Source organism: Nerophis ophidion, linkage group LG11, assembly GCF_033978795.1.
Source record: "Nerophis ophidion isolate RoL-2023_Sa linkage group LG11, RoL_Noph_v1.0, whole genome shotgun sequence".
Classification (NCBI taxonomy): Eukaryota; Metazoa; Chordata; class Actinopteri; order Syngnathiformes; family Syngnathidae; genus Nerophis; species Nerophis ophidion.
The window spans coordinates 29,238,673-29,310,761 of record NC_084621.1 but is presented as its reverse complement, the minus strand read 5'-3'; positions in this window follow the sequence as shown (position 1 = coordinate 29,310,761).

Genomic DNA, 72,089 nt, shown 5'->3' with positions numbered 1-72,089 from the left:
AACACTACACTACAGTACAGTACATAGCATTGCACTACAGTACACAACACTACACTACAGTACATAACACTACACTATAGTACAGTACATAGCATTACACTACAGTGCACAACACTACACTGTAGTACAGTACATAGCATTACACTACAGTACACAACACTACACTACAGTACAGTACATAGTATTGCACTACAGTACTCAACACTACGCCACAGTACATAACACTACACTACAGTAAAATACATAACATTACACTACAGTACACAACACTTCACTACAGTACAAAACACCACACTACAATACACAACACCACACTACAATACAGTACATAGCATTACACTACAGTACAATACATAGCATTACACTACAGTACACAACACTACACTACAATACAGTACATAGCATTACACTACATGACACAACACTACACTACAGTACAGTAAATAGCATTACACTACAGTACACAACACTACACTACAGTACAGTACATAGCATTACATTACAGTACACAACACTACAGTACACAACACTACAGTACAGTACATAACATTACAGTACAATACACAACACTACACTACAGTACACAACACTACAGTAAAGTACATAGCATTACACAACACTACAGTACAGTACATAGCATTACACTACAGTGCACAACACTACACTTTAGTACAGTACATAGCATTACATTACAGTACACAACACTACAGTACACTACACTACAGTACAGTACATATCATTACACTACAGTACACAACACTACACTACAGTACAGTACATAGCATTACACTACAGTGCACAACACTACACTGTAGTACAGTACATAGCATTACACTACAGTACACAACACTACACTGCAGTACAGTTCATAGCATTGCATTACAGTACACAACACAACAGTACACAACACTACACTACAGTACATAACACTACACTATAGTACAGTACATAGCATTACACTACAGTGCACAACACTACACTGTAGTATAGTACATAGCATTACACTACATTACACAACACTACACTACAGTACAGTACATAGCATTGCACTACAGTACACAACACTACACTACAGTACATAACACTACACTACAGTACAGTACATAGCATTACACTAAAGTGCACAACACTACACTGTAGTACAGTACATAGCATTACACTACAGTACACAACACTACACTGCAGTACAGTTCATAGCATTGCATTACAGTACACAACACAACAGTACACAACACTACACTACAGTACATAACACTACACTATAGTACAGTACATAGCATTACACTACAGTGCACAACACTACACTGTAGTATAGTACATAGCATTACACTACATTACACAACACTACACTACAGTACAGTACATAGCATTGCACTACAGTACACAACACTACACTACAGTACATAACACTACACTACAGTACAGTACATAGCATTACACTAAAGTGCACAACACTACACTGTAGTACAGTACATAGCATTACACTACAGTACACAACACTACACTGTAGTACAGTACATAGCATTACACTACAGTACACAACACTACACTACAATCCACCATGCTACAGTACAACACACTGAATCCGTCACTTTGTGCCGCTTTCTTTGAAAGATCATCTCCGGCTTGAAATATGACATTTTGAAAGCTGTCCTCCTGGAAGTGATTTATGATGGCGAATCATTCGCAGCGCTCACTTCCTGTCTCCAGACTCTCTTCTCGTCTATTTTATGCCGTCACGTCCCAGCGAGATGGACGCCTGTAGAATGTAGCGCAACAGTGGAGTTGGTCTTGTTCGCACATGTGCTTCACTGCGGGATGTTCTGTACCATTTCATCGTCCTCACTCTCATTTTTTTTTTTAAAGCTTTTATTCAAGCACAAACTCACTTTGTTAGAGACTCTTTATTTAACCTTGCAGATCCATAAACGACCCGGATGATGTTAACTTTTGATTAACATAGAGGGTCAAAACATTAGAAACAGTTTTGAATATGACGATTTGCTGTAAAAAAAATAAAAATCCAAAATCTGCTGTAAAAAAAATAAAAAAATACAAATCTGTAGATTTTACGGTGAAAACCAGGCAGCTGTGTCACAGTACACAACACTGCAGTACACTAAACTACACTACAATACACTACATTACACTAGACTACAGTAAGTATACAACGTTACACTACACTACAGTACACAACACAACACTACACTACAGTACAGTACACAACATTACACTAAAGTACACAACACTACACTACCGTACACAACATTAAACAACAATACACTTCAATAAACTCCACTACAGTACCCAACACTACACTACGGTACACAACATTACACCACAATACACTTCAAGAAACTCCACTACAGTACACTACACTACTGTACACAACACAACATTACACTACAGTACACAACACTATACTAAATTAAACTCCACTACAGTATACAACACAGCATTACACTACAGTACACAACACATTACACTACAGTACACAACACTACACTACAGTACACAACATTACAGCACAATACACTTCAGTAAACTCCACTACAGTTCACGACACTACACTACAGTACACAACATTACACCACAATACACTTCAATAAACTCCACTACAGTACACAATATAACATTACACTACAGTACACAACACTACACCACATTAAACTCCACTACAGTACACAACACAACATTACACTAAAGTACACAACACTACACTACAGTACACAACATTACAGCACAATACACTTCAATAAACTCCACTACAGTTCACGACACTACACTACAGTACACAACATTACACCACAATACACTTCAATAAACTCCACTACAGTACACAACATAACATTACACTACAGTACACAACACTACACCACATTAAACTCCACTACAGTACATTACACTACAGTACACAACACAACATTACACTACAGTACACAACACTATACAACATTAAACTCCACTACATTATACAACACACCATTACACTACAGTACACAACACAACATTACACTACAGCACACAACACTTCACCACATTAAACTCCACTACAGTACACAACACAACATTACACTACAGTACACAACACAACATTACACTACAGTACACAACACTATACTAGATTAAACTCCACTACAATAATACAGTGGTTTTCACACCAGAATATTGTAAATAGAAAAATTGTACCACATTTTAGTCGTTTTTTTTTTTTACCGTAAAATCTACTGTTGTTTACAGTGCATTACCGTAAATGGAAAACATTTATTTTTCTTTATTTTCACAGTGAAATTCCACTGACTGAGCTGCTATCATTCTATTGTAAAAAAACCCAACACTTTGTTACAGTGCACTGCAAAGTACAACCCCAAAAACTCCCCATATTGTTACATCATTTAAACGTCAAATACTATAGTAATTAATCCACAATTTTGAAGAAGTCTCATAGAGTAATGGAAGTGTGTTGTCCAAATTCTAGCCCTTCCCAGCTAGCACAAGACATTAAAACAACGTTCAGATCTTGTTGAATTAGGTCCTGACGTTAAGCAACTCACGCCTATCGTTGAAAAAACATGCTTTTTGATGACGTTTAATCAATGTTGCGTTTAGACGTTGATTTGACTGTGGAAATGTGGTCATTTTGCAACCAATTTTCTACAACACTAATACAACGTCGAAACAACATGCTTTTTGACGACATTTATTCAATGTCAGGTTGAGACATTGATTTGACCATTGAAATTTGGTCATTTCCCAATCAACGTTGTATCAATGTTCTTGATGCCAGATTGAAACATTTTAAAAAGGGCTTTTCCACGTCATGAGTGTTTGTAGCTTTAATGCTTTTGAGCTATGTTTATCTCTCGGAGTGTGCATTCAAGAAGCGCTGTTGTGCACTTAATGCACTTTTTATATAAACACAATGTAGCTCAGTCCAACATAATAGACGTCGTATGATGAGTTTCCACTTTTCTGACCTGTGAATGTTGGTACATAACTTTCTCATATGCTGGCAAAAATAGATGATATCATATAATTATCATCAAATTATATAATTTCTTCCATCACCTCATCCTTTTTTCCAAAATTTGGTGCCTTGTGTGAATGCTTAAAGGCCTACTGAAACCCACTACTACCCACCACGCAGTCTGATAGTTTATACATCAATGATGAAATATTAACATTGCAACACATGCTTTTTTAGTTTACTAAATTACAATTTTAAATTTCCCGGGAGTTTCTTCTTGAAAACGTCGTGTAATGATGACGCGTACGCAGGACGTCACGGGTTTTTAGGAAGTATGAGCGCAACGCACACACACAGGTAAAAGTCGTCTACTTTAACGGCAAAATTACGCAGTATTTTGGAGATCTGTGTTGCTTAATCTTTTGCAATTTGTTCAGTTAATATTGGAGAAGTCACAGTAGAAAGATGGAGTTAGCCACACAAACACACGGTGATTCCATGTTTAAAATTCCCGGAGCTGAAACGTAACTATGGATCAGGGCACGGTCAAGCCAACATGGATCCTACCAAATGTCAACCAGCAGGTTTCGGTGAGAAAATTGTGGTTAAAAAGTCGCCACTTATCGGATATCAGCTGAGCTTGTGTCGTCCGTACAGCTGCCGTCGACACGGCGTCAAGACACCCGTGGACAAACCCCTCCGACTATCAGGTACTATTAAACTCACCAAAACACTAGCAACACGATAGAAAGATAAGGGATTACCCAGAATTATCCTAGTAAATGTGTTTAAAAACATCGGAATACGTCCCAATGCTATCGCGTTTTTTTTTTAACTCGTTTTTTTATTTTTATTTTTTTTTTCTAGTCCGTCACTATCAATATCCTCAAACACTAGTCTTTCATCCTCGCTCAAATTAATGGGGAAATTGTCGTTTTCTCGTTCCGAATAACTGTTTTTGTTGGAGGCTCCCATTAAAATCAATGTGAATATGTGAGGAGCTCGCACACTTGCGACGTCATCGTCTGCGACTTCAGGAATTACCAAAAGTGGCGAACTTTATCGTCGATTTTCTCTACTAAATCCTTTCAGCAAAAATATGGCAATATCGCGAAATGATCGAGTATGACACATAGAATGGACCTGCTATTCCCGTTTAAATAAGAAAATCCAATTTCAGTAGGCCTTTAAAGGTGACCTTTGACCACGTTATGACGTCTGGGTTATGTGAAATTTGCCACTGTACAGGTGGAACAAACCATTTTGCTTTTTTTAGGTAGTTAGAAATTTTTAATTTGATTTCAAGCAATAAAATTATTAGGCGTGTCAAAACTTTTTTTTTTTTTTTTAGAATGAATCACGATTCCTATTTGTAAAGATTCTTAATGGATAAAAAAAAAAAAAGTGAATATAAATAGGTTGATTGGCAACACTACATTGGCCATTGTGTATGAATGTGAGTGTGAATGTTGTCCGTCTATCTGTGTTGGCCCTGGGATGAGGTGACGACTTGTCCAGGCTGTACCCCGCCTTCCGCCCGTGTGCAGCTGTGATAGGCTCCAGCACCCCCGCGAATGGGACAAGCGGTAGAAAATGGATGGATGGATGGATATTTTTTAATCCGTCCTGTCCAGCGACTCAGCCAAATCTTATTGTTGATGTAGATCAGGGGTCTCAGACATGCAACCTGCAGGCTAATTGCTGCTCGTTAGACATTATTTTGCGGCCCCCACCTTAATATGAATGTTTAATGTTAGTGCGGCCCACGAGTTTTGTACGAACGGCGCTTGAGTTGTGTTATTTGGGTCCAAAATGGCTCTTTCAACGTTCTGGGTGGCCTACCCCAGCGTTAGTGGAAAAGCGGCAAATGAATGAAAGCAACAGAGACGTTGCCATGGAGACGAGGGTTTTCTTACGTGCCTGACTGCAGTCACACTGCAATAAATGTCCGTTAGTAATAACAGTCCCCGATTAACCTGGACCAATTCAAACCGTTATTTTTTTTTTTATTATTGTTTAATTTGCATTGCCTCTCACGATGAACATTACATATATTTCTATATGACGCCGGATAACACTGCGAGAGCCGTCACTTTTTTTTTTTGCGCTCGCTATCGCGGTACTTTCCCGGCTATTATCCTCCGACCGTCGTGTTGCTGTGGGGAGGAAAAGCGGAACAACACACATTGTGGAAATAACATTATTCTCGGTGCGTCGGCTAAATACAAATATATTCCACAACCCCAAATACAGGTGCTGGTCATATTATTAGAATATCATGAAAAAGTTGATTTATTTCAGTAATTATATTCAGAACGTGAAACTTACATATTATATCAAATCATTACACACATAGTGATATATTTGATATGTTAATTTCTTTCAATTTTGATGACTAGTACTGACAATTACTGAAAATCCCAAATTCAGTATCTCAGAAAATTAGAATATTAGTTACGACTAGTACCAAAAAATATTTTTTAGAAATGTGGGCCAACTGAAAAGTATGAACATGGAAAGTTTCAGCATGTACGGCAATCAATAATTAGTTGCAGCTCCTTTTGCCTGAATTGCTGCAGCAATACGCCGTGGCTTGGAGTCGACCAGTCTGTTGCACTCCTCAGGTGTTATGAGAGCCCAGGTTGCTTTAATAGTGGCCTTCAGCTCTGCAGCAATACAGCGTGGCATGGAGTCGACCAGTCTGTTGCACTCCTCAGGTGTTATGAGAGCCCAGGTTGCTTTAATAGTGGCCTTCAGCTCTTCAGCATTGTTGGGTCTGGCATCTCGCATCTTCCGCTTCACAATACCCCATAGGTTTTCTATGGGGTTAAGGTCAGGTGAGTTTGCAGGCCAATCAAGAACAGGGATACCATGGTCCTTATACCAGGTACTGGTAGATTTGGCACTGTGTGCAGGTGCCAAGTCATGTTGGAATGAAATCTTCACCTCCATAAAATTGGTCCGTGGCAGGCAGCCTAAAGTGTTCTAAAACTTCCTGGTAGACTGCTGCATTGACTCTAGACCTCAGGAAACACAGTGGACCAACACCAGCAGATGACATGGCACCCCAGACCATTACCGATTGTGGAAATTTGACACTGGACTTCAGGCAGCGTGGATTCTGTGCCTCCCCTGTCTTCCTCCAGAATCTGGGACCTTGATTTCCAAAGGAGATACAAAATTTACTTTCATCTGAAAACATAACTTTGGACCACCCAGCAGCAGTCCAGTCCTTTTTGTCTTGAGCCTAGGCGAGACGCTTTTGACGTTGTCTCTTATTCAAGAGTGGCTTTACACAAGGAATGCGACAGCTGAAGCCCATATCTTGCATACGTCGGTGCGTGGTGGTTCTTGAAGCACTGACTCCAGCTGCAGTCCACTCTTTGTGGATCTCCCCCACATTTTTGAATCGGTTTTGTTTGACAATCCTCTCCAGGGCGCGGTTATCCCTCTTGCTTGTACACTTTTTTCTACCACATCATTGTCTTCCCTTCGCCTCTCTATTAATGTGCTTGGACACAGAGCTCTGGGAACATCCAACCTCTTTGGCAATTACCTTTTGTGTCTTGCCCTCCTTCTTTAAAGTATCAATGGTCATCTTCTGGACAGTTGTCAAGTCAGCAGTCTTCCCCATGATTGTGTGTCTTACACAATCGAAACGAGAGACCATTTAAAGGCTTTTCCAGGTGTTTTGAGTTAGTTAGCTAATTAGGGTGTGGCACCAGGTGTCTTCAATATCTGACCTTTTCACCATTTTCAAATTTTTTGAGATGTTGAATTTAAGGTTTTCATTGGTTGTCAGCTATAATCATCTCCTTTTTGGCAAAAAACACTTGAAATGTATCAGTCTGTTTGGAATTAATGTATACATTCTACAAGTTTGACTTTCTAAATGGAATTATTGAAATAAATACACTTTTTCATGATATTCTAGTAATATGACCAGCACCTGTATGTCTTTTTCAAAGCCTGTAGTGAAGAGAAAGGTTTTTGACAAAGACAATTCCAGGAAAAGTGGGAGATGCAATATTTCTTTGTTGAGCACAGGGTCACCCCGACGTGTCCTATTTGCACAGAGAAACTTGCAGTGCTCAAGGGATACAATTTTAAATGTCATTAGACAACTAGACATGCTGAGGAGTATGCAAACATTTTCTTTAGAAATATTTTCTTGTGGCCCAGCCTTGCCCAGACTCTGCATCCAGTGGCCCCCAGGTAAATTGAGTTTGAGACCTCTGATGTAGATGATCAAATCTACTGTAAAGCTTTATTGTAGCTTTATTTTAGAAAAGAGAAGTTTGGGATACATCTCTTGTTGGCTTTTTAGTATTTGACTTCATTAAATATTCGGGTTGATTTGAAAATCGTTTTGACTCGAGAATCGATTCAGAATCGAATAGTTACCCTAATGAATCGAATCGAAACGTGTGATGCTCAAAGATTAACAGCCCTAATAATCATTGAACTTTCAAGGCTATAGTTATCTGATATTAACTTTTTATGATGCCATTTTTTGTATAATTTACATATTTAAATCTTTCAACTTTACAAAAGCCCAGGGGCTCCCCTATGGCTGAGGCCTGCGATACCACATCCCCACTTACCCCTCCACTTCCACACTGCTGGTTACACTAATCCATGGGTGTCAAATTTGGCCCGCCGTGTAATTTCATTTGGCCCTTGAGGCAATCTCAAATTAACATTAGAGCTGGCCCGCCGGTACTATACAGCGGCGGTGCGGCTGTAACACCGCATTCACCGCTAATACTCATACTTGCCAACCCTCCCGATTTTCCCGGGAGACTCCCGAAGTTCAGTGCCCCTCCCGAAAATCTGGACAACCATTCTCCCGATTTCCACCCAGACAGCAATTTTAGGGGCGTCACATCCGCTTTCCCTCCATACAAACAGCATGCCGACCCAGTCACATGATGTAAGCGGCTCGTATGCACACGTAAGTGAATGCAATGCATACTTGGTCAACAGCCATACAGGTCAAACTGAGGGTGGCCATATAAACAACTTTAACACTGTTACAAATAAGCGCCACACTGTGAACCCACACCAAACAAGAATGACAAACATATTTCGGGAGAACATCCGCACCGTAACACAACATAAACACGAGAACAAATACCCAGAAACCCTTGCAGCACTAACTCTTCCGGGACACTACAAGATACACCCCCCCGCTACCACCTCTCTTGCTACTTCAAGGCTTGAATGTTTGATTCATTCATTATTATTTTATTTTCAAATTTATTATTAGCCTGTGGAAAAAGTTTATTTTGATATTTACCTCAGAAGGGCACAAATAGAAAAGAGGCATTCAATGTTTATTTAAATTTTATTTGATATGCCATTGATGTTTTTTAATTAAAATTATTTGAAACTCCATTTTGCATTTCACTATAAAGTTATTTAAGCCTTGCTTGTTCAATATTTAATGCAAAACTTGTCTGGGTCCTTCTTAAAAGGTTAATTTGTTCAACCTTGGCCCCCGGCTTTGTTCACTTTTACATTTTGGCCCACTCTGTATTTGAGTTTGACACCCCTGCACTAATCAAATGAATTAATTCAAACAAGAGCAGTCAAATGATCCATTTTTTAAATCAATTAATCACCTTTTGGAATATGGATTAATCATGATTAATCACAGGGGATTACTTGCTTGCATAATAAAAATGTGCATAAGAAAATACCCCAATATTTGCATGAAAATGCAATTTTATTGTCAGAATCAATCAATCAATCAAAGTTTACTGTGACCGGAGCAACGAATCCAGAGTGGATATGGTTAATAATGTGAGAATGCCACACAGAAACATTTTTTAAATATTTTACTGAAACGCATGTTTGCACAAAACTTGGAAACAGTTTTATTGGAAGTTCTTTCAGTATGTATTTTGGTGGGAATTTTACCAGCAAGCACTCATTTTTGTACTGATGTAAGCATTGGTCTGATCACTGACAGTGCATTGGTTGAGGTAAAAGAGCTTGTACGATAAAAACAAATTGCATGATTAATCTCAGTGTGTACATGATTAACGCGATAATTTTTTTGTGGTTAATCACCTGATTTAACTCGTTAATTTTAACAGCCCTAATTTGAACGATTACTGTAGAAAAACGCTACCATTGTTGTGTACGTGAGGGGTGGAAGGAGACTAAAGAACAAAGGAACGGAGGTTACCAGGTTTATTGTAACCTTTAATGATTGTGTGGGATGTGTATGCTACTCATTGTGTTGGTTGTAGGACTAAGTGTGAAATTAACAATGTAGATTAGACAAGATGATGTTGTACCTGCGTGATGAATGAAACTTTTGTCAGTCCAAGGAGGCAGGCACGAGAGAGGTCTGGGGACAGGCAGGAGGTCGAGGGCAGAAGAGAAGTGAAATAGTCCGAGTCCAGGCAAGGGGGTCAAGGATCGAGGGAAGCAGTCCAACATCCGGAGGGAGGTCGAGGTACAGCGCTCGAGCACACGGGACAAGGCGGCCACTGCGAAGAAGACAAGGTACATGAGTCAACAAGCAAGAGGGAGAGGAGAAAAAGGAGGTGAGGACAACAAGAGGGAAGCCAGAGACGTGAATGCTTACTACAAAGAGTTAACAACGTTCCGGCGCAGGTTCCAAGGAATGGCTGATCTTTATGCTGTCCTCCTGATTGCTGCCAGGTGCAATGATTTCTGACAGTCTGCAGCTAAGGCGAAGTGTGGACGTGAAGCGCACGGCACGTGCGGGGGCGCGTCCCGGCATGCTGCCAGACAGAGTGCTGGATCATGCTGTGGATGAATTGTGGGTTCGAGACCGGGCTGTGACAGTACCCCCCTCCTTAGGCGAGGCACCCGACGAGCATCTGAGGGCCCCCAGGTTGGCGCTGTAGAAGTCCTCCAAAAGAGACGGGTCGACAAGGTACGAGGCCGGCACCTAAGATCTGTCCTCCGGTCCGTATCCCTCCCAGTTGACCAAGTATACCAGCCCCCTACCCTGTCGACGGACCCTGAGGATCTTCTTTTCGGTCCAAACCAGGTCGCCGTCTTCAAGGAACCTAGGAGGGGGCGGGGTAGGGTTAGAGGGGGATGGAGCGCTCTCCACCACCGGTATTATCTGGGACACCTGTACCACCGGATGTCACTTGACTGAGGGTTGATTATGGAAATTATGGGATAAGGACCAACAAAACGGGGAGCTAACTTCATGGATGGTACCTGGAGGCTAAGGTCCTTGGCGAGCAACATGACACGTTGTCCCGGCTGATAGGAAGGGGCCGGGATGCAATGTTTATTAGCAGTGTGACACATCCTCCCGGATGCCCTCACCAGGGCCAAGCGGGCGGCTCTCCACACCCTCTGACATCTCTTGATGTGGGCCCCCGAAGAGGGTACTGAAATCTCGAGCTCCTGTTGTGGAAACATTGGAGGTTGATAGCCCAAAGAAAATTCAAACGGGGACATACCGGTGACGGAGCTCTTCTTGGCGTTGTAGGAATACTCCACCCGCGGGATGAACTTGCTCCAGGACGTGGGCTGATGTAGGGCAACACAGCGAAGCATGGTTTCCAAGCTCTGGTTGGCTCTCTTGGCTTGTTCATTGCTTTGGGGGTGATATCCCGAAGTGATATGCAGAACGCCTTCCATACCTTGTATGTAAATTGGGGTCCCCGGTCAGAAACAATGTCCATGGGGATTCCGTGCTGCTTGACGACTTGCGAGGTTAGGAGGTCCGCCATCTCGGAGGAAGAGGGCAGCTTGTGGAGAAGAACGAAGTGGGCTGCCTTGGAAAAACGATCAACAATGGTGAGGATGGTGTTGTCACCTCTAGATACGGGAAAGCCAGTGACGAAGTCCAACTCAATGTGCGACCATGGACGAGCAGGAATTGGCAGAGGGTGTAGGAGGCCAGCCGGCGGTCGGTGCAATGGTTTGCTGCGAACACAAGCAGTACAAGCAGCGATAAATTCCCGTGTTTCGGCGGCCATGGATGGCCACCAAAAACGTCTTCTGATGAAGGACAGGGTTGGTTGAAACCAGGGGCGGTTCCAGGCATGCTTATATGAGGGGGCAGTCAGAAATGTGAAGGGGCCATCATGTGTACACATCATGCTCCAGCACTTTTTTTTCTGTGCTTATAGTAACGATGCTTTCTTAATTGAAATGGGTCTTTAGCTATGTGTCCAACCCCAACCCGGAGTAGTGGATAGCACTTTGTCAGGCTTCTACCTTCAGACCTGTCCAACTTGGGTGTCCCACCTGAAGACTAAGCTCCTGTTGGTATAGCTCTTATGGTCACTGAGGCACGCAAACCCCCTGACGACAATAAGGTGGCAATCCCTCAGGGGGGGAAACTGAAAAATAAAAATAAATGAATAAAATAAAATAAAACATCCTACATCCAGATTTTATCAACCAACAACATAACATTTATCCTAACTGGATGGCCTAACTCTCAAATAAATTTTTACCCAAAGTAGGACTTCACACACTACAGTCAATATTTACAAAACTGAAAGGTAGTCTGATGAATAACGATAAAAAAGAATCTCAAACTATCATTGCTACTACTACATGCACGAGCAGGACTACACTTTTTAAATGCTCTAAAAAATGGATGCATTACAGAGCATTAACTTTCTCTTCGTGAGCTGCTGGAAGCTGAAGCAGAAAATAAGTAAGCTTAAACAACAACAGAAAAAACCCGCTGTGATTACATGAAGAAAAACAACAACAGTACAGGACTACAGCCTGGGGCGGGGCTTTACGTAGGGGTCTGTCAGACACAGGTCACTTGTCTTCAGTTTGTCACATGCAGTGGACGTGGGCACTCATCTGGGCACAACATTCATTCACTCCAATGTATGTGTGTTGCCCACTTGCTTGTAAATTGATGAAAACGGCAGTGTTTTTGTTTTTAGGTGTCTTGGTCATATCAAATGAAACTTATAATTTGTTTATTACAAAATGTAGATTGAAACATTAAAGGTTGACTATGTAGAATTACAAGAAAAACAACAGAAAAAGAATTCCAGCAGTTGATTGCCAAACTGTTGCTAAGTAATACGGCCCGTTGCTAGGGACTCCGCTCTGAACGGAGGACAGCAGAGGAGGACTGCTAAGCAGGATATATACCTTATGTTTCATTTTTACCGTCATTAACAGCATCATAAATGACTTGTAGCTTGTTACAGGGACAGTGGAGGCTCTCTGCCTTCCAAACCACTGCTGCTCAGAGCCTCCGCTGTCACTGCTCTCGTCAAGTTGTTAAAAAAAAAAAAAAAGGAACTCCGTAGCACCGAAAGTCCGCGACGATAAACGTGTTTATGACAGATAAGACTACACAAATACACCCATCCTAACAAGTATATGATAAATGTAGACAACTTTTCCATTTCTTTTACTTTCATACTGCAACAGTGATTGTATGTTTACTGAGGGCTGAGGGGTGTGTGCGGGTGTGTGTCTGCTGCGTAGGCTGGGGAATGTTGAATACACGCACAGCAGAGGGAGGGATGAGAGGGAAGCCGACACTACTATATCGTGTGTGTCCCTTTTTCGGCGGATTTTTCCGCTAGTGCAGATAATTTTGTCAACTTGTAATGTAGTAATTTTGTGAGTTTATTAAAATTTGCTTTCTCAAATTTTGATTTGAGGGGGCAAGACATTTATTTAAGGGGGTTCTGCCCCCTCTTGCCCCTGCGTAGAGCCGGCCATGGTTGAAACCCTGTCCTTTCCATGATGGCAGATGCCATCATGGAAAGAAAAAAATGTAAAAAGAAAAAAAAAAAAATTATATTGTTATATGTATCCAGTGACTATACTATATTTTTATTTTCCATATAACTTCACCAGTTTTAAACATTTTTTTCATTCAAAATCGCTTAATTTTCACATTTGCCGTTCAAATACTGAGAATTACTTGTGGTGAGTCATCCCCAGCTGAGCCTCCCCGTCACCATGGATTGCGCAATGACTCGGCTAACTGCTGGCTGCTGTGCAGTGAGACCGTATTGCTATATGAATTATATCATACATTTCCATAGTTGGGGCTTCACGGTGGCAGAGGGGTTAGTGCGTCTGCCTCACAATACGAAGTTCCTGCAGTCCTGGGTTCAAATCCAGGCTCGGGATCTTTCTGTGTGGAGTTTGCATGTTCTCCCCGTGACTGCGTGGGTTCCCTCCGGGTACTCCGGCTTCCTCCCACTTCCAAAGACATGCACCTGGGGATAGGTTGATTGGCAACACTAAAATTGGCCCTAGTGTGTGAATGTGAGTGTGAATGTTGTCTGTCTATCTGTGTTGGCCCTGCGATGAGGTGGCGACTTGTCCAAGGTGTACCCCGCCTTCCGCCCGATTGTAGCTGAGATAGGCGCCAGCGCCCCCCGCGACCCCAAAAAAGGGAATAAGCGGTAGAAAATGGATGGATTTCCATAGTTTAGTTAGCTGAGGTATATAATGTACAGTGTATTTTGTCAACAAATGTAAGTGTGTAATGTATTTCTTGTGCACGGCAATCATAAAACGGCTGCGAACACGCACAATGTGAGGCACCTGTTCTCCGGCTTCCTGGTGGTAGAGGGCGCTAGTGATCCCAGAGATCATTCTTGCACTACTCGGCTAAGCCTGGGGACATCTGAAGCCGGTATGTTTTAAAGTTGTTGTTTGCCTGCATATCGTAAAAACAACCGTCCAACATTTTACGACTATTTGTAAACCTATAGGTGCCGACCATCAGGGCCGAGTTGCAACGAAAGAGTGTGTCGAGTTGGCAGGTGAATTTGTTTGCTAATAGTAGCTACTAGCCGTACCCATGTATTTTCTATGGGCGGTTAGCATCGGGTTTTAATCCCGTTTCTTCCAACGTTTCTGATCCGATTGAATTTATATTTATGTTGAGTCTTTATTTTGGATACTTAAATATGGAGACTTAGTATCGTGGCGTTTTAAGGCCGTCTGCGTTTTTTATGCTACAGCAAAGACAATGAATGAACACGGCCGCTGGAGCGTGGTTACACCTGTCATAGTGACAACACTGTGTACTGTCGTATTTGTTATTTTGTACATACATGTGATTCTTTAATATTGTTAATGTTAGCAGTATTATCACTAATAATGATAATAATAAGTGTAATTTATTTATACTCTACCATACTAGCTAAAGTACCTGCTACATTAAGTTAAAGTACCAATAATGGTCACACACACACAGTAGGTGTGGTGAAATTTGTCCTCTCCATTTGACCCATCCCCTTGTTCACCCCCTGGGAGGTGAGGGGAGCAGTGAGCAGCAGCGGCCGGGAATCATTTTTGGTGATTCAACCCCCAATTTCAACCCTTGATGCTGAGTGCCAAGCAGGGAAGAATGCTGGTATGAGCTTTTAAACATAACCCGTTAACTGCAGCCAATCAAATGGTGAATAAGATACTCTATGGGGTTCATATGTTTATAAATCTGACTGTGATGAAGTCAGTGCCTCACCAGCCATGAAACTCACCGCACGTCACTGGTACAAGTGTTGTTCCATCTTCTAGCCGTCCATAGCGTTCCTACTCGTATGGGTTCTTCATTCATCACTCCAAGCAACGTTTGTAAGTTTTAATATATAACTAAAACATTTCTTACTTACCAAACTGTCCTATGTGTGATGTCTGCATGTTTGCGCGTGTTATCCTAATGTAATGAAGCCAGGGTCGTTAGCATTAGCTAACGTGGACATTCACGAGTGTCACTGTTAGCATTTTTAACTAAAAATGGCATTCTTTTTGTATTTTTTGTCACCGTGGACTAATTGAGTCTGTTTAGCTGATAGAGAGCTAGCTTCCGCAGCTAGGGGATCCATGACGATGACTTGTGTTTTGTTTAATCCGCCATTTTACTGCCGTGTTACAGGCACCATTTAGAAACAATCGAGGTATGTAAATAATCATTTACAAAATATTTATGTGGGAATAACTATTTTCAAAATGGATATGCGGCTAATAGCCCGGTGCGGCTACTGTAACGACAAAAAATAGTTTTTTTGTAAACAGTTTGTGGATTTCACATTTTGATCTTTTGTGTTTTTGTTAGCTAAATAATTTAGCATAGGTAAATGTTTTTTTTTTTTTAAAAAGAAGATTGGAAAAGAGCGCCTCATCGATTGTTCAAGGGACCTGTGTGGCCTGCTTCCCTCCCAAAATCTCGGCTCCAAAACCGCAGGCCCTCGGCTGACTGCCAATCCTGTCTGTAGGAGTGTTTTCATGCATATTTGCACGTGCTATCCTAATGTAATGAAGCCAGCGTCATTAGCATTAGCTAATATGGACATTCACGAGTGTCTCTGTTAGCATTTTTAATTTAGAATGGGATTATTTTTGTATTTTTTGTCACCGTGGACTATTTGAGTCAGCAGCTGGTGGGTCCATGATGATGACTTCTGTTTTGTTTAATATGCCGTTTTACTGCTGTGTTACAGGCACCATTTACAAACAATCGAGGTATGTAAATAAACATTTACAAAATATTTATGTGTGAATAACTAATTTGACAATAGAGCTGCGGCTAATAGTCCGGTGCGGCTATTGCAATGAAAAAATTAGTTTTTTTGTAAAAGTTTTGTGGATTTCACATTTTGTTCTTTTGTGGTTTTGTTAGCTGAATAATTGAACATAGCTAAATGTATTTTTTTTTGTTGTTGTTTTTTTTTTTAAAGAAGATTGGAAAAGAACGCCTCATCGGTTGTTCAAGGGACCAGTGATGGCGGCCTCAGTGGTCTGCTTCCCTCCCAAAATGTCGACTCCGACCGCAGGCCCTCGGCTGACTCCCAATCCTGTCTCTTCCTGGTCTGTAATGTCTTCGTTACCCAGCACGCCATAGGGTGTAGCACAACGCCATAATGACCAACATTTAGGTCATTTCCTCCTTGTTGGATGGGGCTCGCCGTCGGTGGCTGGCCTGCCAGGGTGCAGCCCTGCGTTGGCAAATAGGGGACCCAGTTAATCTAATTAGAGGCTGGAGGAAAGAGGCCCAAGGGGGAGTGCAGCCGGGGCCCCGCTCCCTCTTTTCTCTGAACAAGTCAGCGCCACAAAATCCTATGTGGTAATGTCTGAGGGCCTAATTCTTCCGGAGGGGAGCGAGCAGGACTCGGTCCTGCAGAAAGCCACATCCCTGGCGGGGAACAGTGGGGTGAGATGATTTATGTCCCTCTGTGCAGAAGAAGAACTAAATCCAGCGACCTGCTGCAGGAGCCTACCGTAAAGCAAAAGGATCAATTTAGAGCTGCGTCTTTTTTTGGAAAAACCCCAAAAGAGTTTGAACCCCCCCCACCCCCAAACGCCAAAGCCAATGCCTTTGTTTTATGTCACTGAGACTTTTTATGATATCGTTCCCATTCTTCAGAGCCAGGCGTGGTCGTCTGTCCCTCGACAAATGAGGTTCTGTCTCTCCAGTGAACCCGGGCCCTCGTGGGCCGATAATTAGGGTCTTGGCTTTGGAGCGGCGTGGGAGGCCCCCCTGGCCCTAACCCCCAGCCCCCCTGTTATAAAAGCGCTGCTAATTTGAGCCATAGAAGTTATTGGGGTTATTGCTTCTCTCTTTACCTCCATCTTGCAGTGCTGCACTCTCTTAGATGTCACACACACACACACACACACACACACACACACACACACACACACACACACACACACACACACACACACACACACACACACACGCACACGCACACGCACACACGAACACACATTCTTGTATTTGTTACCTTCTTGAGACCTCAGAAAATTGCCTACCTCTTCAGGACCACCCTTTCTAGATATATAAAGAGTTATATTTACAACATTAATAATATATACATACTATGCAAAGATAAAAAAGGTGAGCTTTTAGTAAATTTTTTAAAATTGTTTTGTTTGTAATTGGTTTTTAATTGTCTATATTTACTTCAAGTTAATATAGTATGTCTCTCTCTCTCTCTCTCTCTCTCTTTATATATATATGTATATATATTTAGATATATATATATATATATATATATATATATATATATATATATATATATATATAAAGTCATTTTGGCCAAAGGGGGCACATTTCAATTTCTTACACACTTGTTATTACATATGTTGGCCAGAGGGGGAGCACTTAAAATTTTTACAAACACTTGTTATTTCATATGTTGACTAGAGGGGGTGCCATTTTAAAACCGACACACGGTCGATTTGAAAAGTCCCTCCTTTTTGCGACAACCCTAATCTTGATAGATTTCACTACAAGTGGTGAAAATCTGTCTTTTTTTTGTAATGTGCTGAAGGCCGATGACAAACGAGTCCCGGACTACAGGTGGCCCCTATGCCGCACTTTGCGCAACTCAGCTGTAGAAGCTAACTGTTAATGACCACTAAAGTCTTAGTACCGTAGTGCAGTAGTCCCCAACCACCGGGTCCGTAGGACAAATTTTCAAGCGTTGACCGGTCGGCAGCTACAAAAAGGTTGGGGACCACTGCCGTAGTGTATTTGTTTATCCTACGGTCACATATGAGACGCGGGTTGTCTTACGTCAGCACCGGAAGTCGTAAAGTCAGTTGTTCACCTGGCGTGTTTTTCGGTGTAGGATAGGTCTCTATTGTCGTTGCGCCAAGTACAACAAAACTATGTTTTCAGCACAAACCCGTTCAAGATTAGACAAACAAACAGTGTACAGGGTTACATGAGGCGCCCCGTAAAAGGTGGGAGAAAGGTAAAACGCTGGGGAAGAAGATGATTAAAAAAATACAATCTAGACTGGGCTCCTAAGGCGGCCTAGTCCGGAGTGGGTAAAACCTCCATGCCATGCGAACATAAACATGTTACATTTAATCACGACAACTCGCAAAAATGGTGCGGTGGGGGGGGTTTAGTTGGGGACCTGGAGGTTGACTGCTGCTATGAAGCGCTGCCAGCCGTCCATCACCCCATAGGGGAATTAAGCAATGGTGAAGGCGTGGGTTGGGGGAGGGGGTGTGTTTCTGTATATGCCCATTGTCTTGGGTGTGTTGAACTAGTGTCCATAGGCCTGGGGACGTTCTGCATGCAAGCAAAAGTTCGACTCCAGGTGTCGTTGTGTAGGGAGGGAGGTCATAAGCGTCCATCATTGAGGTGTCCTCGGGGATGTTTTCAGAACACCCTGCTACTCTTGTTGCAGCGTCAAGGCCATTCGAGGGAGTTAAATCATAGATTAGGATTTTTGATTTTCCGCGAGCAGACATTACAATGGTTTGTCTGTTCTACTCGTCCATCCTGGCCCTCATATCCAATTTTTCCCTTACAACCAACTTTTTCATGATGTGATTCATCCTGCGATTCAGTTCAGAAATCGCCCCAGTCTGTGATCCCACAGCCCGGCCCAAACCTTCCATTGCGACAAACAGCCCTTGGGTCCTTTGAGTGGCTGCCATCGTCTTACAAATTTGACAATAGTTTGGTTAGTAGAGTGGCATAGCCAGCAACTTGAGTGTTCCAGGTTCGATCCCCGCTTCCGCCATCCCAGTCACTGTCGTTGTGTCCTTGGGCAAGACACTTTACCCACCTGCTCCCAGTGCCACCCACACTGGTTTAGATGTAACGTAGATATTGGGTTTCACTGTGTAAAAGCGCTTTGAGTCACTAAAGAAAAGCGCTATATAAACATAATTCACTTCTTCTTTAGCTGTTTATCATATATTGCTGCCTTTGCATCTGTCAATGTTTACTTTTGTATGCACATTAAATCAACAAAAAATCCTGACTTTGGAGCAATGTTCACAGACTGTAGTACAAACCCCGTTTCCATATGAGTTGGGAAATTGTGTTAGATGTAAATATAAACGGAATACAATGATTTGCAAATCATTTTCAACCCATGTTCAGTTGAATATGCTACAAAGTCAAGATATTTGATGTTCAAACTGATAAACTTTTCTTTTTTTGCATATAATCATTAACTTTAGAATTTGATACCAGCAACACGTGACGAAGAAGTTTGGAATGGTGGCAATAAATACTGATAAAGTGGAGGAATGCTCATCAAACACTTATTTGGAAGATCCCACATGTGTGCAACCTAATTGGGAACGGTTGGGTGCCTTGATTGGGTATAAAAGCAGCTTCTATGAAAAGTTAAGTAATTCACAAACAAGGATGGGGTGAGGTTCACCACTTTGTAAGCAAATTGTCGAACAGTTTTAGAACAACATTTCTCAACAAGCTATTGCAAGGAATTTAGGGATTTTACATCTACGATCCGTAAAATCATCAAAAATCATCACTGCACGTAAGCGATGATATTACGGACTTTTGATCCCTCAGGCGGTACTGCATCAAAAACTGACATAAGTGTGTAAAGGATATCACTACATGGGCTCAGGAACACTTCATAAAACTACTGTCAGTAACTACAGTTGGTCGCTACATCTGTAAGTCCAAGTTAAAACTCTACTTTGCAAAGCCAAACCTATTCATCAACAATATCCTGAAACGCCGCCGGCTTGGCTGGTCCCGAGCTCACCTAAGATGCACTGATGCAAAGTAAAAAGGTGTTCTGTGGTCTGACGATTCCACATTTCAAATTATATCTGGAAACAGAGGACGTGGTGTCCTCCAAAACAAAGAGGAAAATAACCATTCGGATTGTTAAAGGCGCAAAATTTACAAGCCAGCATCTGTGATGGATAACTTACACATCTGTGAAGGCACCATTAATGCTGAAAGGTCCATACAGGTTTTGAGCAACATATGTTGTCATACAAGCAACATTATCATGGACGCCCCTGCTTATTTCAATTACAACTGCGTGGCTTCGTAAAAAAAGAGTGCGGGTACTTTCCTGGCCCCCCTGCAGTCCAGACCTGTCTCCCATCGAAAATGTGTGGCACATTATGAAGCGTAAAATACGACAGCGGAGACCCCGGACTGTTGAACGACTGAAGCTTTACATAAAACAAGAATGGGAATGAATTCCACTTTCAAAGCTTCAACAATTAGTTTTCTCGGTTCCCAAACGTTTATTGATTGTTGTTAAAAGAAAAGGTGATGTAACACAGTGGTGAACATGTCGTTACCAAATACTTTGGCACGTGTTGCAGCCATGAAATTCTAAGTTGATTATTATTTGCAAAAAAAAAAAAAACTTTATGAGTTTGAACATCAAATATCTTGTCTTTGTAGTGCATTCAATTGAATATGGGTTGAAGAGGATTTGCACAATATTGTATTCCGTTTATATTTACATCTTACACAATTTCCCAACTTATATGGAAACGGGGTTTGTATTTGGCTCTCTATTAAATGCAATGGTTTTCCGTATAGTGACCATGATTTCGGTTGTAGCTTCTCATATGGAATGTACTTTTCCTTGTTGATGTCTCAAGAAGGGGTAGAAATTCAAGAACACACACACACACACACACACACACACACACACACACACACACACACACACACACACACACACACACACACACACACACACGCACACACACACACACGCACACACGCACACACACACACACACACACACACACACACACACACACACACACACATACACACACACACGCTCTTGCTGCGATCACTTTCACGTCCTCGCATGTCCACAAATCACAGCCAGGATTAAAAGTTGACCAGTAAAAACATCGGCGAGGTTCATGTGTGACCCCGCGACCTCTCGCAGGAGAAAACACTTATCAGGATCTTTGGACCACAAATACTAGCTATACACTAAACACAGTTAACTGTACTGGATGATCCTGACTATCAAAGGATAACTACACTTTCTTTTTTTATTTTGCATATCATTCGCAATCCCTATTTATGACTATAACACATATAATACATTTTTATGCATTCTAAATAAAAGTCAGCTAACAACGGAGTCAATAAGGGCTCCTCGAATGTGCACATAAAGCCTTGTAAAAATAATTCCAAAAACAGCCAACAATACTCAATTTACAACTTTTTTTTTTTTTTTCAATTTACATCTAATGACCTGAATATCAACCGAGTATTAGCGATATTGTTAGTTTAAGCGCTAACGCAGACAAACTATTTTTAGCGGCGTCGTGATCACAGAGAGCCAACAAGCTTATGCTGCTATATTGACATATTGAGCCGGTGAGCTGCTGCTGCTGTTACTTTGCCTCTAAACTGGTGAAAGTTAATTCTAGATTATAAACCATGCCATGCCGCTCACCAGGATAGTAGAAGGTTGTGGACATAAACTGAGAAGTTGGTCAACTTTGACATCCAACGTAGACCCGAAGATGGCAAAAAAGACACAAAAAGATGCTGCTTTACAATTTCGTGAGGATTATGATTACTGTATATTCCAGACCAGTGGCCGCACTGACTAAATTTTACAAGATAATTATTTAGATAATTATTTTTCCTTTGTATAATCTGCAGGCATATACGTTGTGAAATTATTTTTTTACGCAGAAACATTTTGTAAATGTTTATTTACATACCATTTGATTGTTTCCAAACAGTGCCTGTAACACGGCTGATCAAACAAAACAGAAGTCATCGTCATGGACCCACTAGCTGCGGAAGCTATTACTCAAATCAGCTAAAAAAGACTCAATAACTCCACGGTGACGTTTTGGTGAATTTACTGAGTTAATAATACTAACACAGACACTCGCAAACATGTTCGTGTATTAGCTATTGCTAAAGCCGCTAGCTTCATTACATTACAATAGCACGCAAAAATATGCATGGAAACACTCTTATAGACAGCACACATGGCACAGTTTAGTAAGTTAGAATTGTTTTAGTTCTATTTTAAAACTTATAAATGTTGCATGAATGAAGAATCCTTTCGAGCAGAAACGCTATTGACGGTTTTACTTCCGAACCTTTATTTTTGTCAGTAGACCAGTTGGGGAAGAGCTCAAAACCACATCATGGCTGACGGTGAGAAGTATATATATATATATATATATATATATATATATATATATATATATATATATATACCCGTTCATGAATGAAAATATCCGTTCGGCCACCTTGTTCAATGGAGAAGTCTGATCTACAAAATTTGCAGGCAGCATACCTCTTAACCCTTCGAGCTGTCCTGGATGAACTGAAATTATTTTTTACAATCATTTTGGAACGTGCAAGGGTACTTCTTCTTCTTATTCGTTGTCGCCATGTCTCTTCTTCGTTCTTCTGCTTCGTCTCTTTGATATTTTGAACATTATTACTTGCCGTAGTTTTGAAGTAATGCATGATGGGAATCCGGATGTTGTGTGTCAGAGTATAAACGTGCCGGCTGGAAAAAACACGTGCTGAGAAATAGCTCCGTGCTTGCCTACTTTATGGGTTATAAATAAACCCTTGGATAACGGAGACATATATAATAGTCTCCCTTTCAGGTGAGCGATATGGGGAGAAATTCGGGAGAATGGTTGCCCCGGGAGATATTTGGGAGGGGCACTGAAATTCGGGAGTCTGCCGGGAAAATCAGGAGGGTTGGTAAGTATGGTTGGAGGGGAGGCACATAAGTAAGACCGCCCACAAAACCGTGCATTCTGAAGAGACGTTAGAAAGCGGCTTGAAGATGGTCTGTTAAACATAATCTAAGCAAAGTCTTGACCTAAGAACCACCATTACGCGTTAGCCTCAATTGCGGTACATATACAATAAGTGGTACGCCAAAGAATCACTTGATTAAAGTGTTTAATTTTTTTATATTCAAACACAGTGTTACTATTCAAGCTTACAGTGGCCAAAACTGTTAAAAATACTTTTAAAATAAAACTCTTTACTTTGTTTTTAATAAATACTTGGGCCTACTATGCTACTGTATTTTTTTATATTGGTCATTATGGTGGTGCTTGGAGAGCTCAGTGTTTTCTGAGGTGGTACTTGGTGAAGAACGTTTCAGAAGCACTGATGGAAGTGTTTTAAATGTTGGAAAAAATATGTAACGTGAGCCCTTTAAAACGTCAAATGCGTATTTCTTCATTTGAAAGTCATTGTCTTCGTGTCGCGTGGTTCTCCTCTCTGACTGAAAGTCTTCAAACGCCTCTTCGGAAGAATCGTGCGTTGTCGCGATTAAAGTCTCCAGATGCCACAAAGAAAGCAGCCAAAAGTAAAAAAACAAAAAAAAACACCCCCAAAAAATACAAAGAAAGCCATCAACTGGTGAGGGCTTTTTGTCCGCGGCTGCGCTTTCTTGTGGAGAGCAAGCAGGAATGTCGGCCATTTTCCATCAGCGACTGTGTTTACAAGGAAATGTTCCGCTGATGTGGGAAAGATTTATTACTTATTTACGCTCCGGCTCCCCCGCCAGCCTTTTGTTGCGTTGATCACTTTCGATGCCTCGTGCCAGACCGCGAACAATTCCTAAGAATGTGTGTAGTGTGTGTGTGTTAGTGAGTGTGTTGCGGTTTTGTTGATGTGAGTCTACTCATGCTTGTGTGCATTATTGTTGTGTGTTTCCTCCTAGTCACACAGTGTTTAACTTAGTGTCTTCAGGCGTGTTGGTGCCTTGGCTGGCGTGGGTCCCGCCTCCTCCTCATGTGATTATTGGTGGATTGTAATCAGCCTCTTAAAGGATTTATCAGGCGGGAGATAAACACATCCTGCTTGTGTAACACTTCATTAGGAGGGAAAATGGAGCAATTGGGCTGATGAATTGTGGAAGAACATAAATTCTCTGTGTTGCAAACACCAAGTCCCCTTTTTTATGAGTCTTAGCACGGGATGAAGCGTATTTATTTTGGTTGTCTGCGATGTTTATGATTTGTTCGAAAGTCTAATGCATACTCGCCAACCTTGAGACCTCCGAAGTCGGGAGATGGGGGGTGTGTTGAGGTGGGGGGGGCGGGGTTTGGTGGTATCGAGTGGTGGGGGTGTATATTGTAGTGTCCCGGAAGAGTTAGTGCTGCAAGGGGTTCTGGGTATTTGTTCTGTTGTCAATGTTGTGTTACAGTGCGGATGTCCTCCCAAATTATGTTTGTCATTCTTGTTTGGTGTGGGTTGACAGTGTGGCGCCTATTTGTAACAGTGTTAAAGTTTTTTATGCGGCCACCCTCAGTGTGACCTGCATGGCTGTTGACCAAGTATGTCGTGCATTCACTTATGTGTGTGAAAAAGCAGCATACAGTACATTATATGACGCTGTTTGAATGGAGGAAAAGTGGACGTGACGACAGGTTATAGAGGACGCTAAAGGCAGTGCCTTTAAGGCACGCCCCCGATATTGTTGTCCGGGTGGATATCGGGAGAAATTCGGGAGAATGGTGGCCCCGGGGAATTTTCGGGAGGGGTACTGAAATTCGCGAGTCTCTGGGAAAAATCGGGAGGGTTGGCAAGGATGGTCGAATGTAAATTCGGCACTGGTGTGCTAACACGCGCTAAGAAAATTAGCATCAATATTGTGGTCACAAAATTTTAAATTCAATCCCTGCTTTTCTGTTCTGTCTAGATCGTCTGCATGCTAGATGAGCGTGTTAACTACCGCGCTAAAAGCCCAGACTGTCAACCCGGAAGCCAGCACTACTCTTGAGTTTGTCAAGGGGTGAGGTTTACCACCGTACACACTGGCTGGCCTTCATTACGCTGGCAGCTCGCAATCGTCTAGTTATTGATTAGCACGCTAGCTGCAAACTAGCGATCAGCGTGTAGTTGCTCCTATAAATTATATATATATATATATATATATATATATATATATATATATATATACACACACACACACACACACACATATATATACTGTATATATCTTGTCACGATCCGCTACACGGATCGTTTATTGTTTTGCTTTGGATATGTTTTGATCACTTTTGGACTCTGCCGATCCCTTCAGTTGAACACTTCCTTGTTTACATTCGTCAAGCACACCTTTTTTGATTTATTGTGTTGTATTTAAGACCGCCTGCTACCTCAGTTCCTCGTCGCCAGTTTGTTTGCATCACGCAACAGTTACGTTAGTTTTGTCTTTCTGTATTCTCTCTGCTAAGTATAGCTTAGCCTCCGCGCGCTCGGCTCGCGCTGTATGGACTTTTTTGCTCACTTTTGTGTTCTGCTTCCCATGCGTTGGCACATCCTTTTCTTTCCGTTTGTACAAGTGTTACTTTGGTTATTGATATTAAAATCTGTTCCTACCTTCAATTCTGCCTGCTGTGATCCCGTGCATCGAGAGGTGACACTCCCCGCACATCCGCGATGCAGCGCTACCGTAACAGAAACTGGCGACCAGATACGCGTCACCTTGCGTGGGATCCTCCAGAACTCCGTCCCCAACAAGCAGCATATTCGGACATGTACCCCACCGCTCCAACCCAGGACTCTTCTCCAAGGGTTGGTACTTTGTTCACTTCTCCCGTTCCTAGTCACCATTCTGCTAGTTCTGTTAGCCCCGCACAAGCTCCCGCCTCCCCTGTCACTCAACGTGACGTCACTTCGTCCCCGCCTCCCTATGAAATCTCTATTAACCCCTTGTTAGACTCTCCACAGACTTTTTTTTTTCGATGATAGCAGCGACGATGAGTTTTTTGATTCAGAATTTTCTCATTCGTCACCCAAAGACCTGTTTACTTTAAAGAAGATTTACAAGGACAATTATTTCACCCCCAAGACCAGTCACCCGCCAAACAATGACGTTAATTCTAAGATTAATTATTATCAGGACATTTTTCGCCACCACAGTTCTGGTCAGTCTTTGCCCCCCACACTTGCTTCCCTGCTTCGTAATTCTCGTTTCCCGCCCATGTCTGTGCCTTGTTCCTCTCCCCCTAGAGAAGATTTTGAACAGGTTAGAGGGGAAGAGTCTGCCCTCCTCCAAACCTCCCGCCGCCCACCCTTGGGGTCAGTTTCTGACCTTGGGGAGCGCGCCTGGAATTCGCGTTTTGAGGGAGGGGCTAGTATTAGCAGCCGTGCTACGGAGGTAGCACAGCTGCAAACCACTAAGCCACCTCGACAACCGGTCAAACCTCTTCCACCTCTATTCCAGCACTTGAAATTCCGGCCCATTAGACCTCCTCCTCCGGAGTTTCCCCCGGTTAAGCCTGCACTTCCCTCTAGATCTCCACCACCTGTCTGTCGTCCTGGTAAACCAGTTAAGCCTCTGAGACCTCCTCCTCCTGTTTTCCGTCTTAATTCTAGTCCCACTCCGGTTGTCTCTCAGAGTTCAAGTCCTAGCCGTCTTCCTAATCCGTGTTCCAGTCCTACTCGTCGACCGACTCGTAGATTGAGTCGTAGTCCAAGTCCTGGTCCGAGTTTTTGTTTTAGTCCTGTTTCGAGTCCGAGTCCTGTCCCGAGTCTAGTTTCTTGTCATCTTAATATTAGTTCTGATTCCCCTCGTGGTCCTAGTCCGAACTCTAGTCCTTGCCCAAGTTTTTGTCCGAGCCCCAGTGTTACTGTTAGTCCTAGTCCTTGTCCAAGTCCTGGCCCGAGCACCAGTAAGATTGTAAGTCCTGGTCCTTGCCCTAGCTCTTGCAAGAGCAGTAGTTTGATTGTTAGTCCTGGTCCTCACACAAGTCCTTGCTCAAGCCCTAGTGTTTGTCTTATCCCTAATCGTAGTCCTAGTCCTTCTCTCAGCCAGTTCCCTAGTTCTCCTCGGTGGGTCCCTGTGCCTGCTCCGCGGCGGAGACCAGTACCTACTCCGCGGCGGATACCATCTCCGGCTCCACCAGTTCCGGCTCCACCAGTACCTGCTCCGCGGTGGAGACCAGCTCCTGATTCTCTGCCGACTTCTGCACCTGCTCATCTGCCGGCTTCTGCACCTGCTCATCTGCCGGCTTTTGCACCTGCTCATCTGCCGGCTTCTGCTCCTGCTCATCTGCCGGTTTCTGCTCCTGCTCATCTGCCGGCTTCTGCTCCTGCTCATCTGCCGGCTTCTGCTCCTGCTCATCTGCTGGCTTCTGCTCCTGCTCATCTGCCGGCTTCTGCTTCTGCTCCTCTGCCGGCTTCAGCTCCTGCTCCTCTGCCGGCCTCTGCACCTGATCCTCTGCCGGCCTCTGCACCTGATCCTCTGCACCAGCATCGGTTCCTGCTTCGGCTGCAGCCCCCGCACCGGTGCCTGCTTCTGCTGCAGTCCCCGCACCTTTGTCTGCTGCTGCCAAGCCTCCTCCATTCCGGCCACGGGTGTGGCCGTACCCCGGGCGTCCCCCTAAACGGGCACGTCCACCTCCACGACGGCCAGGGCTGTGGCCCCTATCCCGCGCGTCCTCCCCGGGTCTTCGTCAGCCACCAGGGTGGCCTCTGCGGTCCCGCCCGCCCAGACTGTGTTTGCAGCGACGTTCCACCCGCCGCCGCCACTTGTTGTGTCCCCGGTGGATTCGGGGACACGGTACTGGCCGACCTTCCTCCAAGTCCTCCCGCCGCCCTCCCGTCACGTTTGGACTGTCTTGTTTTGGGAGGGGGTTGTCTGTATTTTGGGTTTTTTTGGGGCATCTGGGATCTGCCCCTTAAGAGGAGGGGGGGGGGGGGGGGGGTAATGTCACGATCCGCTACACGGATCATTTATTGTTTTGCTTTGGATATGTTTTGATCACGTTTGGACTCTGCCGATCCCTTCAGTTGAACACTTCCTTGTTTACATTCGTCACCATGGCTACTTAATTACGCCTCCTGCACGCACTCCCGAAGCACACCTGTTTTGATTTATTGTGTTGTATTTAAGACCGCCTGCTACCTCAGTTCCTCGTCGCCAGTTTGTTTGCATCACGCAACAGTTACGTTAGTTTTGTCTTTCTGTATTCTCTCTGCTAAGTATAGCTTAGCCTCTGCGCGCTCGGCTCGCGCTGTATGGACTTTTGCTCACGTTTGTGTTCTGCTTCCCGTCCGTTGGCACACCTTTTCTTTCCGTTTGTACAAGTGTTATTTTGGTTATTGATATTAAAACCTGTTCCTACCTTCAATTCTGCCTGCTGTGATCCCGTGCATCGAGGGGTGACACTCCCCGCACATCCGCGATGCGGCGCTACCGTAACATATCTGTATGTATGTATGTATATATATATATATATATATATATATATATATATATAAAAAATCCAAACAAAACTTTATTTGTAAAGCACTTAACACACTTTTTCATACTTTCATATTCAAATTCAACATCAGTGTGCTAACTCACACTAAGGAAGTTAGCATCGATAAAGTGGAACCTCGAAAGTCAAACAACCTGAGGCCATAACATTTAAAATTCAACCACAATTTTAACGGAAAATGAAGGAAGTCTGACAGGTTGCGATCAGCGCGCCAGCCGCTAATTATCGATTCGTTATTAACTGATTAGCGCCAGCTTCTAGCTAGTGCTGAGCGAGCTAACTGCTGAAGAAATGAGCAGTATAAAATTTAATCAAAACTTTATTTATCTATTGTATTCATAAATTAATAATGATTCAGCTACCAATAAGGATGGGTACTTCTCACATTTGAATCAATAAGGTTTCACTTCCTGGTATTTAAAACCGATACTCAATGGTACCAATTTTAGGAACCTTTCGTGTGTGTTAATGAGATAATAAATGTGAATTTGCTTAATAATAACATGTATTGTTTTCTTACACTTCTAAGTCTGGATTGCAAGAATGCATTCATTTCAGTTTGTCCCAGGTGAGTTGCCGTAGTCAGGGAGTCATTGCCATTAAAGTTGAATGTGCCAGTCTTTTGTTAAGTCCTACAAAGTGTTTGTACTGTATTGTACTTATTACACACCAGCTGTTTGACGGTAACGTCCGTCTTAGTTTTACTTGGGGGCGGCATAGCGTAGTGGGTAGAGCGGTCGTGCCAGAAACCTGAGGGTTGCAGGTTCGCTTCCCACCTATTGACATCCAAATCGCTGCTGTTGTGTCCTTGGGCAGGACACTTCACCCTTGCCCCCGGTGCCGCTCACACTGGTGAATGAATGACGAATGAGTGATTGGTGGTGGTCGGAGGGGCCGTAGGCGCAAACTGGCAGCCACGCTTCCGTCAGTCTACCCCAGGGCAGCTGTGGCTACATATGTAGCTCACCACCAGGTGTGAATGAATGATGGGTTCCCACTTCTCTGTGAGCGCTTTATGTATCTAACAATAGAAAAGCGCAATATAAATCTAATCCATCATTATTATTATTATCATTATTATTACTTTACATGACCAAATGTGGAGGTGTTGAAATTGCTCATGCTAATCAGGAGCATGTATATGGCATATCCAATGTAAATTAGCATCGAGCTAGTGTATTTTGAACAATAGCGCTGTCACAAATTGGCATGGTTAGGTGTTTTGTGATCCCAATACGCAGAAACAGGAAGCATGTGCAAGTAAAATGAGTTTTTAAACCATTGATTGGGCAGAAATAGAAATTAATTGTGCCGCACGGCAAAGCAAAAAACGTCAATGTATTTAGTAAATTTGGATATAATCAACGTGAAGCATTTAGCAAGCAGTAAGCAACATCAATAATGATCCCGCACCGAAAGGATGGCAAGAACGGTCTTTATAGGGGCTTGCTTGGGATTGGCCGCAGGTGTGCGTCCTAATCACCAAACAGAGGCTGGTGTGCATACTCAGCGCTCCTAGCAACAAGAAGGTAACCGAGTTATGAAATAGTATGTAAGAAACAGTACAATGACATTTTGTTATTGTTTATTAACACATAAAAAAGTCAATTGGAAATATTAATTTTACGAAAAGCTACTATTGATAAACTTTTGTGAACACAACAACTATGTTAGTTATGATTATGTTGTCATAATAGAACTTATTAATAGTTCTTGGGCAATTTCCCCCAGAAATTTTTTGCTTGATGGAAAAGAGAAATAAAATAACAAACGCGGAAGGTGTGTGTGCGTGTGTGTGTAAAAAAAACAATGTGTGTATGATTCATACTGTATTGGATCAAAAATGATTGCAGCTATAATAAAGTCAACAACATCTTCACTACTTCCACTTCCCTGCAGATCTCATTCAGCAAAAAGGGGATTTCACACCAAAAAAAGCTCCCCCAATTTTTTTTGCTTCTTTTGTTGCCAAAGAATTCCAAAATTCTCCCACTTCTGTAATTTTGAACAGCTTATGTTACAAAGAGAAACTTCCTCTCTCAGCAACACGTCATTGAAATGTGGACAAATTGAGACGTTCTTCTGGAAAAGTGTGTGGGATCTTCCCACGCTGCATCCTGTGCGACTTTGACAACACCTCAATTGTTTCCTGCTGGAGTGATGAACAGCACCAATGCTGACTGTGAAGCTCCAGGTGCTGCTTCCTTCTCCTTCCAGCTCCCTTCCGCCTCTTTTGCTTCCGGTCTTTGGATTCCTGCATTAAGTTCATGAGCAACTTTTGGCTCAACTTGCTCCATGGATGTGTTTTCATCTGCGAATACATCGGGAATCCCTTCGCGGAGAGCGGTTGTGAAGATGTTTCCTTTGTGTATACGTAATTCCCTTTGGTGGTAAAGTCAGAGTTTGATGTGTGATGACAATTTACAGCTTAAGGACAATGGTAGGAAAGAAGGTGTTATTCTTGTTTTGCCGCACATTTTTTTTATCCCAGTTGGACCTCAGCGTACTGTAAGAAAAAGTTCTGGGAGGCAGGAAGTTGTCGTACAAACCCAACCTTGTTGAACACGCACAGTAGCGTGCAATAACAATAAGAATTTAACCTATAATAAACATAATATTAACAGCCGAAAACCACATATGTATTTTCCGGGCTATAAAGCGCACCGGTTCATAAGCCGCACCCACTCATTTTTACAATATATATAAATATATATTTTAAGGGTGTAACGGTACGCGTATTTGTATTGAACAGTTTCGGTACGGGTGTTTCAGTTTGGTACGGGGGTGTACTGAACAAGTTTCTAAGCTTAAGTCTTAACAAGCTGCTTTGCTTCTTCTGCCTCTGTGTCAGCACCCAGCATTGTCTCACCCACACAACCATCTGATTGGTTACATAGTAAGCGATAACAGCCGATCAGCAGTGCGTAATCAGAGCGGTAACAGCCAATCAGCAGTGCGTATTCAGAGCGCATGGAGTCAATGCTTCAGCGTCGAGCAAGTGAGCATAAGGCAGCGTACTCTCCCCAAATTATAATAAACACTACTAGTAACATCACTGTGAGCCCGTTGACGTTCTAGAAACTCAAACAACTGCTCAGCTCGCTTGCAGTCCTGGCTTGAGGTGAAGGCTAATTAGCTTTTAGTGTAACGTTAACTCATTTTGCTGTTTGTGTGTGTGTGTGTGTGGGTGTGTGTGTGTGTGTGTGTGTGTGTGTGTGTGTGTGTGTGTGTTATTTCATTTGAACTCCATTGTGTTCAGGGATGAATAGTCTCTCCTATTGCTATTGTACTAGTTTTTCAGCAATAGTTAGATTAATTATTAGTAATGTAGCAGCCTAGTTTTGAATGGGAGGGTCCCTGCTATCACATGTTGACAAAAATATACATTTACTTAATAAAAATCAACTACAGGCTTCCCCAATGCTGTGATAAATTAAGCATGATGAGTTGACTTGAAACTGTTAATGTTGCACTTTTTATATGTAGAAGATAAGTTTTGTCATTTTGTTTTAACTAAGCAACAACTTGAAGCAGTTTAATGTTGATTAACATGGGCAGAATTATTATAGTGTTCCCAATGTTTAAAAGGATAAAGCCATTGTTTACAAATTTGGTAAATAAATAACCCAAAAATGTATATTTTGTTGTTTTCTTACTGTAACGAAAATATATATATATATATATTCCAAAATGTATATATATGTACACACACACATCATATATATATATATATATATATATATATATATATATATATATATATATATATATATATATATATATATATATATATATATATATATATAAGTATATATATAATGTGTGTGTCTGTGTGTTTGTATATATGTGTATATATAATGTTTGTGTGTGTGTATATATATATATATGTGTGTGTGTGTGTGTGTGTGTGTGTATATATGTAGATGTATATTAGGGGTGTGGGAAAAAATCGATTCTAATATGAATCGAATCTAATACGTTGTGCAATTCAGAATCAATTCTCATTTAAAAAAAAAAAACTTTCTATTTTTTATTTTTTTAATCAATCCAAAAAACCACTACACAGCAATACCATAACAATGCAATCCAATTCCAAAACCGCAAAATCTCATCTTGTGGGGTCAAAATTATCATGAGAACGGTGAGCAAAAATCCCCGAACCACACGGGCGGACCTGGTGAATGACCTGCAGAGAACTGCGCCAAAGTAACATAGGTTACCATCAGTAACACAATATGCCCACAGGGAATCGAATCCTGCAGTGCCAGACGTGTCCCCCTGCTTAAGCCAGTGCATGTCCAGGCCCGTCTGAAGTTTGCCACATGGGAAAATGTCATGTGGACAGATGAAACCAAAATACAAATTTTTGGTAAAAACTCAACTCGTCATGTTTGGAGGAAGAAGAATACTGAGTTGCATCACAGGAACACCAAACCTACTGTGAAGCATGGGGGTGGAAAAATCATGCTTTGGGGCTGTTTTTCTGCTAAGGGGACAGGACGATTGATCCGTGTTAAGGAAAGAATGAATGTGGCCATGTATCGTGAGATTTTGAGCCAAAACCTCCTTCCATCAGTGAGAGCTTTGAATGGTTGACCAAATACTTATTTTCCACCATAATTTACAAATAAATTATTTAAAATTCCTACCATGTGAATTCCTGGATTTTTTGTTTCACCTTCTGTTTCTCACAGTTGAAGTGTACCTATGATGAAAATTACAGATCAGCTGCACACGGGCGGAAGGCAGGGTACACCCTGGACAAGTCACTATCTCATCGCAGCAAAAAATATTTCAAAGTGGGATATATGATCTGAAGTAATTGAACTGCAATAGGCCAATACTTCATAATAACATTGATTTTGATTCTTTATTATTTTTTGGGCAATGGCAGTTTTAAACAAAAAAACAGCCTGCATGGCTGCTTTGTGTCATTGTTGTCAATATTGCACCTTTTCTCATTATATTTCACATGTATGCACTTTTCTTTAACTTTCACATGTTTTATTTATTTATTCGTATTTCAATCAATCAATCAATCAATGTTTATTTTGTTAATGTTTATAGCCCTAAATCACAAATGTCTCAAAGGACTGTACAAACCACTACGACTACGACATCCTCGGAAGAACCCACATAAGAGCAAGGAAAACTCACACCCAGTGAGACGCCAGTGACAATGATGACTATGAGAACCTTGGAGAGGACCTCATATGTGGGGAAGCGGCCCATCCTGGGTCCTGACGAGCGGTCCATCCTGGGTCCCGACGAGCGGTCCATCCTGAGTCCCGACTCTGAACAGCCAGTACTTCATCCATGGCTATCGTACCGGACCCCCTCCACAAGGGAGGAGGGGAACAGAGGAGAAAAAGAAAAGAAACGGCAGATCAACTGGTCTAAAAAGGAGGTCTATTTAAAGGCTAGAGTATACAAATGAGTTTTAAGGTAAGACTTAAATGCTTCTACTGAGTTAGCTTCTCGAACTGTTACCGGGAGGGCATTCCATAGTACTGGATTCCGAACGGAAAACGCTCTATAGCCCGCAGACTTTTTTTGGGCTTTAGGAATCACTAAAAAGCCGGAGTCCTTTGAACGCAGATTTCTTACCGGGACATATGGTACAATACAATCGGCAAGATAGGATGGAGCTAGACCGTGTAGTATTTTATACGTAAGTAGTAAAACCTTAAAGTCACATCTTAAGTGCACAGGAAGCCAGTGCAGGTGAGCCAGTACAGGCGTAATATGATCAAACTTTCTTGTTCTTGTCAAAAGTCTAGCAGCCGCATTTTGTACCAACTGTAATCGTTTAATGCTAGACTTGGGGAGACCCGAAAATAATACGTTACAGTAGTCGAGACGAGACGTAACAAATGCATGGATAATGATCCCCGCGTCGTTAGTGGACAAAATGGAGCGAATTTTAGCGATATTACGGGGATGAAAGAAGGCCGTTTTAGTAACGTTTTGGGCCGTTAAAACATTATCCGCGGGCCACAAATAACCCCCGGGCTGCACTTTGGACACCTCAATGTTAGAAGATGCCTCTTTAACCGCTGAGGTACTGTTGCATAATTCTGTGACGGAGGATCTGCGGCGAGGAGCGTGACTGCAGCCCTCCTGCCCACATGCTGCAGTTCCTTTGGGGTCACGGTTGGTCTGCAGCGTTTCCAACAGGAAGTCCCGCCTCCTCCTCCTCTTTTTGTTTTTAATGAAGCCCCAGAGAGGTTCTGGAAAGCCCTGGAACTCAACGCGGCCCATCCCGTCCAAACCGCCGCCCCCTCCTCGGTCCCAGCTCGCTTTTGGCTCTAAACCCTCTCCCTCCCCTACCCGCTCTCCGGTCTGTTGCCCCGGCGACGGCGGGGCCAGTCGCGTTCTCGCTACGACTTGAGCAGATGTCGTGCGCCCTGGTCAGTTTATAACGTGGCTCTCTGCGGATTTCAGCCACCGCTTTATGACGCTGCTCGTTTCCAAAAGGCGCGACCTCAGCTGGATCAGGGTGTCGCTAGAAGAAGTCCAGGAAATAGCAACTAAAGCCTCCGACAACCCACTTAACCTCGTTGTCATGGCAAGCGTGCCTCCACATCCTCCCATTGTCCCCGCCATGCGTCACGTCCACTTGGCTCCTCAATAAAACGACCTCCTAACTGACAACAAGTCGAGATTCTTGGGAACTCAGCTTCCCAGCATGAGAGGAGACGCGCTCCCAGGAGACGCAACCGGCGACCCGGCAGAGGGAGAAATATGCATAGGTCAGCGAGGTTTCGAGCGGGCGAGAGCTAAATCTGACTGACACCGAGCGACAATAACCCTTGACCCCCTGAGACGCTGGGGTGAGGCGTTGTTTATTTACAGGCAGATAAATGTCAAGCAAACATTTATGTATCTTTAACAAGCTTCCTGTCCAGAGAAATATAGCTTCTTGTCCTATACTGTACGTCCACTGGACACTTCTTAAAGGGTATGTGCTGTAGTCCTTTTCACTATTTTTGAACGTGTGTAGCCTGGATGCTGGAATTCAGGCAGTTTAAAAAGTGATTTTATTAAACCCTGTTGCACACTAAAAAATGTTGGGTTAAAACAGGCGTCGGGAACCTTTTTGGCTGAGAGAGCCAAAAAGCCAAATATTTTGAAATATATTTCCGTAAGAGCCATATAATATTTTTTTCAACACTGAACACAACTAAACGCGTGCATTTTTAAGTAAAAACAACATTTGTAGAGTATAATAGGTCTCTTATTTTTTATAATAACATTGTTATTCTAAAGCTAACTGTGGAGGGGGCGTGGCCTGCAGCGACAGGTGCGTAGATGGCCCACCTGGGCCTTGTTATCTAATCACCTCTCGCTCTGTTATAAGCAGTAGCCAGGAGGAGAGATGGGGTTGGGGCTGGAAATACAATTGCTGGAAAACAACTGAGAGATTTATTGAAAAATAAAACAATATTGTAACCCTGAAACATGCTCTCATGTCGGTGCTTGGTGGTCTGAAGAACCCCCAGGAGGGCAAGCCCTACACTAACCAATAATAAATAAATAACTTCTTACTATTGACGCAACTTCTTGAACAGGTGCGGTAGAAAACGGATGGATGGATTAAAAAAATGCATGAGAATGATTTATATTTTGAACATTATTTTTAACACTGTGATTACAAGTGGAATTGTTCATTACTTATCGTGTTGAGCAACGTCAGCTCAGATTTATCCGAGAGCCAGATGCAGTCATCAAAAGAGCCACATCGGAGCGGGCGGTTTAGCTCGGTTGGTAGAGTGGCCGTGCCAGCAACTTGAGGGTTGCAGGTTCGATTCCCGCTTCTGCCATCCTAGTCACTGCCGTTGTGTCCTTGGGCAAGACACTTTACCCACCTGCTCCCAGTGACACCCACACTGGTTTGAATGTAACTTAGATATTGGGTTTCACTATGTAAAGCGCTTTGAGTCACTAGAGAAAAAGCGCTATATAAATATAATTCACTTCACAATTCACTTCATCTGGCTCTAGAGCCATAGGTTCCCTACCCCTGGGTTAAAAAATAACCCAATTTTTTAACCCAACTGCTATTTCAGAATTGGACCAATCCCTTATTTGAGTTATTTTAACTCATCATTTTGGGTTAATTTTTTCAACCCGACTTTTGCGTCAAATTATTTAACCAAAAAGTTGAGTTATAAGTAGAGATGTCCGATAAGGGCTTTTTTGCCGATATTCCGATATCGTCCAACACTTAATTACCGATTCCGATATCAACCGATACCGATATATATAGTCGTGGAATTAACACATTATTATGCCTAATTTTGTTGTGATGCCTCGCTGGATGCATTTAACAATGTAACAAGGTTTTCCAAAATAACTAAAGTTATGGAAAAAAATGCCAACATAGTACTGCCATATTTATTATTGAAGTCACAAAGTGCATTTTTTTATAACATCCCTCAAAACAGCAGCTTGGAATTTTGGACATATATCGAGGAGGTTGAGTTGGGCGGGGTAGGGGGTAGCGGGGGGGGGGGGGGTTATTTTGTAGTTCCCTCAAGAGTTAGTGCTGCATGGGGTTCTGGGTATTTGTTCTGTTGAGTTTATGTTGTGTTACGGTGCGGATGTTCTCCCGAAATGTGTTTGTCATTCTTGTTTGGTGTGGGTTTACAGTGTGGCGCATATTTGTAACAGTGTTAAAGTTGTTTATACGGCCACCCTCAGTGTGACCGTTATGGCTTTTGACCAAGTATGCGTAGGATTCACTTGAGTGTGTGAAAAGCTGTAGACATCATGTGATTGGGCCAACATGCAAAGGCAGTGCCTTCAAGGCACGCCCCTAATATTGTTGTCTGGGTGGAAATCCGGAGAAATTCGGGAGAATGATTGCCCCAGGAGATTTTCGGGAGGGGCCATGAAATTCGGGAGTCTCCCGGGAAAATCGGGAGGGTTGGCAAGTATGACTGGGAGACGCAACTGCTCTGTACTTCTCCCTACGCTCGTGTACCTCTCCGTACAGCGGCGTTTAAAAAGTCATCAATTTTACTTTTTGAAGCCGATATTACATTTTAAAGCATTTATCGGCCAATAATATCGGACATCCCTACTTGATAATGATACTTAAAATACTAGGAAATGCAGTTGATGTGCCGTAATGAAGATAATTATCATTAACTGTGTATGGAAGTACATAACTCGCTGCTAGTTGCTTGTCAGCCGGGTCACTAAAAATAAATGCATTGTCAGCCAGAGGAAAATACCTTTTCATGCCCATCACACACATTTGTGTGTGATGGGCATGAAAAGGCATTTTTCAGCAATGACGATCAAAATTTTTTTTAAACAAAAATCAGCCAATACTGATCAGTCACAATCAGTCAGCATATCCCTTCTTGTTACAGTATCATTCACTTTCTTTGTATTGTAACTTTTTTGATAGTAAGCTAACCAGCGGGCGTAACCAGAATCAGAATTCGCTTTTTGGCCAAGTGCGGTAGGGAAGAGATTCATATGGCCCCATTCCTGGGTGGCTCTCGCGTGAGAGAAAATGGGTGGGTTAAATAATTTTGCAATGCAGTCTGCTGAAAATTATGGTAAGCACCACTCTATATAGCAGGGGTCGGGAATCTTTTTGGCTGAGAGAGCCATGAAAGCCAAATATTTCAAAATGTATTTCCGTGAGAGCCATTTTTTAACACTGAATACAACTAAATGCGTGCATTTTTAAGACTAACATTTTGAGAGTATAGTAAGTCTCTAATTGTTTTTAACAACATTGTTATTCTAAAGTTAACCAATAATAAATATAATACTTCTTACCATTAATGCGACATCTTGGACAAGTGCGATAGAAAACGGATGGTTGGATTAAAATGCATGAGAATGTTTTGTAATTTGAACGTTATTTTAAACACTGATTACCAGTGGAATTATTAATTACTTATCGTGTTAAGCAATGTTAGCTAAGATTTATCTGAGAGCCAGATGCAGTCATCAAAAGAGCCGCATCTGGCTCTAGAGCCAAAGGTTCCCTACCCCTGCTATATAGGGACTGTCGCTGTGGTCGAAGTCGTAATAGCCAAAAAAGACATTTTAAGATACCCAACACTCTACTGCCATCTGGCGGCTATAGTAGATAGTGCACATTCCAATTCATCATGTTTCATGTGTCAGGTAAACCGCGATGAATTGGGCTATATTAATCCCCTTTCCCTTCGTAGACTTTGCTCTCTTTGTTGAATGTAAACTATAAATATTAACGATTAACTAAAAACATAAGTGCCTAAATAACTAATATGTGCAAGGCTAATAAGCTAATAGTGCAGTTGTGAGATAGATAGAACAAAGAGAAAAAAGATGATGACATGAACATGAGTTAGTACACTCACAGTGACAGCTTAGTTACAGAGTTATTTCACAATGTTCATCAGATTGATGGCCAAGGGAAGAAACTGTTCTTATGATGGGCTGTTTTGGCTTACTGTGATTTTGTGATTCCTGCAAAAATGTTTGTCTCCCAAGTTTTGAACTGAACTCACTCGGTTTTGACCCCCAAATACGCCTGATGTAGAATTAACCACAGGTAGTTTTTCTTTGTGACATTAAATCGTTCAATCTAAAGATCTAACAAATGTTGGACTGGAGTCCTTATAGCTGTCCTGAATTGTAGGTGTTTATCTCATGAAGATATTTTGGAAATTGTATGTTTTCACCTTTAAGGGAACACTTTTGTAAAAACCTTTTTTAGTTCCACATGCAAAGCGCAAGGTCTATAAATGCAAGTTAGAAGGTGAAGAACTAGAACTGATACTGTGAGCCAGCAAGCAACTTCTTAGTTCTTAGGGCTGTGTTGTTATCCGATTCCTGGATCACATCTTTTGTCTATTTTTGAGTCCTTGTGTTTTGATTATTAATTTAAGACTCTTCCTGTTCTGAGTTTTGCACTTCCTGTTTTATCTCGTTGCCATGGTTTCTCATTTGTTCCACCTGCTATGTTTTTCGACGCACACCTGACGGCAATTGTTTACTTTAGTATTTAAGAATGTTTTCTACCTCAGTTCGATCTTGGCTCATGGTTTGCTACACGCAACTGTCACGTTTGGTTTTCTCTGCTTTGTCGGTTCTGTGCTAAGTTACGCCTTAGCTTCTGTGCGCTTGACACACGCTTCTGTGACACTTACTTGGACTCTAGTGCTAGCTATTAGATTTAGCTTTTCATGCACTCCGGCACGCCTTTACTTTGCTGTTTGTATAAGTGTTCTTTTATTTTTGTATAATAAATCAGATTCATACCTGCAATCCTGCCTGTCTGGTCCCACTGCATCCTGAGGTGATATCTCCGCGCATCACAATGCGTTTTGAATGTGACAGGCTGGGTGATATGGTTGAAAACTGCATCATGATATTGTTTTTTTATATTGATCAATATCAATAATTTTTTATATTTTTCATGACGTATAGAAAAAATGGACCGTTATAAAAATATGTTAAATGTAATTAAATTTGAATCCCCTCAGCTATCAAGACACAAAGGAAAGGGAATGTCAACACAAGCATGGAAAACACTCAAACAACGTTAACAAAATTCTAAAATCACAATGAACACTTCACAATCACCTCTTTAAATGAAGGTGGACAAATAAGGAATATGTAAGAACTGCTTAATAACGTGTCGGAAAATAGTGGAAAGTATGAAAGGTTAAACCCAGAAAAATCTGAGAAGAACCATTCTTTTGCAGGTTTACTGCCAGGAAGTTATGTGGTTTGTGTAACATTTCATTTGGTCTGTTATTTATTTTTAAGAATGGAAATTAATTTATGTTATGCAGTAATTCTTATTTAAATATTAGTGGACAAAACTACTATTATTTTAAAGTAGCACATTTATTGTACACATTTATTATATTTAGTAATTCATTTCAGTTGTACAGTCCTGCCCTTTAGTTCATACCGATTGTTTCTGTACATCCGAAAAGGGAACAGAAAAGAAAAGACGTGAACGTGGTTAAGGCTGGAAGCATGGAATTGTCCAAAGTGTTTTGGTATCCTGGAGCATTCAAAGTTGCTTTCACTGCAAATAAGGCGTCAAGCCCAACTCCATCAAACCACCGTGAAGGAGAGCTATTCCCCACCGCTGCAAGACGATCCTCACTGATTTTGGACACAGACATTGCCCTGCGAGGTATCTTTGTGGCTAGCCTTCGTTGCTGGGACCGCTGCCTTCTCATTGAACTTTTTGGCTACGCTGTTTGGCTAGCGGCTAGCCGGGCTTGGCGATATCCTCCCTTGGACAGCATGACGCTCAGATATTCTATCTCCAAACTCCTCCGACTCAACTCCACAATCACTCCTGGATATAAAATCCCTATCATCAATGAACTCGGACTTTTGCGTCGGCCCCGATATATCCACAGAAGCTGTCGAAAAAAGTTTGTCTACCACCCACAGCTTGATCAGTGTATTCCATCCATCTGGACCCCTGTCGCACATTTGACACGTCATCAGAGCGCTGTTGCTCCTGCCGTTAGTAGCACTGCAAACGTCGCGAGATTACTGCATGACAGCACGGGAAGCGCCGCGAGACCTCCACACACCAAGCAGGACAGAAAACGTGGAGTGGATTTCAGCGTGCTGCGGCCCCTGCAGAAACTCACTAACTCAACAAAAGTTAAAATTGAACTTTTTAATGCACAATCCCTCAATAACAAATCATCCTTCATTCAAGATCACATAATTGACAAACAGGTTGACTTCATGTGTCTCACAGAAACATGGCATCAACCAGGGGTTTACTCTGCTCTAAATGAAGCTTGTCCTCCTGGCTACGGCTACCTTGAAAAACCCCGCAACACTGGTCGTGGTGGTGGCCTGGCTGTTGTACATAGAGGGAAATTTGATTTGTCCCCCATGCCCCTGCCTTTGTACTCCTCATTTGAATGCCTTGCATTTAAATGCAAACCCCCTTTTTCCATGACCATGCTCCTGATCTACAGACCCCCCAAAACAAACTCTGCTTTCATCCCAGAGATACATGACCTTCTCACCACACTCTGCACTACCTCAGCCAATATTATAATACTTGGAGATATTAACATTCATGTCAACACCCCCTCCTGCCACTCTACTGCTGAGTTCCTGCAACTATTAGATTGCCTCAACTTGACACAACATGTTGATGTTCCAACACACAGCAGGGGCCATCACCAACTCTGTAACCATCAGCAACCTCCTAGTATATGACCTGGGTGTGTCTGACCACAAGGTCATTTCAATGGAGCTGCCTTTCATGTCCCCCTTTGAATATCCCAAACGCCAAATCAGTTTCAGGAATATAAAAAACATTAACCCGGACACCCTGGCTGTTGACCTCCAGCATCTCTCCTCTGTCAACTTCCCATCAGTCACTGAGTCAGTAGACTTCTACAACACTTCACTGACCAGGCTCCTAGACCTCCATGCCCCTGTCAAAACCCGAACAGTCACCTTCATGCGCTCAGCCCCCTGGTACACCGACGAGCTGCGGAAGATGAAGAGAGTGGGACGTGTCCTTGAACGGCGTTTCATGGACTCAGGACTCACTTTTCACAAAATAGCATATCGAGAACACCAGAAGGCCTATTCAAAGTCCCTCAGTGATACCCGGTCCCGGTTCTACTCCAATATCATTCAAAATAGCCCTGGAAACTCCAAGCAACTTTTCTCCACCATAAACCATCTCCTCAAACCCCAAACTCACCTACACTCGGACACCACACATAAGCAATGCAACAATTTCATCTCTTTCTTCAGGACTAAGGTGGAAAACATCCGCTCCTCTCTCTCCACTCCCCCTACTCCAGTCCCAAGTGTCAACCCTCAGCCTGGGACCACTCAGCCTCTTTGCTGCTTCACAGACATCACGCAGAGAGAGGTTGAGGGCATCATGAGGATGATGAAACCCTCCACCTGTATCCTGGACCCCTTTCCCTCAGCCCTGACAAAAATGCACACCCCTGCCATAAGTCCTTTGATCACCACAATCATTAACCACTCCCTCCAGGCTGGTCAGGTCCCCACTGCCTTGAAAACTGCAGTCATCAAACCACTTCTCAAAAAGCCCAGCCTAGACCCAGAAATACTGGCCAACTATCGACCAATCTCCAATCTTCCATTCCTTTCAAAGGTGCTGGAAAAGGTAGTTGCTGCCCAACTTCATGAGCACCTTAAAACTAACAACATCTACGAAAAATTCCAGTCTGGTTTCCGTACTGGCCACAGCACGGAGACAGCTCTGGTCAGGGTCACCAATGACCTGCTGATGACTGCTGATGCTGGCTCACCATCTCTTCTCATCCTCCTTGATCTCACTGCAGCATTCGACACTGTTGATCTCCGCATCCTCCTACACCGCCTACACTCCACCATCGGACTCTCTGACACTGCCCTAAACTGGTTCACATCCTACCTCACCGATAGAACAGAGTTTGTCTCTCTAGGAGAGGCAAAGTCGGACACACTCTCTGTCACCTGTGGTGTCCCTCAAGGATCAGTCTTCGGCCCCACCCTTTTCACACTGTACATGCTCCCTCTTGGCCGTGTCATCAGCCAGCACGGAATATCATTCCACTGCTATGCCGATGACACTCAACTCTACTTGAAAACAAACCCAAACCCCTCTGCAGCCCTGCCATCTTCCACACTTACCAACTGCCTGGAGGAGATAAAGGCGTGGATGAAACACAATTTTCTTCAACTAAACAGCTCCAAAACTGAAGCCATTCTGGTCGGCACCCCACATTAGACTCAGTCGAACACCATCACCAGCATCACCTTCTCCGGCCACGACATTCACCTCTCACCCTCAGTCACTAATCTGGGTGTTAAAATGGACCCTCACCTGACCTTTGAAGCTCAAATCAAACAACTGTGCAAGACCTGCTTCTACTACCTCAGGAACATTGCAAAACTCCGCCCTTCACTCACTCTCTCTGATGCCGAGAGGCTCGTCCACGCCTTTGTCTCCTCCAGGCTCGACTACTGCAACGCACTTCTTGTCAGGATCCCCAGCAAGAACATCCAGAAGCTGCAGTACATACAAAATAGTGCTGCGAGGATCTTGATGAGAGTGCGGAAACATGACCACATCACATCAACTCTCAAATCCCTTCACTGGCTGCCTGTTCCATTCAGGATTGAATTCAAAATCTCCCTACTAACCCACCAGTGCCTCCATGGAAATGCCCCCCTATACCTCAAGGAACTGCTCACCCCAAAATCCTCCACACGACACCTCCGCTCCATACAGGCTAACCTCCTCCAACCTCCACGGACAAAGCTTTGAACAATGGGACACCGGGCTTTCTGCTCCGCTGCTCCTAGTCTGTGGAACAAGCTCTCCCTGACCACCTGAGGGCATCTCAGACTGTGGATGCTTTTAAAAAAGGCTTAAAAACTCATCTTTTTAAAAAAGCCTTTCTATAGACATGCATGCTGGTTGTAGCCTTTGGGCTGTTTCTAGTTTTATATTTTATTTATTTTTATTATTACTATTTTTTTACACTGTGGCACTTTGAGGTTGTTTGCTCAACGTAAAGTCCTTTTTACAAATAAAATCTATTATTATTATTATTATTATTATTATTATTATAACCCCTGTAAAACTACCCCACACCATAATTCCTCCTCCACCAAATGTAACCCTCGATACAATGCAGTCTGAAATGTACCGTTCTCCTATCAACCTCCAAACCCAGACTCGTCCATCAGATAGCCAGATGGAAAAGCGTGATTCATCACTACAGAGAAGGCGTCTACACTGGTCAGTCCAGTGGTGACATGCTTTACACCTGCACTGCATCCGACGGATTGAATCGGACTTGGTGATGTATGGTTTAGATACAGCTCCTCGGCCATGTAAACCCTTTCCTTGAAGCTCTCTGCGTACTGTACGTGGGCTAACTGGAAGGTCACATGAAGTTTGGAGCTCTGTAGCAACTGACTGTGCAGAAAGTCTTTGCATCCACTGATCCCTCTCTGTCAGTTTACGTGGCCTACCACTTGGTGGCTGAGTTGCTGTTGTTCCCAAACTCTTCCATTTTCTTGTAATAAAACTGACAGTTGAATTTGGAATATTTAAGAGGGAGGACATTTCACGACTGAATTTGTTGCACAGGTGGCATCCTATGACAGTTCCACGCTGGAACGGCTCATTCTTTCACAAATGTTTCCATGCCTAAATGCTTGATTTTATACACCTGTGGCTGGGCCAAGTTATTAGGACACCTGATTCTGATTATTTGGATGGGTGGCCCAATACTTTTGGCAATGCACACATATACATATACATATGTGTATATATATATATATACAGTATATATATATATATATATATATATATATATATATATATATATATATATACACATATGTATGTATATGTGTGTGTATATATATATATATATATATATGTGTATATGTATATATATGTGTGTATATATGTATATATATATATATATATATATATATATATATATATATATATATATATATATATATGTGTATATGTATATATATGTGTGTATATATGTATATATATATATATATATATATATATATATATATATATATATATTAGGGGTGTGGGAAAAACATTTTTTTTTTTTTAATCAATTCAACAAACCAATACACAGCAATACCATAACAATGCAATCCAATTCGAAAACCGAACCTGACCCAGCAACACTCAGAACTGCAATAAACAGAGCAATTGAGGAGACACAAACACCACACAGAACAAACCAAAAGTAGTCAAACAAAAATGAATATTATCAACAACAGTATCAATATTAATTATAATTTTAGCATAGCAGTTATTAAAAATCCCTCATTGACATTATCATTAGACATTTATAAAAAATAAAGAACAATAGTGTCACAGTGGCTTACACTTTCATCACATCTCATAAGCTTGACAACACACTGTGTCCAATATTTTCACAAAGATAAAATAAGTCATATTTTTGGTTCATTTGATAGTTAAAACAGATTTACATTATTGCAATCAGTTGATAAAACATTGTCGTTTACAAGTATGAAATCTTTTTTTTAAAAATCTACTACTCTGCAAGCATGTCAGCAGACTAGGGTAGATTCTTCTACACCAGGGAACAGTTGTCAGCGGCACCAGTTATTAGCATCCAGCTAACGGACCCGGCGCTAACTAACCATATCTCGGAGGAGCTAAAAGTTTTGACTGTGTAATGCATATGTTGTTGGGGTGTCGCATGGCTGCAGTTGTGTGACCTCAAGTATGCAAAAATCCAGGAGAGCAGAAAGCAGGTAAGATGATTTTAATTTCATCAAAGTAAAAGATATAAACAGAAAGCAGTCTTGCATGGAGATGTTCCCAACATAGGTTTAACTTCGAGCACTGAGGAGTGCTCGAGTGAAACATAAATAGACCTGTTGATTGACCGCAGCTGAGGACCGCTGCCAATCAACGGCGAGTGTGACAAAAACAGTGCTCAGCGGAGTAAACAGGAAGTATGACAAAATAAGAGCACTGAACAGGAAACAAAGTACAAAACACGAAAAACTATCAGAAAGTAAGTGACAGATCGTTACAGGACCTCCCCCTCAAGGAACAGATACCAGATGTTCCCTGGAAAAGAAAAATGGAAAAAAATGTCCACAAAGTAAGGGAGGATGGAAGGAGGATTTGGTGGAAGGTCGCCAAACCTCGTGTCCCCGCAGCCAGCGAGGGAAAGTCAGGTGGCGACGGCGCGTAGAGCGCCGCTGGAACTGGCCGGGCGGGCGGCCACGGAACAGCCACATCATTGGCCGAAAAAGAGACGAGTGCATCCCGCGAGGAGGACGCCCAGGGCACGGCCACATCCGCGGCTGACGTGGAGGCGGGCGCGCTGAAGCAGGCCCGGAGACAGCAGACAAAGCGGCGGGGGCTGCAGCCAAAACAGATACCTCTGCAGGAGGCGGCTGAGGAGCCGATGTTGGTGCCGGCGTGGAAGCGGCAGACGTCATCAACGGCGTGGAAGCGGCAGACGTCATCGGCGGCGTGGAAGCGGCAGACGTCATCGGCGGCGTGGAAGCGGCAGACGTCATCGGCGGCGTGGAAGCGGCAGACGTCATCGGCGGCGTGGAAGCGGCAGACGTCATCGGCGGCGTGGAAGCGGCAGACGTCATCGGCGGCGTGAAAGCGGCAGACGTCATCGGCGGCGTGAAAGCGGCAGACGTCATCGGCGGCGTGAAAGCGGCAGACGTCATCGGCGGCGTGAAAACGGCAGACGTCATCGGCGGCGTGAAAGCGGCAGACGTCATCGGCGGCGTGAAAGCGGCAGACGTCATCGGCGGCGTGAAAGCGGCAGACGTCATCGGCGGCGTGAAAGCGGCAGACGTCATCGGCGGCGTGAAAGCGGCAGACGTCATCGGCGGCGTGAAAGCGGCAGACGTCATCGGCGGCGTGAAAGCGGCAGACGTCATCGGCGGCGTGAAAGCGGCAGACGTCATCGGCGGCGTGAAAGCGGCAGACGTCATCGGCGGCGTTGAAGCGGCAGGCGTCATCGGAGGCGTGATTGTTGCAGATGTCATCGGCGGCGTGAAAGCGGCAGATGACGCCGGGCGAGGAGCAGCAAATGCTGGCCGAGGAATAGCGGATGCCGGCGGTGACGAAGCCCGGCGTGGTGCTGCTCTTGGCGGCGTTGGGGCTCGGCGTGGAGCCGGCGTTGGGGCTCGGCGTGGAGCCGGCGTTGGGGCTCGGCGTGGAGCCGGCGTTTGGGCTCGGCGTGGAGCCGGCGTTGGGGCTCGGCGTGGAGCCGGCGTTGGGGCTCGGCGTGGAGCCGGCGTTGGGGCTCGGCGTGGAGCCGGCGTTGGGGCTAGGCGAAAGCCCGCCAGGGACGTAGATGTCTCCGTGGAAGGAGACGCTGGCGGGGATGACAGCGGTGTGTGCCTGGCTGCACCGCAGTGTATAGTGGGCCCCCCTCCACTAGGTGGCTGCCAGACACCGTTCACACATGCGGGAAAACGTGCCTGCTCGTCGGAGTCCCCCGGTGCGAAAACCAGGGACGGGCGGGAGGGGACCAGGAGGAGGGACGAAGACACGTCCCGTGCCGAGTCCCAGCAGGAGGACAAAAGCGACCTCACTGTGGGCTCCACTGGAGCTCTCGGCGAACCAAAAAAGAGAGCGGGAGCTGGCAAAAAGAGCAGCCGGGGAGCAGCCGCTGGAAGCTGCGTAGGAGCAGGGAGAAGCAGCTCAGCAGACGACGGGAAGGATGGCGGCGGCGGACGTGCCGGTCGGAGAGCCGCAGTCGGCGACGGAGCCGCAGGAGCCGCGAGACGTGAAGGAGGAGGCGGGCGCGCCGGTCGGTGAGCCGTAGCCGGCAGCGTTGCCGAGAGGAAGGATGGCGGCGGAGGACGCGCCGGTCGGAGAGCCGTAGCCGGTAGCGTTGCCGCGGGAGCCGCGAGGCATGCAGGAAGTGGCGGACGTGCTGGTCGGAGAGCCGTAGCCAGCCGTTGAGCCGAGAGAAAAGATGGCGGCGGGGGACGCGCCGGTCGGAGAGCCGAAGCCGGTGGCGTTGCCGCGGGGAGAGGGTCCGCGTCTGTAGGCTGGGACCGCACAAACCTGGCCTTCAAGTCCTCCAGGAATTGTGCGGTCCAGAACGTCGGCTGAGGATTGCCGACAGGGATTCTCGCGAGGTCACAATCTTCTGGCTCGAAGTTACTGTCGGGGTGTCGCATGGCTGCAGTTGTGTGACCTCAAGTATGCAAAAATCCAGGAGAGCAGAAAGCAGGTAAGATGATTTTAATTTCATCAAAGTAAAAGATATAAACAGAAAGCAGTCTTGCATGGAGATGTTCCCAACATAGGTTTAACTTCGAGCACTGAGGAGTGCTCGAGTGAAACATAAATAGACCTGTTGATTGACCGCAGCTGAGGACCGCTGCCAATCAACGGCGAGTGTGACAAAAACAGTGCTCAGCGGAGTAAACAGGAAGTATGACAAAATAAGAGCACTGAACAGGAAACAAAGTACAAAACACGAAAAACTATCAGAAAGTAAGTGACAGATCGTTACATATGTTCCTTTTTGACTGCACTTAAATGTAGAATGTATGTAGAATATATTTATATTATTCATATATTATATATATTATATTATTTATTATTATCATTGTTAATTGTGAGCGAACTGTGGTGCTGAATTTCCCCCAGGGATCAATAAAGTACATTCTATTCGGTTCTATTCTATCCTGCAGAAATCCTATGTATTGAATGAATACAGAATCGTTTTGAATCGAAAAAATACCGTTTTTGAATCGAGAATCGTGTTGAATCGAAAAAAATCGATATATAATCGAATCACGACCCCAAGAATCGATATTGAATCGAATCGTGGGACACCCAAATATTCGCAGCCCTAATATATGTATATATATATATATATATATATATATATATATATATATATATATATATATATATATATATATGTGTGTGTGTTTTTGTGTGTATATATATATATATATATATATATATATATATATATATACATATATATATATATATATATGTATATACATATATATATATATATATATATATATATATATATGTATGTATATATATATATATATATATATATATATATATATATATATATATATATATATATATATGTATATATAGGCTTCACGGTGGGAGAGGGGTTAGTGCGTTTGCCTCACAATACGAAGGTCCTGCAGTCCTGGGTTCAAATCCAGGCTCGGGATCTTTCTGTGTGGAGTTTGCATGTTCTCCCCGTGAATGCGTGGGTTCCCTCCGGGTACTCCGGCTTCTTCCCACTTCCAAAGACATGCACCTGGGGTTGATTGGCAACACTAAATTGGCCCTAGTGTGTGAATGTGAGTGTTAATGTTGTCTGTCTATCTGTGTTGGCCCTGCGATGAGGTGGCGACTTGTCCAGGGTGTACACTGCCTTCCGCCCGATTGTAGCTGAGATAGGCGCCAGCGCCCCCCGCGACCCCGAAAGGGAATAAGCGGTAGAAAATGGATGGATGGATGGATATGTATATATATGTATGTATATATATATACAAACCCGTTTCCATATGAGTTGGGAAATTGTAGTAGATGTAAATATAAACGGAATATAATGATTTGCGAATAATTTTCAACCCATATACAGTTCAATATGCTACAAAGACAACATATTTGATGTTCAAACTGATAAACATTTTTTTTTGGCAAATAATCATTAACTTTAGAATTTGATGCCACCAACATGTAACAAAGAAGTTGGGAAAGGTGGCAATTAATACTGATAAAGTTGAGGAATGCTCATCAAACACTTATTTGGAACATCCCACAGGTGTACAGGCTAATTGGGAACAGGTGGGTGCCATGATTGGGTTTAAAAACAACTTCCCAAAAAATGCTCTGTCTTTCACAAGAAAGGATGGGGCGAGGTACACCCCTTTGTCCACAACTGCGTGAGCAAATAGTCAAACAGTTTAAAAACAACGTTTCTCAAAGTGCAATTGCAAGAAATGTAGGGATTTCAACATCTATGGTCCATAATATCATCAAAAGGTACAGACAATCTGGAGAAATCACTTCACGTAAGTGGCATGGCTAGAAACTAACATTGAATGACCGTGACCTTCGATCCCCCGGACGGCACTGTATCAAAAACCGACATCAATCCCTAAAGGATATCACCACATGGGCTCAGGAACACTTCAGAAAACCACTGTTCCTAAATACAGATGGTCGCTACATCTGTAAGCGCAAGTTAAAGCTCTACAATGCAAAGCGAAAGCCATTTATCAACAACATCCAGAAACGCCGCCGGCTTCTCTGGGCCCGAGATCATCTAAGATGGACTAATGCAAAGTGGAAAAGTGTTCTGTGGTCTGACGAGTCCACATTACAAAACGTTTTTGGAAATATTCGACATCATGTCATCCGGACCAAAGGGGAAGCGAACCATCCAGACTGTTATTGACGCAAATTTCAAAAGCCAGCATCTGTGATGGTATGGGGGTGCATTAGTGCCCAAGGCATGGGTAACTTACACATCTGTGAAGGCACCATTAATGCTGAAAGGTACATACAGGTTTTGGAACAACATATGCTGCCATATAAGCGCCGTCTTTTTCATGGACGCCCCTGCTTATTTCAGCAAGACAATGCCAAGCCACATTCAGCATGTCTTACACCAGCGTGGCTTCGTAAAAAAAGACTGCAGGTATTTTCCTGGCCTGCCTGCAGTTCAGACCTGTCTCCCATCGAAAATGTGTGGCGCATTACGAAGCGTAAAATACGACAGCAGAGACCCCGGACTTTTTAACGATTGAAGCTCTACATAAAACAAGAATGGGAAAGAATTACACTTTCAAAGCTTCAACAATTAGTTTCCTCAGTTCCCAAACGTTTATTGAGTGCTGTTAAAAGAAAAGGTGATGTAACACAGTGGTGAACATGCCCTTTCACAACTACTTTGGCACGTGTTGCAGCCATGAAATTCTAAGTTAATTATTATTTGCAAAAAAAAAAAAAAAAAAGGATATGAGTTTGAACATCAAATATCTTGTCTTTTTAGTGGATTCAATTGAATATGGGTTGAAAATGATTTGCAAATCATTGTATTCCATTTATATTTACATCTAACACAATTTCTCAACTCATATTTACTATGAATTGATTAACGTGGACCCCGACTTAAACAAGTTGAAAATTTTTCTCGGGTGTTACCATTTAGTGATCAATTGTACGGAATATGTACTGTACTGTGCAATCTACTAATAAAAGTTTCAATTAATCAATCAATCAATATGGAAACGAGGTTTGTATATATATATATATATATATATATATATATATATATATATATATATATATATATATATATATATATATATATATATATATATATATTAGGGGTGGGCAAATTAATGCGTTAATTACGAGTTAATTCATCAATCTATTAACGCCGACAATTGTTTTAACGCGCATTTGCGTATGTTGTTTACATGCTTTTATTTTGTTAACGCCTTTTCTTAACAAGATGGCGTCGTCCGGACGGGCTTCGGCATCGAGGAGCTCTTGGTAAAGATGGAACATTTGGCAAAAATACCGGACAATTCTGCAAATTTCATGGCTGGCTTACAGCGTGGTTACTCTGGGATCACTTACGGCCGCCAGACAATTCTGAATGTGGATAGATCGGGCCGTTTTGGACTGAATGACGCGTGCTTGCTAGACCGGCTAGCTAGCATGGGAATACTTTGCCGGCTACATCCAGCGGCCTGTGAAGCAGCGGAGTATATGTGTTGTCTGTCTATTTATCAATAATGCAGACGAGGAGTGTTGGCTGAGTTCTTAACGTTTACTTTCAGAGCGTGCATATCACAACATACAAGATGCCGTCATGGCGACACACAACCTTTACCGGGCTACCGCGCATGCTCGTCACTCCTGTTGCATGCTGGGTAGGGTAGTTCTTTATTTCCCTGGCTCCTAACATCACAATATAGTACCATGTATATGATGCGTTCAGTTTATCAAAGCACCAAGCAAACTATCAGAAAATTCCCATCATATCAATTCCTAGATATGGTCATAATTATTTTAAGTGCACTACGCAGAATAAACACAACATTATTAATATTGCTACTACAGATAATTTGATCAAAAATTCCCTAAAACAGCCCACTACCTATAATATAGTTTTTTTAAACATAAGATACCTGATAAAAAAAAAATGTTTCTGCTGTTACCTCAGAAATTGCCTGTTCAGATGTTATGATTGTGTCTCAGAGATTTGTATGTAGATTATATTTATTTTCCATAACAAACAGGATAACTTAAATACCCTGGCAGTGGCAATAAGCTGAAATGTTTGTATTTACATTTTTTGAGTTGATTTTCATAAAATATGCTATTTAACTGCTACTGTTTAACAAGGACAGATTTAAATTGTGTTTGCACAACTAATATTTTGGTGCTTTTGTTCATCCATCCATCCATCCATTTTCTACCGCTTATTCCCTTTCGGGGTCGCGGGGGGCGCTGGCGCCTATCTCAGCTACAATCGGGCGGAAGGCAGGGTACACCCTGGACAAGTCGCCACCTTTTGTTCATGTGGGAGAATATTCCAATAAAGGTGCACTACACACTACTTTTGAATTCATTATTGGGCTTTGCGTATACAATGCAGTTAATCGCGATTAATCGGAGAAATAGTGGAATTAACTTCGATTAAAATTTGTAATCGTTGCCCAGCCCTAATATATATACACATATATATATGTGTATATATATATATATATATATATATATATATATATATATATATATATGTGTATATATATATATGTGTATATATATATATATATATATATATATATATATATATATGTGTATATATATATATGTGTATATATATATATATACACATATATATATATATACACATATATATATATATATGTGTATATATATATATGTGTATATATATATATATACACATATATATATATACACATATATATATATATATATATGTGTATATATATATATATGTGTATGTATATATATATATATATATATATATATATATATATACATATACACAGTACATGTATATATGTATATATACACACAGTTTATGTATATATGTATATGTACAGTCATGGTCAAAGCTTTACATACACTTGTGAAGGACATAATGTCATGGCTGTCTTAAGTTGCCAATAATTTCCACAACTCTTTTTTTTTTTGTGATAGAGTGATTGGAGCATATACTGCTGTGTCAAGCGCGTTTTGCATAAGAAACCCTTGCTCCAGAAGCGACACCTTAAGGCTTGTCCAAAGTTTGCTGTTGATCACATGGACAAAGAAAAGACTTTCTGGAGGAAAGTTCTGTGGTCAGTTTAAACAAAAATTGAGCTGTTTGCTCACAAACCAATATGTTTGGAGGAGAAAAGGTGAGGCCTTTAATCCCAGGAACACCATGCTCACCATCGAGCATGTTGGTGGTATTATTATGCTCTGGGCCTGTTTTGCTGCTAATGGAACTGGTGCTTTACAGAGAGTAAATGGGACAATGAAAAAGGAGGATTATCTCTAAATTCTTCAGGACAACCTAAAATCATCAGCCCGGAGGTTGGGTCTTGGGCGCAGTTGGGTGTTCCGACAGGACAATGACCCCAAACACACTTCAAAAGTGGTAAAGGTATCGCTAAATCAGGCTAGAGTTAAGGTTTTGGTATGTCCTTCCCAAAGTCCTGACTTAAACGTGTGGACAATGCTGAAGAAACAAGTCCATGTCAGAAAACCAACAAATTTAGCTGAACTGCACCAATGTTGTCAAGAGGAGTTGTCAAAAATTCAACCAGAAGCTTGTGGATGGCTACCAAAAGCGTCTTATTGCAGTGAAACTTGCCGAGGGACATGTAAGCAAATATTAACATTGCTGTATGTATACTTTTGACCCAGCAGATTTGGTCTCATTTTCAGTAGACCCATAATCAATTCATAAAGGAACCAAACTTCATGAATGTTTTTTGTGACCAACAAGTATGTGCTCCAATCACTCTATCACAAAAAAATAAGAGAATAAGAAATTATTGGAAACTCAAGACAGCCATGACATTATGTTCTTTACAAGTATATGTAAACATTTGACCACGACTGTATGTGAGGCAGTTGTTCTCAACCTTTTTTCAGTGATGTAACCCCCTGTCAACATTTTTTAATTCCAGTACCTCCTAATCCAGTGGTTCTCTAATGGGGGTACGCGTACCCCTGGGGGTACTTAAAGGTATGCCAAGGGGTACGTGAGATTTTTATTTAAAATATTCTAAAAATAGCAACAATTCAAAAATCCTTTTTAAATATATTTATTGAATAATACTTCAACAAAATATGTATATAAATTCATAAACTGTGAAAAAAAATGTAACAATGCAATATTCAGTGTTGACAGCTAGATTTTTTGTGGACATATTCCATAAATATTGATATATAGGTTTCTTTTTTGTGAAAAAATGTTTAGAATTAAGTTCATGAATCCAGATGGATCCCTTTTACAATCCCCAAAGAGGGCTCTTTAAGTTGATCATTACCTCTATGTGTAGAAATATTTATATATAATTGAATCACTTGTTTGTTTTACTTCTTTATCTCTTTTTTTCAACCAAAAATGCTTTGCTCTGATTAGGGGGTACTTTTATTAATAAAATGTTCACAGGGGGTACATCACTGAAAAAAGGTTGAGAACCACTGCCCTAATCAGAGCAAAGCATTTTTGGTTGAAGAAAGAGATAAAGAAGTAAAATACAGCCCTATGTCATCAGTTTCTGATTTATTAAATTGTATAAAAGTGCAAAATATTGCTCATTTGTAGTGGTCTTTCTTGAAGTATTTGGGAAAAAAGATATACAAATAACTAAAAACTTGTTGAAAAATAAACAAGTGATTAAATTATAAATAAAGATTTCTACTGTCATCAACTTTAAAGTGCCCTTTTTGGGGATTATAATAGAGATCCATCTGGATTAATCAATTTAATTCTAAACATTTCTTCACAAAAAAAGAAATCTTTAACATCAATATCCACAAAAAATCTAGCTGTCAACACTGAATATTGCATTGTTGAATTTCTTTTTGCAGTTTTTGAACTTGCATTCATATTTTGTTGAAGTATTATTCAATAAATATATTTATAAAGAATTTTTGAATTGTTGCTATTTTTAGAATATTTTAAAAATATCTCACCTACCCCTTGGCATACCTTCAAGTACCCCCAGGGGTACGCGTACCCCCATTTGAGAACCACTGTGTCAATGGATATATGTATACATATATATTTGTATATATGAATACATAATCATTAGGGGTGTAACGGTACACAAAAATTTCGGTTCGGTACGTACCTCGGTTTAGAGGTCACGGTTCAGTTAATTTTCAGTACAGTAAGAAAACAAAAAAATATAAATTTTTTGGGTATATATTTACCAAATTTGTAAACAATGGCTTGATCCTTTTAACATTGGGAACACTATAATAATCCTGCCCACGTTAATCAACATTAAACTGCCTCAAGTTGTTGCTTAGATTAAATTAAATGACACAACTTTTCTTCTACATATAAAAAGTGCAACATTAAAGAGTTTCAAGTAAACTCATCATGCTTAATTTATTACAGCATTTGGGAAGCCTGTAGTTGATTTTTATTATGTAAATGTTATATTTTTTATCAACATGTGATAGCATGGATCCTGCCATTCAAAACTAGGTTGCTACATTACTAATGATTAATGTAACTATTGCTGAAAATTCATCTCTGACCACCATGGAGTTTATGTAGGCTTTATGATGCACTTAAATTATTTTATACACTATCAGAGACAGAAACTCTTAATTTTAATATGATGTCCTTTTTTTGCTGCTTCAACACACCCCAATCAACACTCTCTGTATCACACGCACACACGCACGCGTGCGCGCGTCCACACACACACACACACACACACACGCACACACACACACACACAAACACACACACACACACACACACACCGCAAAATGAGTTAACGTTTCGCTAAAAGCTAACTAGCCTTCACCTAAAGTCAGGACTGCGAGTGAGCTGAGCTGCAGTTTGTTTCTAGATGGTCAACGGGCTCATAGTGATGTTTAGAAAGTAGTTGACTTCAAATATAATTTGGGGAGAGTGAGTTGCTCCCCTGCTAAAGACCTATCTGCTCGATATCGACACTGAAGCCCTGACGACATGCGCTCTGAATACGCATTGCTGATTGGCTTTGTATGTAACCAATCGGATGTTTGTGTGGGCGGACAATGCAGGGTGCTGTGTACAGACACAGAGGCAGAACGGAGCGGAGCAGCTTGTTAAGACTTTAGCATGGGCGGCTACTTCATATGTACATGGTGAACTCGTTCGGTATTCCTCCGCACCGAACCGAAACCCCCGTACCGAAACGGTTCAATACAAACACACGTACCGTTACACCCCTAATAATCATACATATGTACATATGTACGTATGTTTTTATATGTATATATTTCATCAAACACATTTTCTATTTCAATTGTGTCAATTGCCATGTATATATTGATCCGCTTTTATCTGTCCGGCCCGAGTCCCAACATCAAATATATAAAGTTTTCTTCTTTAGTGAAACTTCCCCCTTCACATCAGTGGGAAAGGCAGCGTTTTCCTTCATACAGAACATTTACCCCCATAAGAACTCCACACAACTCCCTCCCATGGCTAACATGTCCGAGTTCTGAGTGCACGAGCAAGTGACACCGTCAGTTGGGTTTCGGGGCCCAATGGTATGATCCCAGTTTGCATCTCGCCTGCAAATCCCCACAGGTGTTTTGGGTTATTTGGCGAGACGCTGTTTGCCATGAGGTCATCAAACGGATAAAAAAGGGCGATAAGGACACAATATGGTCGGCTTTATCGGGGGCTGCAAAGCTACCGACAAAATGAAGGAGAAGCACCTGTAGAGGTGTACTGTACACGCGGAAAGTCTTTAGGCAGGGGTCTTTAGGACTGAAGAGTAAGAAAGGTATCTAACGAGACACAATGCACACATTTTGCCTTTGCAAAGATTATAAAGCACACAACTCCCTCGACACAAAAGGTTGCCTAGTTAAAAAAAAAATGCATTAAATGTGTTGGCACCTTGTTCGTAATAACGGTGGTATATAATAACGGCGTTAGAGATTCTGTTACTAGTAACGAGTAATCTAATTACTTTAAAGGCCTACTGAAACCCACTACTACCGACCATGCAGTCTGATAGTTTATATGTCAATGATAAAATATTAACGTTGCAACACATGCCAATACGACCTTTTTAGTTTACTAAATTGCAATTTTAAATTTCCCGCAGAGTTTCTTGTTGAAATTATCGTGGAATAATGACGCGTGCGCGTGAGGTCACGGACTGTCAAGGAATATAAGCGCAGCACTATTTGCTGCTGAAAGTCATCTCTTTTCATCGCGTAATTAAACAGTATTCTGGATATCTGTGTTGCTGAATCTTTTGCAATTTGTTCAATTAATGGAGAAGTCAAAGTAGAAAGATGGATTTGGGAAGCTTTAGCCTTTAGCCACACAAACACACGGTGATTCCTTGTTTAAAATTCCCGGAGGTGAAGATTTACTATGGATCAGAGCGGTCAAGCGAACATGGATCCCGACCACTTGTCAACCGGCAGGTTTCGGTGAGAAAATTGTGTTAAAAAGTCGCCTCTTACCGGAGATCTGTGGAGTTTGCGCTGTCCTTGTATCTGCCGTGACTTCACTCAGACACTGGCCTCAAGACACCCGTGGACACACCCCTCCGACTATCAGATACTATTTAATCTCACAAATAAACTAGCAACACACTAGAAAGATAAGGGATCTCCCAGAATTATCCTAGTAAATGTGTCTAAAAACATCTGAATCCGTCCCAATGCAATCACCTTTTTTTTTTAACTTTATTTATTTTTTTTTTTTTTTGTAGTCCTTCGCTATCAATATCATCATCCACAAATCTTTCATCCTCACTCAAATGAATGGGGAAATTGTCGTTTTCTCGGTCCAAATAGCACATTTTGTTGGAGGCTCCCATTATAAACAATGTGAGGACGTAAGGAGCCCTCACCCTTGTGACGTCATCGTCTGCGACTTCCGGTAAAGGCGAGGCTTTTTTATCAGCACCAAAAGTTGAGAAACTTTATCGTCGATGTTCTCTACTAAATCCTTTCAGCAAAATATCGCGATATTGTGAATTGATCAAGTAATACACATAGAATGGACCTCCTATCCCCGTTTAAATAAGAAAATCTAATTTCAGTAGGCCTTTAAGTCCGTTACAACGCTGTTATCGATGGCTTGATGTAACGCGGCGTGCTACTTTTGATGTGCTTTTATGTCGACAACAAGACAGCGTCATAAGTGCAGCAAGTTCAATGCAGGAAATATCTTTTTACTCTTGAAAGTAACAACAAGCAGTGCAGTAAAATAAACTTGATATTGAATAGGAAGAGGCACCGTCACACTGTGACACAGCAGACAACAACATACACACATGTAGGGCTTGGCGGTATGGCCTTTTTTTACTATCTCAATATTTTTAGGCCATACACGATACACAATATATATTTTGCCATAGCCTTAAATGCACACTTGATGCAAATAATCACAGCAGTATGATGATTCTATGTGTCTACATTAAGACATTCTTGTTCATACTGCATTAATACACACAAATTTTAAACTTTCATGCAGAGAGGGAAATCACAACTAAGTCAGTTGACCAAAACTGTATTTATTACACAGTTATTAAGCAGTGGCAAAAACATTCATCTTATTTCAAAACAGAAAGTGCAAGATTCTCCGAGACATTTTAAAACAAGCTATTTGTGCACTTTAGTGCATGATGTCACTTAGACGACATCTCAAAACAACACTAAATTAAAGTATACTTTTTGTACAGAACGCCACTACAATAGTTTTTAAACAAATAAAGTGCACTTTTGTGCATGATGTCAGACAAGATATTTCAATAACTAATAAAAATGAGCTGCATAACAGGAAATCAAATCGCAAATGGGAGGTTACTGCGGCTTATAGGGCTGGGCAATATTGCCTTTTTTTAATACCGCAATATTTTTAGGCCATATCGCGATATACAATATATATTACAATATTTTGCCTTAGCCTTGAATGAACACTTGTGATGATTTTATGTGTCTGCATTAAAACATTCTTGTTCATACTACATTAATATATGCTACTTTTAAACTTTCATGCAGAGAAGGAAATCACAACTAAGTCAATTTACCAAAACTGTATTTATTAAACAGTTATTAGCAGGGGACTTTTCAAATGATGCTACATATTAGCACTAATGCTACTTTTGGTAGCAACGCTTGTGCCCCACACTTGACAACTTAAAGTTGTTTATTCGACATATTCCCGCTTGAAGCCGAACCACCGCCAGACGATGGGCCCCATGCTATTTTTATTGGGAATTAATTATTCATTCATTTGTTACCAGATTCGCACCTTCTTTCTCTTGCAAAAACCCGCTAGCATAACAGCTAACGTTAGCCACGCTGCTCCCTTTCCGCTGGGCGAGGGCGTGTACGTATGACGTATGACGTGACAGTAAGTGACGTATGAATGTGCGCCTGCTTGTCTGTGAGGAGACAGGAAAAAGAAGGAGAGTGTAATGCCCACAGCTGCGTGAGAACGTCTACTCGAATGTTACGATATAGTCATTTTCTATATTGCACAGAGACAAACCCGCGATATATATCGTATATCGATATATCGCCCAGCCCCATCTCCTTATGTTTTTCACTATTTTTTTCATAAGGTGTTGATGTGGAAATGTTTGCCTCGGCATTTTGTTGGTGTGGCACCGAATGGAGATGTTGACATGCGGAGTAATCACTCTTCATTCTCTAGCAGGTGACTTCTCAAATGCTGCTAAATATTAGCAGTAATCCTACTTTTTGTAGGAACACTTCTTCCCCACGCTTGACAAATTACAGTTGTCTGTTCGACATATTCCCACTTGAAGCCAAAACACCGCCAGACGATGGACCCCCTGCTGTTTTTCTTGGGAATTAATTCTTCCTTCATTTGTTACCAAATTGGCACCTTCTTTCTCTCGTATTACCACTCGCAACACAGCTAACGTTACCCATCGCTACGTCTCTACTCCGCGAGGGCGTATACCTTTGTCACGTATAACGTGTCAGTATGTGACGTATGTAAGAAGATGCATTTGCTATCTGTGAGAAGGAGTAATGCCAGCAGCTAAAAGCAACTGTGTGAGAACGTATACTCGAATATCACGATATAGTCATTTTCCATATCACAGAGACAAACCCGCGATATATCGAGTATATCGATATATCACCCAGCCCTACGCACACGTACACAATGGGAACGTTGAACAACAAATCAATTATTGAAGTGACAAACCAGCCATCCATACCCCACTTGTTGACAAGAAGATATGACAGCTACGGAAGCACATTCAATCTCTTTATCAAGCAGAGGTAACACAACTTGGTGAGAAGATACAAAAGTGCTGGCGTCATAGCCGACAAACTGCCGCTGCTAACAGCTAAAAGCTAACAAACACGTCTCTAGGCAATAAAAACACACACACGCACACTGTGCTAATATGAAACAACTCTTCAATCACTACTTTTTAAAAGTCATTTTCATAACATTGGTTGGAACCCACATTGCCACCTACAGGTCTGGAGTGGAACAGTATCGCCCTCTACTGAGTGACATTGTTTGTTTATTTTTGTGATTTAAGTTTGAAGTTGTTTTAAACAGGCCCGATTATGCAAAACCAACTCTTCTTACCAATTGGCACCTGTTTTTTTGTTTATTTTGGATCTGCAAGAGTCTCGAAAATTTGAAATTAAACCATGGAGACATTGCGGAGATATTTACAAAACAATCGTGACTTCCTTCATACTTCCTCCAAATAGGCTGTTTGGGAATTTGCAAAACCTGTAATGATTTTCACACCAATGACTTCGACAGATTATACATTTATGGTCAAAATGAACCCAAAGGTCTTTGCGTCGGTCGGCCATTGTAGTCCGACGCTGTAGTCAGTAAGTCCCTTCTTTTTCTCTATCATCTTTCTGTGGGGCAGACTGGCTCGTACATGCACATGCATTTTTAATAAAAAGCAGTTTATAGTTAGAATTTATGTCTGTCACTGGACTCGCTATGGAAGCGTTAATACAACATGAATGACGGTAGAAGACACAGTCGAAGTGGAGGCCCGTAAATAAGACCAACCACAAAACAGTGCAACCAGAAGAGAAGGTCAGAAAGTGGCTTGAAGATGGTCTGTAAAACATGATTTATGCAACATTTTGACCAAAGAACCACCATTAAATGTTATGTAGATCACAAAGAACTGTTTTAAATGTGGAAAAAAAAAAATTACAAATTGACCCCGATTAAGGAGGAAGCAACTTTTTTGCCAGCATTAGCATGCAAATGCCGAAAATTTTAATTTCCCCTCGATGATTAATAAAGTATTTCTGATTTCTAAGGAGGAAACTGCAATATATTTTACTTTGGTAGTGAATTAACAATGTTATTTTTCTTTACATTAATATCTATATTTAGTTTGTAGTAATTATGTCATCTGCAGAATCGTAGGGAATTGTGAGTGTTAACTTTTTTAAAACCCTGAAGATGAAAATGGAACATTTGTGCTTTACTGCTGGTATACGTCTTTTTCTTTGACAGAAGAAAATTGTCAGGGTTATTTTGTGTCGAACCCCAAGATGCAGAGAAGGAGGGAGGCATTTTGCAGGAAAACATAGTTTAATTTAAAATACTAGAACTAGAACAAACAAAGGGTACAAACAAAAAGCACGCACGTGGGCGGATATAACGAACTAAGGGCTATGGACAAACAAATCGGAAGCAGGGAACAAAAAACAGTAAGCTACAAACATCTACCAAATATAGCTTACCGCTATGCTGCAATCACACGACCAGTAGGAATGACAAGTAGAAAATGACATTGACACAACAATAATCCAGCCCTGACTGGAGGAGAAAACAGGTCTTAAATAGTGGCTGGCTGATTGGTCCCAGGTGTGGCCAGGTGCCAATCAGCCACGGCACTCAGGGAGACAAACAGGAAACAGAACCAAAATAAGAGTGTTGACAGGAACTAAAGACAAATGCAAAGGAAAAACTAAGACAGACCAAAACTGTTAGGGACAAGCCTGACAAAAATAGACTTTTGGCTGCAAAAACAGAAATAACTCACTTTTATTTCAAGTGAAAAGTACAGTTGTGATGAAATTGGAAGCAACGGGAAGTGATAAGGAAACATGGCAGCAGTAAGTAATGATAAGAGGTGGGCAGAGAAGACAAACATTTTATTCAAGTATTTCTTTATTTTTATGTGTTGGACATGTAGCCTGACTCTCACCAGATCCTTTTAGTTCCCAGATCCACACAAGGATCTGGGACTTTTCAATAGGAGGTGTATTTCAGAAGGTTGGGCCTTGTAAAAAAAAAAATCACTGTATGTGATTGGATAAACCACTTCTCCGTTATTTTGAATGACGTGCTACTCCAACCTGGGGCTGGGCTCTGTGCCCCAGGTTTGTCTCTGTGCGATATAGAAAAAGACTGTATCATGATATTCAAGTATACATTCTCACGTAGTTGCTTTTACCTGTGGGCATTACACTGCATGCGTTTCCCACTCTTTCTTGTATCTCATTCTCACAGAGACATAAAACGAGCGGCCCTTCTTAAACACGTCACGTGTGCAATATCACACGCTCGCGTGGAGCAGAGAGGTAGCGGCATGGTCCCACGGACTGGAGAGGTAGCGACATGGTAACGTTAGCTGTGATGCTAACGGTGCGGTGCGGGTGGTAATACGAGAGAGAGAGAAGGTGCGAATCTGGTAACAAGTGAAGTGAATTATATTTATATAGCGCTTTTTCTCAAGTGACTCAAAGCGCTTTACATAGTGAAACCCAATATCTAAGTTACATTCAAACCAGTGTGGGTGGCACTGGAAGCAGGTGGGTAAAGCGTCTTGCCCAAGGACACAACGGCAGTGACTAGGTCGGCAGAAGCGGGAATCGAACCTGCAACCCTCAAGTTGCTGGCACGGCCACTCTACCAACCGAGCCAAACAGCCCAAATAAAGGAATAATTAATTCCCCAGAAAAACTGCGGGAATATGTTGAACATTTATCCGGCAAAAGCGTTGCTACAAAAAGTAGCACCACTGCTAATGTAGCATCATTTGAAAAGTCACCAACAAAATGCCAAAGCAACTATTTCCACATCAACACCGTATGAAAAAAAAAAAAATCAACAACAGAAGGCAATGATGCAGGAACCTAGCGAAGTACATACACTGTTTGATTTCCTATTATACAGCTCATTTTTATTTGACGGTTGTTGAAATATCTTGTGTGACATCATTCACAAAAGTGCACTTTATTTGTTTTTAACTCTTATAGTGGCGTTCTTTAGAAAAAGTGCACTTTAATTTATAGTTGTTTTGACAAGTCATCTTAGTGACATCATGCACTAAAGTGCAATAATAGCTTGTTCTGTTTTGAAATGACATGAATGTTGGTGCTACCGCTTAATAACTGTTTAATAAATACAGTTTTAGTAAATTGACTGTCTTGTGATTTCCCTCTCTGCATGAAAGTTTAAAGTAAGCATATATTAATGCAGTATGAACACAATTTTTTTAATGTAGACACATAGAATCATCATACTGTTGTGATTATATGCATCAAGTCTAAGGGAAAATATCAAGATGTATATCGTGTATGGAGACATGGCCTAAAAATATCGAGATATTAATAAAAGGCCATATCGCCCAAACCTATTTCTACCACTGACATCGAAATCAACCCGTGATGCTGGGAAATCCAAAACAGAACAGCCAACATATTGTATAACGACAGAGCGAAAATTGAGAGAAATTTTACTGAAACCCCGTAGCAATTTGAATGGACGATCGATGTTGTTTGTGCAAAGAAAATATGTCAGCACACGACTCCTCACTGCGTGTCGCCATTGTTTGAATCAAACAGTCGCTTCGGTGCTACGTCACATCTATGAAATCCAACCCGGCGATCCTGATTGGTTCATTATTTTTTGTTGCTATCTCGAAGGAGTTTGCAATGCCTTCAAGCCCAGACCCTTGTGTGGAGCTCAGCGAACTACAAACCCTGTTTCCATATGAATTGGGAAATTGTGTTAGGTGTACATATAAATAGAATACAATGATTTGCAAATCATTTTCAACCCATATTCAGTTGAATATGCTACAAAGACAACATATTTGATGTTCAAACTCATAAACGTTTTTTTTCCTTGCAAATAATCATTAACTTTAGAATTTGATGCCAGCAACATGTGACAAACAAGTTGGGAAAGGTGGCAATAAATACTGATAAAGTTGAGGAATGCTCATCAAACACTTATTTGGAACATCCCACAGGTGTGCAGGCTAATTGGGAACAGGTGGGTGCCATGATTGGGTATAAAAACAGCTTCCATGAAATGCTGAGTAATTCACAAACAAGGATGGGGTGAGGGTCACCACTTTGTAGGCAAATTGTCGAACAGTTTTAGAACAACATTTCTCAATGAGCTATTGCAAAGAATTTAGGGATTTTACCATCTACGGTCCGTAAAATCATCAAAAGGATCAGAAAATCGTGAGAAATCACTGCACGTAAGCGATAATATTACAGACCTTTGATCCCTCAGGCGGTACGACATTAAAAATCAACATCAGTGTGTAAAGGATATCACCATATGGGCTCAGGAACACTTCATAAAACCACTGTCAGTAACTACAGTTGGTCGCTACATCTGTAAGTGCAAGTTAAAACTCTACCATGCAAAGCGAAAGCCATTTATCAACAACACACAGGAACAAATAACAGAGATAATTCCAAACAGGGGCTTCACGGTGGAAGAGGGGTTAGTGCGTCTGCCTCACAATACAAAGGTCCTGCAGTCCTGGGTTCAATCCCCGGCTCGGGATCTTTCTGTGTGGAGTTTGCATGTTCTCCTAGTGAATGCGTGGGTTCCCTCCAGGTACTAGGGCTTCCTCCCACTTCCAAACACATGCACCTGGGGATAGGTTGATTGGCAACACTAAATTGGCCCTAGTGTGAGAATGTGAGTGTGAATGTTGTCTGTCTATCTGTGTTGGCCCTGCGATTAGATGGCGACTTGTCCAGGGTGTACACCGCCTTCCGCCCGATTGTAGCTGAGATAGGCGCCAGCGCCCCCCGCAACCCCAAAAGGGGATAAGCTGTAGAAAATGGATGGATGGAATTCCAAACAGGTTTTTCTCTTATTTGCTCAAACACTTGTAGGTTTGAAAGTACACTGCATCTTACTCTTAACAAAACTCTAATCTGAATAATGTCGTTCTTTTTATGGAATCATTTTCAAAGCGTTAAATTAAGAGTAGAGATGTCCGATTATGGCTTTTTTGCTGATATTCCGATATTGTACAACTCTTAATTACTGATTCCGATATCAACCAATACCGATATATACAGTTGTGGAATTAACACATTATTATGCCTAATTTTGTTATGATGCCCTGCTGGATGCATTAAATAATGTAACAAGGTTTTCCCAAAAAAAAAAGAAGAACTTCAAGTTAAGTTATGGAAAAAAGTGCCAACATGGCACTGCCATATTTATTATTCAAGTCACAAAGTGCATTATTTTTTTTTGACATGCCTCTAAACAGCAGCTTGGAATTAGGGACATGCTCTGCCTGAAATAATCCTGATAACCACTACAACTACGGGAAGTACTATACTTTGACGTTCACAAAGTGCTTTATTTATTTATTTATTTTTAAACAGCTACAAATACTGCTTCAGTCCAGAGTATACTACAATGATAAAGTAAAAGATAACATAGTCTTCCTTTAGTAGACTGCCTGGCATATTGTATAACAAGAAATGATAAAGTGGGCTCAATCTGCCCTGCTCTAACGTATTTGTATGAGTAACAAAAATGTGCTGCAAGCTAGTGGTGAGTGCTTGAAGTGGCCTACCAGTCAGCTCGAGCTTCTGAAATGCCGCGTTGAGACAGGGCAGCTCCACTCACTGCAAGCTGCTTTCGGTGTTTGCTTTTCACCCATCGTATGTTTGTATTCATCGGGTATCTCCATATAATTCTTAAATAGGCTGGAGATCAAATTGCCTGTATTAAAGGAAGACGTCTTGGTTCCTCCTTGTATAACCAACTTTTTGCAGTCATTGCAAATTGCCACTTTTTTATCCGTCAGACACACTTTAAAATAATCCCGAACCATAGACAGGGTGTCGTTAGTCGGTCACAGAGCGAGCTCACTTGTTAGCCACGGCTACAGCACCGGCAACAACACACTCTTGTTGTTGTTATGCTACGCTCGCGGCGGTTTGATGAGGTCCTCAAGTGTCGCCAGTAAACCTCTCATGCTGCAGTCGTCAACTCCTGTGTTGTGTGTAAGAGAGGGGAGAGGGGAGAGGGGAGAGGGGAGAGGGGAGGGGCTGCTGACTGGAAGACGCAACTGCTCTGTGTCACGCCTGTGGATTATGTTGTGATTTTGTTATGTTTGGTCATGTTATGTTTTGCTTTTTTGGACATTCAGTTCTGTCTTTTCACTTCCTGGTTTGTTTTCGTCTCCATGCCAACCCATTAGTATCACCTGGTCTCCTAGTCACGTCCCTGCTCTCAGCCTCACACCTGTTAATCCCTATCATTGGTATTATTTAAACCGGTAGTGTTCAGTCCGGCAACTTCACATATTAGTATCACCTGGTCTCCTAGTCACGTCCCTGCTCTCAGCCTCACACCTGTTAATCCTTATCATTGGTATTATTTAAACCGGTAGTGTTCAGTCCGGCAACTTCACATATTCCTGATGTTCCACCTTTCCAAGCCATGCCTAGTTTCCCTTTTGCTCATGCCATGTAAGTTTTGTTTGTTTATGCCACAGTGCAAGTGTTTTCTTTTCATGTTTGCACAGTAGTTTGCAGCATTTATGCTAGTCTTTTGTTTCACAGCCGAGTTTTGTACTTCCGCCCTCGTGCGCGCTTTTTGTTTGTCTTTTAGTAGTTATAGTGTTAAATAAATAAACATGTACTTACGCTCACGTCTCGCTCGTGCTAACTTCCTTCTGCGTCGAAGAAACAATCCACGTCCAAGTCATTGTTTGACACTTTGTACTGCTCTTTACGTCCATGTTTTACCGGATATGTACCGTACAGCAGCGTTTTAAAATTTCATACATTTTTCTTTTTGATACCGATAATTCCCGATATTACATTTTAAAGCACTGCCATATTTATTATTCAATTCACAAAGTGAATTATTTTATTTAAAAAACTAAAATAACTTCAAATTTTATGGCTCATGCAGTTAAAGGAATATTTCATATTGTAGAAGAGTGTGTGTGTGCCTTTAAAAGGCGGTACCTGTTGCCAAGCGACGTGTGACTCTCACGCCCAGACAGAGCAGCAGCTCCCTTGTGTGTTAGCTTAGTGGCGACCGTTTGTCGGCGGTTACGGCAGCTCTGTTGAAAGTTTTCACGGGATTGTGTTAACAACAAGAGATTGGATGTGCTTCCATAATTGAGAAGCCCTGGCTTGGTGAAACAAAGTCATGTGACAGTATCTGCTGGAAGAAGTCAAACAAAAGCCAAATATGTTTTAGCAAGTATTCAAAACGATGCTGTACTGTAAATAAAATAGCTTTTTTTCTTTACAAATATATCGTATTTCCTTGAATAGCCGCTGGGGCGCTAATTAATTTAAAATCTCTTCTCACTCCTGAGCTTATTCAAGGCATGCGGTAAAAGTAAGCAGGCACTAATAATTTTAAAACCTCTTCTCACCCCTGTGCTTACCAATAGCATGCAGTAAAAAATTGAGTGCGATAAAAAAATACTGATTAAAAAAAAATTCTGCGTCCGCGGCCCAGTGGTTGGGGACCACTGCTCTACAACATATCTACGCGCCCAGCTTTACACCATGCTATCTGCTTGCCGGCCAGGCGCATTCATATCGCTGCTTCCCATATGAGATTGCAATGCATACTTGGTCAACAGCCATACCTTTTACACTGATGGTTGTGATATAAACAACTTTAACACTCTTACTAATACGCCACACTCTGTGAACCCACACCAAACACATTTCTGGAGCACATCGGCTCTGTAACACATTATAAACTTAACATAAGAATTACCCAGAATGCCATGCATCCATGACTCTTGGCTATATTATACACGCACCCCCAACCCTGCCCACCTCAACCGACGCACGGAGAGGTGGAGGGGGGGAGGGGGCGCGGGGTTGGTGTAGCGGGGTGTATAACATAGCCGAGAGTCATAGAGGCATGGCATTCTGGGTAAGTGTTATGTTGCATTTATAATGTGTTACAGAGCCGATGTTCTCCCGAAATGGGTTTGTCATTCTTGTTTGGTGTGGGTTCACATAGTGTGGCGCATATTAGTAAGAGTGTTAAACTTGTTTTATATCACAACCATCAGTGTGATCTGTATGGCTGTGGAAGAAGACCCCTGGTTTACACAGAGTAAAAGAAAAAAAAACTCCATCATTTTGAAAAAGACGATAGGGGAAGCGTCACTCATGACGTCACGAATTTGACCCGGCGGTAAAAGTAAGCACGCACTAATATATTTGGGCAGTAATTCAAGGCAGGCGCATATTACATGCCGGCTGCTATTCAAGGAAATACAGTACTCAAGTAAAAGTATAAAGTATGTTGCATTGAAATTACTCTGACAAGTATAATTTATCCAAGAAGTTACTTATGTAAATGTAACAGAGTAAATATAGCATGTTACTACACACTCCACGCCATAAATTAGTGTTTGAGACATCTCTCTAATACTTGTAAAAAATCATTTTAAGCTGCTGAAGCCATTAGATCTAAAAAAAAAAATACTGACGCAATGACTTAAATGGAGTAATGCATCATGGGAGTTTGTCCCACACGGAAGTTGAGACCTTGCTTGGTGGGTGGGATCCAGATTGGTAGGTGTGAAGTCTTTCCCCCTGCCGCCCGTGCTGTTTTCGGGTAACATGTTGACAAATTTAGTCTGGGAGGAAACGACATGTGCACTGGCTTTTTTTTTTTGGTTTGGTTTTGGCATCGCGGACAGGCCAGATTTCAAGTGGAGGTTTTAGTGCGGCGACCCCGAGCTGTTGGAGGTGCGGTCTGAGTCCTCGCGAGGCTCCTGCACAGCATCAACCGGCGTCTGCTCAGGCATTCAAGCTGGGGATTGCGGGGTGCGTCACACCAGGCAGGCACCATTGTAGATGATGACGATGTCACCGCCATTACACATTGAAAACATGACCATCTAAGAGGACCACTGACTTCTTTCCAACGGCAAGGCTCTCAACAAGCACAGTGACTGTGTCTGTAAGGAGCTTCTAAAATACATTCATATCGACAGAATTCATGCTAAATGGGGTCCTCATTAAAGCTACTGTCGTGAAAACAAAAAGGTAGAGTGCGATGTAATTCAGTACAGCAGAACCTCTATTTACGATGTTATTGGTTCTTGAGCATGGTTTGTAAACCGAAACGTTTGTACAGTGAAGCAGAGTTTCCCCCTAACTGGCACGTGCACACATAGGGCCCTATGGGTGCTTGAGCCCCTGCCTTTTTTTGCCTCCTCTTAAAAAGTGCCCTCTGCCTGTGTGTGTGTGTGTTTTTTTCTTTTTTTTTCTTTAAACAACATTAATTAATTCCTTTTAGGGATGTAAAAAAACAAAACAAAACAAAAAAAACAGCGGTACAAAAACTCCACGTTTTCTTGTAATACCGGGTTGTTTGAGCCTGCGCTTCCGCCAGAGAGAGAGAGAGGGCGAGTGAGTGAGAGAGAGCCAACTGCGGCCTGAGGAGACGTGACAGTCGAGCAACTTGAACCTGTGAGTTATGGTTTAGTCGCCGTCCACTTATTCAGCATCTAATATGGGTAATATTTCAGAAAAACAATGTATTATTCTATTATTCAATGTGTCAGTGTTATGGTTTACTAAGGAGGACGTGACGGCAAACGGACACCAGGTGGCAGTATGTCCAAAGATTTATTAATATAGATATATATATATATATCTATATTAACAAATGTATATATGTAATAATCAATCAACAGAAAACATACTAAGTAAATGGAGCGTGGCAAAAACTCTAGAGTGTATGGTGTTAGTCTAAGTGTGTAAATTAACTGAAGTGTGTTTTACCCAAGTGTTGACAAAAGAGAACGCGGAAGTCCGTGGGGCAGGCAGAGGGTTCAGGTCAAACGAGCGAGGAGTCGAGGTACAAAGGAGGCAGTCAGAATCCAGAGGGAGATCCAGGGAAAAGAGTGAGACGCACAGCTCACCTTGCGGGCGACGGAGGATTCTGTGGGGACACGGGAGAAGACACTGAGAACACGTAGAGGTACAGGGCACAGGGAGAGCAGGTTTGCATAAAGCAGGGTGATTGCTTACGGTACGCATTTGGAACTAAGTTCCCGCCCGGATCCCTGTGTCCACTGGTCTTTTATGCTGCTCATCGTCAGTCACAGGTGTGTCCTGCAGCCGGCTGCGGCGGAGAGTGGGCGCGGTCCGCTTGATGAATGCGGGGGCGTGTCTGGAGTGCGCTGTCGGCGGGTCCTCTGGTTGGACTCGCAGCGGAGAGAGACGCAGAATGCGCATGTCCCACAACAGTATCCCCCCCCCTATGGACAGATTCCAGATGTCCTAGAATCTGAACACCCCCAAAAGCAGGAACAAAAATCAAGGGAGGGTGGAGGGGTGAACTGGTGGTGGGTCGCCAGCCCAAGTGTCTCAGAAGCCATCGGGGACAAGTCTGGTGGCGGCGTCGGGTGGACCGCCGCTGCGGCCGGCGAAGTGGACGACCAAAGAACGGTCGACGTCTTGGCCGTCGGTAAGGCGGGCGCGAATGGTTCCCTGGTGCGGGCCGCCGGACACGAGGAGGTGGACGGCACTGTAGTGAGGACCGCCGGACACAAGGAGGTGGGCGGCGCCGTGCTGCAGCCCGCCGGACACGAGGAGATGGCTGAGGAGCTGAAGCCAGTGCTACTGGCTGAGGGGCGGGGGTCAGGGCCAGCCTAGGTATGGGTGCTAGCTCACAGGCTAGCCTGGGGACAGGTGCTAGCTCAGGGGCTTGCCAAGGGGCTGGTGCTAGCTCGGGGGCTAGCTCGGGGACTGGGGCTAGCTCGGGGGCTGGCTCGGGAACTGACGCTACCTCGGGGGCTGGCTCGGGAACTGACGCTACCTCGGGGGCTGGCTCGGGAACTGACGCTAGCTCGGGGGCTGGCTCGGGGACTGACGCTAGCTCGGGGGCTGGCTCGGGGACTGACACTAGCTCGGGGGCTGACGCTAGCTCGGGGGCTGGCTCGGGGACTGACGCTAGCTCGGGGGCTAGCTCGGGGACTGGCGCTAGCTCGGGGGCTAGCTCGGGGGCTAGCTCGGGGACTGGCGCTAGCTCGGGCGCTAGCTTCGGGACAGGTACTAGCTCGGAGGCTAGCCAGGGGA